The sequence below is a fragment of the Nerophis lumbriciformis genome, linkage group LG14 (assembly GCF_033978685.3).
Source record: "Nerophis lumbriciformis linkage group LG14, RoL_Nlum_v2.1, whole genome shotgun sequence".
In the NCBI taxonomy this organism is placed as follows: Eukaryota; Metazoa; Chordata; class Actinopteri; order Syngnathiformes; family Syngnathidae; genus Nerophis; species Nerophis lumbriciformis.
Window position 1 is genome coordinate 42,059,073 of NC_084561.2, and position 70,626 is coordinate 42,129,698.

Sequence of the window (70,626 nt, forward strand, 5' to 3'; positions counted from 1 at the left end):
ATGTATGTATGTATGTATGTATATATATATGTATGTATACATGTATATTTGTATGTATATATGTATGTATACGCACGTATATATGTATGTATACATGTATATATGTATGTATACATGTATGTATATATGTATGTATACATGTATATGTATACATGTGTATATGTGTGTGTATATGTATGCATATATATGTATGTATATATGTGTGTATTTATATATATATGTATGTTTATGTATATGTATATGAATATATATATGTATGTTTATGTATATGTGTATGTATATGTATGTAAATGTATATATATGTGTGTGTGTATGTATGTATGTATGTATATACATATATATGTTTCTGTATATATATATATATTTATGTATGTTTATGTATATGTATGTATATATACATGTGTGTTTATATATGTATATATACATGTATATGTGTGTGTATGTATATGTATATATACATGTATATATTTATATGTATGCATACATGATATATTTCCGAAATATATCTATGAAATGTGCAAATATTAAGAGATGCTCTTTCAAGGCTTAAGCAGTGGCTCCTACGCACAAACCCACTTTGCACACGTACATACATACATACATACATGCATGCATGTATGTATGTATTAAAGTTAGGACACACCATCTAAGCCTTGAAAGATCATCTCTTAATATTTGCACATTTTGTAGCTGGCTGTCAGCGAGTATATGTGGGCTAAATGCAAGTAGATCCACATCACAGACATGCTGACACTCCCGTCTTGCTTACATCATCACAACATCCTGTTTCAGCAGCACTGTTTCACTCATCACAGTTGTTCAGTTTCCCCACCAGCCGGTCAACATTGACACCGTGCATCCACCAAAGTAATCCTCACCTTTTTTTTTGTCAACTCACAATACGTTGAAAGCTGCTCGGGGCAAAAGTAGAGATCTCTGATTTGGATTACAAAGTCAAGAAATATTCCGATTAACTTGTGACCAAACGTGTTTTGGATGGGACTCAAAAGTCGTCAACCACCATCATCGTCACTTCCTGTTCTGTCCAATCATAACCACTAATTAACAGACACGTGTGTTAATTAGTCCTGCTGCATCATTTCAGGTCCTGGAGTGACCCCGACAACTTCTACTCCAACGATCGCAGCATTCTCACGCTGTCGCCCATCGACACCGCCCACTGCTGACGCCTCCATCCCTCCATCCCTCTCCTCCATCACTCCATCCCTCCATCCCTCATGCCATCTTGTAAGCTCGCTGGCTTCAAAACCACACACAAATAGACTCAACCGGAGCGGCCGTCTCCTGAAGCCAAAGCAGGTCGACGTTGAAGCTGGAAGAGAACCTTCTAGAAGCGAGCGTCAGGAGGTATTTTTTTATTGCTTCCAAAAAAAAAACTTTTCAAAATGCACTTTTGATGTCTGCCTCCCACTCGTAGCATCCTGCAGTTCTGTCAACGTCCACCGGTCTGATACCAAAGAGGATGTCTTTTTTTTTGTGCCTGCTCGCACTCTCACGGCGTTCATGCTGCTTCGCTCCTCCTGACTGTTCTGAACTCCGTTTTCCCGCGGCGTGTGTTGATAAAGCCATAGTTTTTTGTTTTTTTCAGGACGTTCCCTTATTATGGAAGGTCCGGTAAATAGCTGCTGGGTATCGGTCCCCCTTTATTGCCTTCCTCAGTCGCGTTAAAGGACGCGTGCGAATGTTTCATCAGCTCGTATTTTTCTTTTGCTTTCTCAAAGTGTTTGTGTCCTCATAGTGAGGTTTTGATGGCGATGTCACCTGTTGTCATGGTGACTTGACGGCTGACACGGAACCCGAGCGTTTTTAAGCCTCAACAATGCTCCCGTTGCTACGGTTACGCCTTAACGTCGCCGCTACTTGTCGCACGAAGTCTTCCCGTCTGTCGTGTCCTTTTTGGAATATTTGTTGATTGCGTGCTTTTGTTGATGAACCAATATGAAAAGTGATTGTCATTGACAGCGTACAAAAATAATAATAAGATGACACACTCGGGTGTTGTTGACACAAGCGTTGACTAATGTTAAACCGTTTGACCGCAGTGCACCTTCAGACACGCTAACCAATATGAAAAGTGATATAATCCATGTAAACACACACGTGTACGGTCATTGACAGCGTACAAAACATAATAATAAGATGACACACGGGTGTTGTTGACACAAGCGTTGACTAATGTTAACCGTTTGACTGCAGTGCACCTTCAGCCACGGTGACCAATATGAAAAGTGATATAATCCATGTAAACACACGTGTACGGTCATTGACAGCGTATAAAAATAATAATAAGATGACACACGGGTGTTGTTGACACAAGCGTTGACTAATGTTAAACCGTTTGACCGCAGTGCACCTTCAGCCGTGCTGACCAATATGAAAAGTGATATAATCCATGTAAACACACACGTGTACGGTCATTGACAGCGTACAAAAAATAATAATAAGATGACACACGGGTGTTGTTGACACAAGCGTTGACTAATGTTAAACCGTTTGACCGCAATGCACCTTCAGCTACGCTGACCAATAGGAAAAGTGATATAATCCATGTAAACACACACGTGTATGGTCATTGACAGCGTACAAAAATAATAATAAGATGACACACGGGTGTTGTTGACACAAGCGTTGACTAATGTTAACCGTTTGACCGCAGTGCACCTTCAGCCGTGCTGACCAATAGGAAAAGTGATATAATCCATGTAAACACACACGTGTACGGTCATTGACAGCGTACAAAACATAATAATAAGATGACACACGGGTGTTGTTGACACAAGCGTTGACTAATGTTAACCGTTTGACTGCAGTGCACCTTTAGCCGCGCTGACCAATAAGAAAAGTGATATAATCCATGTAAACACACACGTGTACGGTCATTGACAGCGTACAAAAATAATAATAAGATGACACACGGGTGTTGTTGACACAAGCGTTGACTAATGTTAACCGTTTGACCGCAGTGCACCTTCAGCCGTGCTGACCAATATGAAAAGTGATATTATCCATGTAAACACACGTGTACGGTCATTGACAGCATACAAAAATAATAGGACGACACACGGGTGTTGTTGACACAAGCGTTAGCTAATGTTAACCGTTTGACCGCAGTGCACCTTCAGCCGTGCTGACCAATATTAAAAGTGATATAATCCATGTAAACACACACGTGTACGGTCATTGACAGCGTATAAAAATAATAATAAGATGACACACGGGTGTTGTTGACACAAGCGTTGACTAATGTTAACCGTTTGACCGCAGTGCATCTTCAGCCATGCTGACCAATAAGAAAAGTGATATAATCCATGTAAACACACACGTGTACGGTCATTGACAGCGAAACAAAACATAATAATAAGATGACACACGGGTGTTGTTGACACAAGCGTTGACTAATGTTAACCGTTTGACCGCATTGCACCTTCAGCCGTGCTGACCAATAGGAAAAGTGATATAATCCATGTAAAAACACACGTGTACGGTCATTGACAGCGTACAAAAATAATAAGATGACACACGGGTGTTGTTGACACAAGCGTTGACTAATGTTAACCGTTTGACCACAGTGCACCTTCAGCCGCGCTGACCAATAGGAAAAGTGATATAATCCATGTAAACACACACGTGTACGGTCATTGACAGCGTACAAAAATAATAATAAGATGACACACGGGTGTTGTTGACACAAGCGTTGACTAATGTTAACCGTTTGACCGCAGTGCACCTTCAGACGTGCTGACCAATAAGAAAAGTGATATAATCCATGTAAACACACACGTGTACGGTCATTTACAGCGAACAAAAATAATAATAAGATGACACACGGGTGTTGTTGACACAAGCGTTGACTAATGTTAACCGTTTGACCGCAGTGCACCTTCAGCCACGCTGACCAATAGGAAAAGTGATATAATCCATGTAAACACACACGTGTACGGTCATTGACAGCGTATAAAAATAATAATAAGATGACACACGGGTGTTGTTGACACAAGCATTGACTAATGTTAAACCGTTTGACCGCAGTGCACCTTCAGCCGTGCTGACCAATAAGAAAAGTGATATAATCCATGTAAACACACACGTGTACGGTCATTGACAGCGTACAAAAATAATAATAAGATGACACACGGGTGTTGTTGACACAAGCGTTGACTAATGTTAACCGTTTGACCGCAATGCACCTTCAGCCGTGCTGACCAATAAGAAAAGTGATATAATCCATGTAAAAACACACGTGTACAGTCATTGACAGCGTACAAAAATAATAATAAGATGACACACGGGTGTTGTTGACACGAGCGTTAGCTAATGTTAACCGTTTGACTGCAGTGCACCTTCAGCCACGCTGACCAATATGAAAAGTGATATAATCCATGTAAACACACACGTGTACGGTCATTGACAGCATACAAAAATAATAGGACGACACACGGGTGTTGTTGACACAAGCGTTAGCTAATGTTAACCGTTTGACCGCAGTGCACCTTCAGCCACGCTGACCAATATGAAAAGTGATATAATCCATGTAAACACACACGTGTACGGTCATTGACAGCGTACAAAAATAATAATAAGATGACACACGGGTGTTGTTGACGCAAGTGTTAGCTAATGTTAACCGCTTGACTGCAGTGCACCTTCAGACACACTGACCAATATGAAAAGTGATATAATCCATGTAAACACACACGTGTACGGTCATTGACAGCATACAAAAATAATAATAAGATGACACACGGGTGTTGTTGACACAAGCGTTGACTAATGTTAACCGTTTGATTGCAGTGCACCTTCAGCCACGCTGACCAATATGAAAAGTGATATAATCCATGTAAACACACACGTGTACAGTCATTGACAGCGTACAAAAATAATAATAAGATGACACACGGGTGTTGTTGACACAAGCGTTGACTAATGTTAACCATTTGACCGCAGTGCACCTTCAGCCGTGCTGACCAATATGAAAAGTGATATAATCCATGTAAAAACACACATGTACGGTCATTGACAGCATACAAAAATAATAATAAGATGACACACGGGTGTTGTTGACACAAGCGTTGACTAATGTTAACCGTTTGATTGCAGTGCACCTTCAGCCGTGCCGACCAATATGAAAAGTGATATAATCCATGTAAAAACACACGTGTACGGTCATTGACAGCATACAAAAATAATAATAAGATGACACACGGGTGTTGTTGACACAAGCGTTGACTAATGTTAACCGTTTGATTGCAGTGCACCTTCAGCCGCGCTGACCAATATGAAAAGTGATATAATCCATGTAAACACACACGTGTATGGTCATTGACAGCGTACAAAAATAATAAGATGACACACGGGTGTTGTTGACACAAGCGTTGACTAATGTTAAACCGTTTGACCGCAGTGCACCTTCAGACACGCTGACCAATAAGAAAAGTGATATAATCCATGTAAACACACACGTGTACGGTCATTGACAGCGTACAAAAATAATAATAAGATGACACACGGGTGTTGTTGACACAAGCGTTGACTAATGTTAACCGTTTGACCGCAGTGCACCTTCAGCCGCGCTGACCAATAAGAAAAGTGATATAATCCATGTAAACACACACGTGTACGGTCATTGACAGCGTACAAAAATAATAATAAGATGACACACGGGTGTTGTTGACACAAGCGTTGACTAATGTTAACCGTTTGACCGCAGTGCACCTTCAGCCACGCTGACCAATATGAAAAGTGATATTATCCATGTAAACACACACGTGTATGGTCATTGACAGAGTACAAAACATAATAATAAGACGACACACGGGTGTTGTTGACACAAGCGTTGACTAATGGTAACCGTTTGACCGCAGTGCACCTTCAGCCACGCTGACCAATAGGAAAAGTGATATAATCCATGTAAACACACATGTGTACGGTCATTGACAGCGTACAAAAATAATAATAAGATGACACACGGGTGTTGTTGACACAAGCGTTGACTAATGTTAAACCGTTTGACCGCAATGCTGCGTCATGTAGGAGACATTTTTTGCACATAAAACTCAACTCTTACTATCTTTTCAACGGTTCCAAGTCTATTTATTTCTAAATTGTTGCAGTTATTTCACAACCTGGACGTGGTTTTTGTTTTGTCGTGATCAACAAGATCCCGAGATCTTATTGAATATTTTTAGGAGCTAATTAGATGACATGAATATTTCACCACACCTGATTCTCATGTCCTCTATTTGAAGTTGTCATTCAGCCAGTGGTACTTTGGTTACATGTCTGGTGAAACATGCACAAATATTTACTTGAACAGCTTTTCTATTTGTTTAAAAGCTCATTCCTGTTCTGCTTTAAATGTAGTTCTTTTTTTCCCCGGCGACGGACTAGCAGCCGTGATGTCAGCGATCCAGAACCACTCACTTTATTGCTGTGCAGCATTTGCAATTCAATTAAAGCGGTAGAAAATCGAATGATGGCTAAATGTCAACTCATGTGTTGTGCATTTGAACACGGCCGATGTGACTCGGCGTCTCTGCGACATAACACGAGCGTCGCGCGGTGTCGGTTTACTAGGAAATCATTTGACTCCTTCCTCCTGTCATCATCGCTCCTCAGCCGTGTCTTCCATCCTCTTGTCTGTAAAAACTCAAGCTACTGTTTATGAAATGTTCTATTTATGAAATAAATACATTTATAAGAAGCAGTGCCGTGTCAGTTGTCACTTCCTGGGAGAACTGAAGGTCTCCCAACAAGATGTGGAAGTAAGAGCACGACACAAACATCCACGTGTGAGAATTGTTTATTAACAAGTGACTTTTAAAAAGTCTGACAAATTTAGTGATTCTTTTGATCTTCTGGAGTGTTTTTTCCATCTTATTATCTTTCAGAATCACAACATTCCTAAAGTATTGACAAACATTGCTGCTTTGACCCCCAAAAACTATTGTTTATTTCCAGACTACATGAGCAAAACAAGCTGCTATAACAGATAATGTCAACATCACTAACTATTTTATTATTGTACAAGCACTCTATACATTTTTTTGTTGTTGGAGTCAGAGACACCAAGTGTTGGAGTCAAAGACACCAAGTGTTGGAGTCGGAGACACCAAGCGTTGGAGTCGGAGACACCAAGCGTTGGAGTCGGAGACACCAAGCGTTGGAGTCGGAGACACCAAGCGTTGGAGTCGGAGACACCAAGCGTTGGAGTCGGAGACACCAAGCGTTGGAGTCGGAGACACCAAGCGTTGGAGTCGGAGACACCAAGCGTTGGGAGTCGGAGACACCAAGCGTTGGAGTCGGAGACACCAAGCGTTGGGAGTCGGAGACACCAAGCGTTGGAGTCGGAGACACCAAGCGTTGGAGTCGGAGACACCAAGCGTTGGAGTCGGAGACACCAAGCGTTGGAGTCGGAGACACCAAGCGTTGGAGTCGGAGACACCAAGCGTTGGAGTCGGAGACACCAAGCGTTGGAGTCGGAGACACCAAGCGTTGGAGTCGGAGACACCAAGCGTTGGGAGTCGGAGACACCAAGCGTTGGAGTCGGAGACACCAAGCGTTGGAGTCGGAGACACCAAGCGTTGGAGTCGGAGACACCAAGCGTTGGAGTCGGAGACACCAAGCGTTGGAGTCGGAGACACCAAGCGTTGGAGTCGGAGACACCAAGCGTTGGAGTCGGAGACACCAACACTGACTCCAAAACTTAGTGTCTCTGACTCCAACACTTGGTGTCAAAGACAACAAGTGTTGCAGAGACACCAAGTGTTGGCGTCAGAGACACCAAGTGTTGGTGTCTCCGACTCCAACACTTGGTGTCTCCGACTCCAACACTTGGTGTCTCCGACACCAACACTTGGTGTCTCCGACTCCAACACTTGGTGTCTCTGCAACACTTGTTGTCTTTGACACCAAGCGTTGGAGTCGGAGACACCAAGCTTTGGAGTCGGAGACACCAAGCATTGGAGTCGGAGACACCAAGCTTTGGAGTCGGAGACACCAAGCTTTGGAGTCGGAGACACCAAGCTTTGGAGTCGGAGACACCAAGCGTTGGAGTCGGAGACACCAAGCGTTGGAGTCGGAGACACCAAGCTTTTGAGTCGGAGACACCAACTTTGGAGTCGGAGACACCAAGCGTTGGAGTCGGAGACACCAAGCTTTGGAGTCGGAGACACCAACTTTGGAGTCGGAGACACCAAGCGTTGGAGTCGGAGACACCAAGCGTTGGAGTCGGAGACACCAAGCTTTGGAGTCGGAGACACCAACTTTGGAGTCGGAGACACCAAGCGTTGGAGTCGGAGACACCAAGCTTTGGAGTCGGAGACACCAAGCTTTGGAGTCGGAGACACCAACTTTGGAGTCGGAGACACCAAGCGTTGAAGTCGGAGACACCAAGCTTTGGAGTCGGAGACACCAACTTTGGAGTCGGAGACACCAAGCGTTGGAGTCGGAGACACCAAGCTTTGGAGTCAGAGACACCAAGTGTTGGTGTCTCCGACTCCAACACTTGGTGTCTCCGACTCCAACACTTGGTGTCTCCGACACCAACACTTGGTGTCTCCGACTCCAACACTTGGTGTCTCTGCAACACTTGTTGTCTTTGACACCAAGCGTTGGAGTCGGAGACACCAAGTGTTGGAGTCGGAGACACCAAGCGTTGGAGTCGGAGACACCAAGCGTTGGAGTCGGAGACACCAAGCGTTGGAGTCGGAGACACCAAGCGTTGGAGTCGGAGACACCAAGCTTTGGAGTCGGAGACACCAAGCTTTGGAGTCGGAGACACCAAGCTTTGGAGTCGGAGACACCAAGCGTTGGAGTCGGAGACACCAAGCTTTGGAGTCGGAGACACCAAGCGTTGGAGTCGGAGACACCAAGCGTTGGAGTCGGAGACACCAAGCGTTGGAGTCGGAGACACCAAGCGTTGGAGTCGGAGACACCAAGCGTTGGAGTCGGAGACACCAAGCTTTGGAGTCGGAGACACCAAGCGTTGGAGTCGGAGACACCAAGCTTTGGAGTCGGAGACACCAAGCGTTGGAGTCGGAGACACCAAGCTTTGGAGTCGGAGACACCAAGCGTTGGAGTCGGAGACACCAAGCTTTGGAGTCGGAGACACCAAGCGTTGGAGTCGGAGACACCAAGCGTTGGAGTCGGAGACACCAAGCGTTGGAGTCGGAGACACCAAGCGTTGGAGTCGGAGACACCAAGCGTTGGAGTCGGAGACACCAAGCTTTGGAGTCGGAGACACCAAGCGTTGGAGTCGGAGACACCAAGCTTTGGAGTCGGAGACACCAAGCGTTGGAGTCGGAGACACCAAGCGTTGGAGTCGGAGACACCAAGCTTTGGAGTCAGAGACACCAAGTGTTGGAGTCAGAGACACTAAGTTTTGGAGTCAGAGACACCAAGTGTTGGAGTCAGAGACACCATGTTTTGGAGTCAGAGACCCCAAGTTTTGGAGTCAGAGACACCAAGTGTTGGAGTCAGAGACACCAAGGGTTGGAGTCAGAGACACCAAGCGTTGGAGTCTCCGACACCAACACTTGTTGTCTCCGACACCAAGTGTTGGAGTCAGAGACACCAAGTGTTGGAGTCAGAGACTCCAAGTTTTGGAGTCAGAGACACCAAGTGTTGGAGTCGGAGACACCAAGTGGAAGATTCCTGACTGTAAGATAATTAGAAGTGAGTTAGTTCCAGGAGTACCAAAAGAAGGAAGATGTAATAAAAGTAGCAAACATGTTGAAAGACCACTTTGATGTTTTAGTTCCACTTCCATCCATCCAGAAAGTTCATTTTGGGCTGAAAATATTCAGTCTCATCCATTCCAGACTCCTTGCCCCTTTTTCAACACCAGTGTTTTTGAGCAATTAGTTTCCTGAAGAGCGTCTCTCCAGGATGTGTGAGCAGTTCTACTGACCACCTCACAGTCCTCTACTGACCACCTGCTGCCTCCTCAGAGTCCTCCTCCAAGTCCACCAGAGGAGCGTGACGGTCGGCCTGAGAGCCTTCAGTGAAGAACACCTTCTTGATCACACCACACTTGGGTGCACGGATGGTGTGCTGCACAACATTCAACATCCGTTACAACACACTCTGTCTCTGTGTGTGTGTGTGTGTGTGTGTGTGTGTGTGTGTGGGTGTGTGTGTGTGTGTGTGTGTGTGTGTGTGTGTGTGAGTAAGAGAATGTAAGAGAGTGAATGCCTAGGTGAGTGAGTGAGTGAGTGAGTGAGTGAGTGAGTGAGAGAGAAGGTGAGTTGGTGTGAGAGACAGTGAGTGAGTGAGTTTGAGTGTTTAGAGTGAGTGGGTGATTGAGAGAGATTGAGTGTGTGAGTGAATAAGTCTGAGTGACTGAAGGTGAGAGCGTGAGTGAGAATGTGAAAGAGAGTGACTGAGTGAGTGAGAATGTGAGTGAGTGAATGAGAATATGAGGGTGTGTGAGTGAGTGAAAGAGTGAGTGAAAGAGAGTGAGTGAAAGTATGAGTGAGTGAGTGAGTGCGTGAGTGAGTGAGAATGCAAGTGAGGGAGGGTGTGTGAGTGAGTGAAAGTGAGTGAGTGAGTGAGTGAAAGAGAGTGAGTGAGTGAGTGAAAGAGAGTGACTGAGTGAGTGAGTGAGAATGCGAGTGAATAAGTGAAAGAAAGAGTGAGTGAGTGAGTGAGAATGCGAGTGAGTGAAAGTATGAGTGAGTGAGTGAGTGCGTGAGTGAGTGAGAATGCAAGTGAGGGAGGGTGTGTGAGTGAGTGAAAGTGAGTGAGTGAGTGAGTGAGTGAGTGAAAGAGAGTGAGTGAGTGAGTGAAAGAGAGTGACTGAGTGAGTGAGTGAGAATGCGAGTGAATAAGTGAAAGAAAGAGTGAGTGAGTGAGAATGCGAGTGAGTGAAAGTATGAGTGAGTGAGTGCGTGAGTGAGTGAGAATGCAAGTGAGGGAGGGTGTGTGAGTGAGTGAAAGACTGTGACAGTGAGTGACTGAGAATGCGAGTGAGTGAGTGAATAAGTGAAAGAGAGTGAGTGAGAATACGAGTGATTGAAAGTATGAGTGAGTGAGTGAGTGAGTGAGAATGCAAGTGAGGGAGGGTGTGTGAGTGAGTGAAAGACTGTGACTGAGTGAGTGACTGAGAATGTGAGTGAGTGAGTGAGTGAGTGAGTGAGTGAGTGAGAATACGAGTGATTGAAAGTATGAGTGAGTGAGTATGTGTGAGTGAGTGAGTGAGTGAGAATGCAAGTGAGGGAGGGTGTGTGAGTGAGTGAAAGACTGTGACTGAGTGAGTGACTGAGAATGTGAGTGAATAAGTGAAAGAGTGAGTGAGTGAGTGAGAATACGAGTGATTGAAAGTATGAGTGAGTGAGTGAGTGAGTGAGTGAGAATGCAAGTGAGGGAGGATGTGTGAGAGTGAAAGACTGACTGAGTGAGTGACTGAGAATGTGAGTGAGTGAGTGAATAAGTGAAAGAGAGTGAGTAAGTGAGTGAGTGAGTGATTGAAAGTATGAGTGAGTGAGTGAGAATGCAAGTGAGGGAGGGTGTGTGAGTGAGTGAAAGACTGTGACTGAGTGAGTGACTGAGAATGTGAGTGAGTGAGTGAATAAGTGAAAGAGTGAGTGAGTGAGTGAGAATACGAGTGATTGAAAGTATGAGTGAGTGAGTGAGTGAGTATGAGTGAGTGAGTGAGTGAGGGAGGATGTGTGAGAGTGAAAGACTGACTGAGTGAGTGACTGAGAATGTGACTGAGTGAGTGAATAAGTGAAAGAGAGTGAGTAAGTGAGTGAGTGAGTGAGTGAGTGATTGAAAGTATGAGTGAGTGAGTGAGAATGCAAGTGAGGGAGGGTGTGTGAGTGAGTGAAAGAGTGTGACTGAGTGAGTGACTGAGAATGTGAGTGAGTGAGTGAATAAGTGAAAGAGTGAGTGAGTGAGTGAGAATACGAGTGATTGAAAGTATGAGTGAGTGAGTGAGTGAGTGAGTATGTGTGAGTGAGTGAGTGAGTGAGGATGTGTGAGAGTGAAAGACTGTGACTGAGTGAGTGACTGAGAATGTGAGTGAGTGAGTGAGTGAATAAGTGAAAGAGAGTGAGTAAGTGAGTGAGTGAGTGAGTGAGTGATTGAAAGTATGAGTGAGTATGTGTGAGTGAGTGAGAATGCAAGTGAGGGAGGGTGTGTGAGTGAGTGAAAGAGTGTGACTGAGTGAGTGACTGAGAATGTGAGTGAGTGAGTGAATAAGTGAAAGAGTGAGTGAGTGAGTGAGAATACGAGTGATTGAAAGTATGAGTGAGTGAGTGAGTGAGTGAGTGAGTATGTGTGAGTGAGTGAGTGAGGGAGGATGTGTGAGAGTGAAAGACTGACTGAGTGAGTGACTGAGAATGTGAGTGAGTGAGTGAGTATGTGTGAGTGAGTGAGAATGCAAGTGAGTGAGGGTGTGTGAGTGAGTGATAGAGTGTGACTGAGTGAGTGAGGGTAAGAGGAGGGGTGAGTGGGTGAGTGAGTGAGTGAGTGTTGAAAGAGTGTGAGTGAGTGAGTGAATGAGTGAGTCAAAGCCAGTCCCTCACCTCCATCTTCATGGCAATCATGACCATCAGCGGGTCGCCAACATTCACTCTGTCACCAGCCTTCACCAGCACCTAACACACACAAACAAGTCGTCATCTCTCATATAAATGTCATGCAGTTATTCATCACTTCATAATTGTGACAACATGGCTGCAGTTCCCTCTTTTGATTCTTGAGAGGTCCACACCTGTCAGAGCTGCTAGTAAAATGTGGCGACATCATCTTATGAACTCAGGTCAAAGTTCACAGAGTTTATGGAAGTAATAAAAGTGCAGCTCAGGAGCTTTAAAGTAAGTCAATGATGACTAATTGCTTCTGCTGCCCCCTAGTGGACAAATAATTATCCTTTGTTGTATACGCCAATTAAATCAGCATAAGGCTGCTCGAAGTCCTGAATAATAATAATAATAATAAAAATGATAATAACAATGATAAAAATGATAATAATAATAATAATAATAATAATAACAATATTAAAAATGATAATAATAATAATAATAATAACAAAAATTATAATAATAATAATACAAATAATAATAATAATAATACAAATAATAATAATGATAATAATAATAATAATAAAATGATAATAATAATAATAACAATAATAAAAATTATAATAATAATAATAACAATAATAAAATGATAATAATAATAATAAAAATAATAATAACAATAGTAAAAATTATAATAATGATAATAATAATAATAATAACAATATTAAAAATAATAATAATAATAACAATAATAAAAATGATAATAATAATAATAATAACAATAGTAAAAATGATAATAATGATAATAATAACAATAATAAAAATGATAATAATAATAATAATAATAACAATAATAAAAATGATAATAATGATAATAATAATAATAATAATAATAATAAAAATGATAATAATAATAATAACAATAGTAAAAATGATAATAATAATAACAATAATAAAAATGATAATAATAATAATAATAAAAATGATAATAATAATAATAATAATAAAAATGATAATAATAATAATAACAATAGTAAAAATGATAATAATGATAATAATAACAATAATAAAAATGATAATAATAATAATAATAACAATAATAAAAATGATAATAATAATAATAATAATAACAATAATAAAAATGATAATAATAATAATAATAACAATAGTAAAAATGATAATAATAACAATAATAAAAATTATAATAATAATAATAATAAAAATGATAATAATAATAACAATAATAAAAATGATAATAATAACAATAATAAAAATGATAATAATAATAATAATAACAATAATAAAAATGATAATAATAATGATAATAATAATAATAACAATAATAAAAATGATAATAATAACAATAATAATAATAATGACAATAATAAAAATGATAATAATAATTATAATATTAATAATAATGTTATTGTGACATGACAGCAACACACCTTCTCAATGGTGCCAGTCATCGGTGCCACAGCGCCACCTGCAGCAGCAGAGCCGCTCACACCAGCAAGATACTTTGGAAGTGGAAGAGAAACCTCTGAGCTGCCCTCCTGCAAACACCACAAGTGGAAGAGAACCGTCTCAGTGGCCTAGTGGTTAGAGTGAGTTACCCTGAGATCGGTAGGTTGTGAGTTCAAACCCCGGCCGAGTCATACCAAAGACTATAAAAAATGAGAGCCATTACCTCCCTGCTTTTAAGTGGACCCCGACTTAAACAAGTTGAAAAACCTATTGGGGTGTTGCCATTTAGTGGTCAATTGTACGGAATATGTACTGTACTGTGCAACCTACTAATAAAAGTCTCAATCAATCAACAACCTGATCAACTCTAGGAGAAGGAGATGTGTTGCACTGCATGAGGCAAATGGTGGTTGCACCAGATACTGACTGCTTTTCTTACCCCCCAGACTCCCAATAAAGCAAAACTGCACATTTCACAGTGGCCTTTTATCATGGGCAGCCTAAGGCACAGCTGTGCAATAATCATGCTGTTTAATCAGCATCTTGATATGCCACACCTGTGAGGTGGGATGGATTAACTCCGCAAAGAAGAAATGCTCACTAACACATAAGGGTGTAACGCTACACAAAAATCTCGGTTCGGTACGTACCTCGGTTTGGAGGTCACGGTTCGGTTCATTTTTGGTACAGTAAGAAAACAGCAAAATATACATTTTCTGGTTATGTATTTACCAAATTTGTAAACAATGGCTTTATCCTTTTAACATTGGGAACACTATAATAATTCTGCCCAAAAATAGAAATAGCTGTGTGTGTGATGGATGTGAGCCCCAACTAGGCTGATGAGTGCAACAGCAGGCAGTCATGAATGCTAAGCATAACAATAACATACATATACACACAGGGTCCATTGCCAGGGTTAAGGCAGTCAACATATATAAAATAAAAACTAAATAAAACTTGGTTTCTTAACAAAACCTTTCTACATATAAAGTGCAACATTAAACTGCTTCAAGTTGTTGCTCAGATTAAATAAAATGACAAGACCTTTCTTCTACATACAAAAAGTGCAACATTGAACAGTTTCAAGTCAACTCAGCCTTTTCTTTCCCCCCCCCCAGCCTTTAACCCTGGTGACTTTCACTCAATCTTCATGTTTTTTTGCCAGAAAAATCAGTTTATCCACATTGTCTGCAGAAAGAGCAGACCTGCTTGCAGTTACAATGTCTCCAGCTGTGGAAAATACCCTTTCACTGGGCACGGAGGTAGCAGGTATGGCGAGGTAGTGCCTGGCTAACTTGGCAGTAAGAGGATATATGGGCTCATTGTTCTTCCACCATAAAAGTGGCTCAAAATCTAGTTTTTAATGCAATATGGTCTTAAATCGGCTGCTATAAAAACATTTGTTATTGCTTTAGCCCTGCCTGACTCGCCGAGGAGAGGCTGCTTGAATGCGGTGGGGAGCTGAGTTTGCACCACGCTCGTCTTTCTCTTCGTTGAAGCGATGTTCACTTGGGGGTGGTGCAGCTTCAAATGGGTTAGCATGTTTGACGTGCTGCAAGAAGCATACCCTACCGCTGCTGAACAATGTCGGCAAGCCGCTTTCGCTTTGTCCACCTCTCGTCCTCCATTGTTGTATCGCACCGCGAAGCCGAAGTGTTCCAAAACGGGAAATCTTAACGAGGCGGGAGGGTTTCCAGCCCGGTCGTTGCTAGCATGCCGTGTGTTATTTAATAATACCACCTTAACATTTGACAACCAAACAATTACACAAGGCGAATCAGTAAAGAATCTGGGTATTATCTTCCACCCAACTCTCTCCTTTGAATCACACATTAAGAGTGTTACTAAAACGGCCTTCTTTCATCTCCGTAATATCGCTAAAATTCGTTCTATTTTATCCACTAGCGACGCTGAGATCATTATTCATGCGTTCGTTACGTCTAGTCTCGACTACTGCATACCTGCCAACTTTTGAAATCAGAAAAACCTAGTAGCCAGGGTCCAGGGGCCGCAGGCCCCGGTAGGTCCAGGACAAAGTCCTGGTGGGGGGTTCAGCCTTCGCCCCCCGACGCAAAATGATTATTAGCATTCAGACAGGTTAAAATGTTGCTAAAACCATCACTTTTCTATCAGTCACAGTGACTTTTCAAAACAAAAATATTACAGCAAAAATCATATGGGTTGATTGACATGTTTATTCTGTAAGCTAACTTCAATAGTTTGAAATTATTTTGACAGTTAATGCCAGTTATCCTGTCAACCTTTCACAAGACTTCAATTTGTTAATTGAAAGTATAAACAGTATAAACACTTTTTAAAGTAAACAAATGGTAAAACAGTACTAAACAATTCCATTGGTGTCATTATTAACTTTCTGTCCAAGCTTGTATAATCTACTGCCTTGTTCAATTGTAAAAAATATTCTGTGCCTAAAATTCACATTTCTATCACAATTATCATACTGTAAACATGGTAAGCTAACTTCATTAAAATTAATAGTCCTGTCAATAGCATGGAATTACAATTCAAATGTAGTTTTTTTGTAAGCCTTTCAAAAGAATTCAAAATATGAAAAATTAATGAAAATTCATTTAAGCCATCAGACACTTGAAAAGTGGCACATCACATCTCTAATGTAATCATTTGAACTTTTCAACAGAAATAGCACTGCAAAAATATTAAGGACATACTTCTGTATTTTGGTAGTTATGCTGTCAACATTTAACAAGATTTCTTCAACTTGGACTTGAAAGCATAAATAGTATAAACACTTTTAACAGTATAACAGTACTAAACAATTCCAATAGATAACATTGGTGTCATTACCTTTTTGTGGCTAAAATCTAAATTTAGCAACGGCATTAGACTTGTGTTTTTTTGTCCCTTTTACATCACTAATTCCTCCGTGTCCGATCGAAAAATCTTGTCTGCACAAAGTGCAATTCGCGTAGTTTTCACCCTTTTTGGAACGGATAATTATTCCCGGATAGGCTTTTGAATATTCTTCACGGAATGACTGCAGTTTTCTTTTCGGTTTGAGAATCGTTTGCGATTTTTCTCCGGCTGATTCCATGATCGTTCGCTCGTTTGGAAACAATGGCAACAGGTGCCTCGTGCTTGGCAGCGGTGCTATAAATAGCCTCACGCATGGCATTCGGAATGGCTCGATAGGAAGTTACGGGAAGCAGTGTCGATTGTCATTGTTACGCGATTTCGTGAATAAAACTTTTTTTTAAATATTTTTTTTTAATGAATGAAAAAACGTATTTTTTATCACTGTAACCGTAACCCGGAATAGGTTGATGAAAACCGTACTAATTACGGGAAAACCGGAGTAGTTGGCAGGTATGCTACTTAATATGTCCGTGTGGAAACTCGTTCGGTGCACCTACGTTCCGAACCGAACCCCCAGTACCGAAACGGTTCAATACAAATACACGTACCAATACAACCTTACTAACACAGCTTTGTGAATAATCTTGGAGACGAATAGGTTTTTTGTGTCTATAGTAAAAGTTTTAGATCTTTGAGTTCAACTCGTGAAAAATGGGAGCACAAACAGCGTTGCGTTTATATTTTCGTTCAGTATAAATGAAAACAAATGATGTGGTGTTTAAGGTCATAAAAAGTATATTTCTCATGTAGGTTAGAATAGAGCATGTTTTCCCGAATGACCAAAGAAATTTACAGCACTAACCGTGGAGAAAAGATGAATTGTGTTATCCAAGATCACCAGTTTGGGTCGAGACTTTGCACCGTTTACGGAACAGTGCAGAAAAGAAGCTCCGCCCTCCATCTCCACCTCCCCTGTCACGTGGAACACCTCCTGGTCCAGCTGAACGCACAAAGAAAATGACTTTCAAATAAAAAAAAAGAATGTAAACTTAATTCACTGTTAAGGTTTAGGCTCACCTGCATTGTGTAGCTTCCATCTTTGTTGTACGTGACAAATACATCCACCTCTTAAAAAGAAAGAGAAACATTTTACAGATTTGACGAAAGGGAAGAAAGAGCAGAGGACGGGAAGATGAGGTAATCAGCGACTTTAACATGAACAGGAAGTTCATTAACAAGCGAGACCTTAGTTTAATTATCCAAAGAGTCATTATAAGTTTCCACTCTGCTATTAAACAGTTCAAATAATGTCAAACACGCAAGAATTTAACAAACCCCGTTTCCATACGAGTTGGGAAATTGTGTTAGATGTAAATATAAACGGAATACAATGATTTGCAAATCATTTTCAACCCATATTCAGTTGAATATGCTACAAAGACAACATATTTGATGTTCAAACTGATAAACTTATTTTTTTTTTGCAAATAATCATTAACTTTAGAATTTGATGCCAGCAACACGTGACAAAGAAGTTGGGAAAGGTGGCAATAAATACTAACAAAGTTGAGGAATGCTCATCAAACACTTATTTGGAACACCCCACAGGTGTGCAGGCTAATTGGGAACAGGTGGGTGCCATGATTGGGTATAAAAACAGCTTCCCAAAAAAATGCTCAGTCTTTCACAGGAAAGGATGGTGCGAGGTACACCCCTTTGTCCACAACTGCGTGAGCAAATAGTCAAACAGTTTAAGAACAACGTTTCTCAAAGTGCAATTGCAAGAAATTTAGGGATTTCAACATCTACGGTCCATAATATCATCAAAAGGTTCAGAGAATCTGGAGAAATCACTCCACGTAAGCGGCATGGCCGGAAACCAACATTGAATGACCGTGACCTTCGACGGCACTGTATCAAAAACCGACATCAATCTCTAAAGGATATCACCACATGGGCTCAGGAACACTTCAGAAAACCACTGTCACTAAATACATTTGTTCGCTACATCTGTAAGTGCAAGTTAAAGCTCTACTATGCAAGCGAAAGCCATTTATCAACAATATCCAGAAACGCCGCCGGCTTCTCTGGGCCCGAGATCATCTAAGATGGACTCATGCAAAGTGGAAAAGTGTTCTGTGGTCTGACGAGTCCACATTTCAAATTGTTTTTGGAAATATTCGACATCGTGTCATCCGGACCAAAGGGGAAGCGAACCATCCAGACTGTTATCGACGCAAAGTTCAAAAGCCAGCATGTGTGATGGTATGGGGGTGCATTAGTGCCCAAGGCATGGGTAACTTACACATCTGTGAAGGCACCATTAATGCTGAAAGGTAAATACAGGTTTTGGAACAACATATGCTGCCATCTTTTTCATGGACGCCCCTGCTTATTTCAGCAAGACAATGCCAAGCCACATTCAGCACGTGTTACAACAGCGTGGCTTTTCGTAAAAAAAGAGTGCGGGTACTTTCCTGGCCCACCTGCAGTCCAGGCCTGTCTCCCATCGAAAATGTGTGGCGCATTATGAAGCGTATAATACGACAGCGGAGACCCCGGACTGTTGAACGACTGAAGCTCTACATAAAACAAGAATGGGAAAAAATTCCACTTTCAAAGCTTCAACAATTAGTTTCCTCAGTTCCCAATCGTTAATTGAGTGTTGTTAGAAGAAAAGGTGATGTAACACAGTGGTGAACATGCCCTTTCCCAACTACTTTGGCATGTGTTGCAGCCATGAAATTCTAAGTTAATTATTATTTGCAAAAAAAAATTAAAGTTTTATGAGTTTGAACATCAAATATCTTGTCTTTGTAGTGCATTCAATTGAATATGGGTTGAAAAGGATTTGCAAATCATTGTATTCCGTTTATATTTACATCTAACACAATTTCCCAACTCATATGGAAATGGGGTTTGTAGTTATGTGACGTCATATGTCACCAAACCTGCCCAATTAAGTACTTACTTTATGCACATGTTCTTCACTGCACAACATTTGGTCCTATGCAGAGGTGGGTAGTAATGCGCTACATTTACTCCGTTACATCTACTTGAGTAACTTTTGGGATAAATTGTACTTCTAAGAGTAGTTTTAATGCAACATACTTTTACTTTTACTTGAGTATATTTATAGAGAAGAAACGCTACTTTTACTCCGCTACTTTTATCTACATTCAGCTCGCTACTCGCTACTAATTTTTATCGATCTGTTAATGCACGCTTTGTTTGTTTTGGTCTGTCAGACAGACCTTCAAAGTGCCTGCGTTTCAACAAATACAGTCACTGGTGACGTTCACTCCGTTCCACCAATCAGATGCAGTCACTGGTGACGTTGGACCAATCAAACAGAGCCAGGGGTCACATGACCTGACTTAAACAAGTTGAAAAACTTATTGGGGTGTTACCATTTAGTGGTCAATTGTACGGAATATGTACTGTACTGTGCAATCTACTAATAAAAGTTCCAATCAATCAATCAAAAGTGTGAAGGAAAAAAGACAATTTTTTATTTCAACGTACACCCCATCAAAAGCCTAAAGACTGACTGCACAGTTCCTGTCTTCACAATAAAAGTGCCGCTCCATCGCGCCTGCGCTTTCAAAATAAGAGTCTCCGAAAGCCTGCGCAAACAAGCTAGCAAGCTACGGAGTTTGCCGCCAATGTATTTCTTGTAAAGTGTATAAAAACGAATATGGAAGCTGGACATATAAGATGCCAAAAACCCACCACTTTCATGTGGTATTAGACAGAAAGGAGGAACTTTTTTTCTCCTCCATTTGAAAACGTGGACGTTATCATCACTACTGTCTGATTCCAATCAATGCAAGTCATCAGAATCAGGTAATACACCAACTTATATTCTTGTCTTCATGAAAGAAAGGAATCTATATGTGTTAAACATGCATGTATATTCATTAAACACCTTTAACATGTAAACAAAAACGGCAAAATAAATAAATATAAATTATATACTGTATATATCAATGTATGTATATATATATATATATATATATATACATATATATATGTGTGTGTATATATATGTATATATGTGTGTGTGTGTATGTATGTATGTATGTATGTATATATATATATATATATATATATATATATATATATATATATGATGTGTGTGTGTATGTTACTCATCAGTTACTCAGTACTTGAGTAGTTTTTTTACAACATACTTTTTACTTTTACTCAAGTAAATATTTGGGTGACTACTCCTTACTTTTACTTGAGTAATAAATCTCTAAAGTAACAGTACTCTTACTTGAGTACAATTTCTGGCTACTCTACCCACCTCTGGTCCTATGACATAAATACTAATACAACACAAAAATACGCTTAAAATGCTGTAGCAAAGTTTAGTTATTTTATTGGTGTGAACCAGAGTACCAAACCACTAGTGTGAAGTGTGAAAGCAGCCTTACTCTTGTCTCCCAGTTGCAGCGTCAAGCTCCTGTGGAAATGTGTGTTCAGCCTCCAGCCACTACTGGAGCCAAATGGAGAGAAAGGATCTGGAGGCAAACACACAATTCGTTTGGATTCGTTCAACGTTTGTCAAGAGTTCAAATCATTTATCAGTAATACAGATACCTGTGGATGTCTGTGTGAAGTTCTGAGTGTGCCTTCTCTCCTCGAGTAACAGCCCCAGGGCGGCCTGACAGACTGTTGCCCCAGAGGGAGCTCTCGGTGCGGGGAAGAGATCTGCGTAGTGTTGAGGGATGAAGCTGGTGGTCACGTTTCCCGCCTCAAACTCTGGGTGACCCGAGAGACTCAACAAGAAATCGATGTTGGTGCTCAGCCCCACAATCTGAGAGCAGCGGAGTGAACACCAAGAAAGTCATGTTTGATAATTGTAGCCTTTTTAACTTGTTAATAGGGATGCAACGATTATAGATTTTGACTGTGCGATTACTGTATGAGCAATAATAACAATTTCACCATTATCAGGATTATCATGCATTGATTATGTTCACAGATGTTCTCATTCATCCAGGTCGTTGTATTCTTAGGGCATTCAATCGACCCCAACTGGACTGTTCAGTTTGTCTTAGAAGATGCTTTGCCTCTCATCCAAGTAGGCTTCACCAGTTCATGCTCATACAGTCGTGGTCAAAAGTTTACATACACTTGTAAAGAACATAATGTCATGGCTGTCTTGAGTTTCCAATACTTTATTTTTTGTGATAGAGTGATTGGAGCACATACTTGTTGGTCACAAAAAACATTCATGAAGTTTGGTTCTTTTATGAACTGAAAATGTGAGCTGGGTCAAAAGTATACATACAGCAATGTTAATATTTGCTTACATGTCCCTTGGCAAGTTTACCTGCAATAAGGCGCTTTTGGTAGCCATCCACAAGCTTCTGCTTGAATTTTTGACCACTCCTCTTGACAAAATTGGTTCAGCTAAATTTGTTGGTTTTCTGACATGGACTTGTTTCTTCAGCATTGTCCACAGAACTTTCCTCCAGGTCTTATCTTTGTCCATGTGATGTCAAAAGAAACAAAAATGGAGCTGTTTGGCCACAATACCCAGCAATATGTTTGGAGGAGAAAAGGTGAGGCCTTTAATCCCAGGAACACCATTGCCTACCGTCAAGCATGGTGGTGGTAGTATTATGCTCTGGGCCTGTTTTGCTGCCAATGGAACTGGTGCTTTACAGAGAGTAAATGGGTGAATGAAAAAGGAGGATTACCTCCAAATTCTTCAGGACAAGCTAAAATCATCAGCCCGGAGGTTGGGTCTTGGGCGCAGTTGGGTGTTCCAAAAGGACATTGACCCCAAACACACGTCAAAAGTGGTAAAGGAATGGCTAAATCAGGCTAGAATGAAGGTTTTAGAATGGCCTTCCCAAAGTCCTGACTTAAACGTGTGGACAATGCTGAAGAAACAAGTCCATGTCAGAAAACCAACACATTTAGCTGAACTGCACCAATTTTGTCAAGAGGAGTGGTCAATCCATCAAAAACAAGGTTTTCCAAAATAACAGAACAACTTCAACTCCAGTTATGGAAAAAAGTGTCAACATGGCACTGCCATATTTATTATTGAAGTCACAAAGTGCATTATTTTTTTTAACATGCCTTAAAACAGCTTGGAATGTTTGACCGCTCCTCTTTACAAAATTGGTGCAGTTCAGCTAAATGTGTTGCTTTTCTGACATGGACTTGTTTCTTCAGCATTGTCCACACGTTTAAGTCAGGACTTTGGGAAGGCCATTCTAAAACCTTCATTCTAGCCTGATTTAGCCATTCCTTTACCACTTTTGACGTGTGTTTGAGGTCAATGTCCTTTTGGAACACCCAACTGCGCCCAAGACCCAATCTCCGGGCTGATGATTTTAGCTTGTCCTGAAGAATTTGGAGGTAATCCTCCTTTTTCATTGTCCCATTTACTCTCTGTAAAGCACCAGTTCCATTGGCAGCAAAACAGGCCCAGAGCATAATACTATCACCACCATGCTTGACGGTAGGTGTGGTGTTCCTGGGATTAAAGGCCTCACCTTTTCTCCTCCAAACATATTGCTGGGTATTGTGGCCAAACAGCTCCGTTTTTGTTTCATCTGACCACAGAACTTTCCTCCGGAAGGTCTTATATTTGTCCATGTGATGTCAGATGAAACACAAATTGAGCTGTGTGGACAATGCTGAAGAAACAAGTCCATGTCAGAAAACCAACACATTTAGCTGAACTGCACCAATTTTGTCAAGAGGAGTGGTCAACAATTCAAGCAGAAGCTTGTGGATGGCTACCAAAAGCGCCTTATTGCAGGTAAACTTGCCAAGGGACATGTAAGCAAATATTAACATTGCTGTATGTATACTTTTGACTTGTGCTCACATTTTCAGTAGACCCATAATAAATTCATAAAAGAAGCAAACTTCATGAATGTTTTTTGTGACCAACAAGTATGTGCTCCAATCACTACATCACAAAAAAATAAGAGTTGTAGAAATGATTGGAAACTCAAGACAGCCATGACATGATGTTCTTTACAAGTGTATGTAAACTTTTGACCACGACTGTAGACTTAGATTGGTCAGATCGAGTCCAGAAGCTGGTGCCAAAACCCAACTATTTATCCTTGAACAGCTTCAGATGATGTGATTAGTACCGTATTTTTCGGACTATAAGTCGCAGTTTTTTTTTATAGTTTGGCCGGGGGTGCGACTTATACTCAGGAGCGACTTATGTGTGAAATTATTAACACATGAGTGTAAAATATCAAATAATATTATTTATCTTATTCACGTAAGAGACGAGACGTATAAGATTTCATGGGATTTAGCGATTAGGAGTGACAGATTGTTTGGTAAACGTATAGCATGTTCTATATGTTATAGTTATTTGAATGACTCTTACCATAATATGTTACGTTAACATACCAGTTGGTTATTTATGCCTCATATAACGTACACTTATTCAGCCTGTTGTTCACTATTCTTTATTTATTTTAAATTGCCTTTCAAATGTCTATTCTTGGGGTTGGCTTTTATCAAATACATTTCCCCAAAAAATGCGACTTATACTCCAGTGCAGGGGTGCTCACACTTTTTCTGCAGGCGAGCTACTTTTCAATTGATCAAGTCGTGGGGATCTACCTCATTCATATATATAATTTATATTTACTTATTTATGAAACATATGTTTTTGTTAACAAGTTAAAGGTGTTTAATGATAATGCAAGCATGTTTAACACATATAGTTAATATTGTTAATAAATTAAAGGTGTTTAATGATAATACAAGTATGTTTAATACATATAGTTAATATTGTTAACAAGTTAAAGGTGTTTAATGATAATACAAGCATGTTTAACACATATAGTTAATATTGTTAATAAGTTAAAGGTGTTTAATGATAATACAAGAATGTTTAACACATAGTTAATATTGTTAACAAGTTAAAGGTGTTTAAAGATAATACAAGCATGTTTAACACTTACAGTTAATATTGGTAATAAGTTAAAGGTGTTTAAAGATAATACAAGCATGTTTAACACATATACCGGTAGTTAATATTGTTAATAAGTTAAAAGTGTTTAGAGATAATACAAGCATGTTTAACACATATAGATTCCTTTCTTTCATGAAGACAAGAATATAAGTTGGTGTATAACCTGATTCTGATGACTTGCATTGATAGGAATCAGACAGTGGTGCTGATAAGGTCCGCATTTTCGAATGGAGGAGAAAAAAAGTCCTCCTTTCTGTCCAATACCACATGAAAGTGGTTGGTTTTTGGCATCTTATTTATCCAGCTTCCGTACTCCTTTGTATACACTTTACAAGAAATACATTGTTGGCAAACTCCGTAGCTTGCTAGCTTGTGCACGCCAGCTTTCTGAGACTCTTATTTTGGTAGCGCAGGCAGGATGAAGCAGCGCTTTTATTGTGCAACTGTGCAGTCGGTCTTTGGAGTTTTGACGACAGGTACGGCGCCAGAGTCTGTTGAAATAAAGTGTTTCTCGCCTTCCTGTCTGTAATTTTAATGAGCTGGCAGCAGCCAGCGTCATCTCAGAAGACCCTCGGGTGCCGTGAATGTCAATCAAGTGACGAAAGTGACGTCATAGTGAAGATTTATGATCGCTAATTTTTAGGACTATTTTTTTAATGCCTGGCTGGTGATCGACTGACACACCCTCCGAGATCGACCGGTAGCTCGAGATCGACGTAATGAGCACCCCTGCTCCAGTGCGACTTATATATTTTTTTCCTTCTTTATTGTGCATTTTCGGCAGGTGCGACTTATACTGCGAAAAATACGGTATCTTCATCTACATCTTCAAGGCTTACATTGTACTGCCTCAAGCAGTAGCGCAGCTTCTTTAAGGCAGCAGCGCGGTCTTCCCCCCACACCACAAGCTTGGCTATCATTGGGTCATAATGAGCAGACACCTCGTCCCCTGGAATAGCACACACATACGCTGATTACAATACAACACAATCAATACATACATGCATCAAGTAGTAAGCAATTTGTAACATATTGATAGATAACATGTAGATTATACTGTGTTATTGTTTTTTGTCTTTGACCATGAACAATCAGAGGAGTAATTAACCAACCCGAATTAGGGTTCCAAAACGTTTTGTTTGAATACCTTTTGCAGCCAGATCTGAACACTACCTTCTCTGACTCCAGTCTCTATGCGTGTGTGCTGGTCTGGCGCAGGTGTGGAGAGATGTAGCAGAGGCCCCGCTCCCGGGAGAAAATCATTGTTTGGATCCTCTGCGTAAATACGGGCCTCAAAAGAGTGACCGCCTAAGATGATGTCATTCTGAAGGAGAGGTAGGCGCTCCCCTGCTGCCACCTGGAAAACAGCGGGCCACATTTGAGTCCCACTCCTTTCTTTAAAGAGCGGAGAACCTGACAACAAAGCTCTCACCCTGAGCTGCCACTCCACCAAGTCCGTGCCAGTTATCATCTCAGAGACAGGATGTTCCACCTGCAGCCTGGTGTTCATCTCCATGAAGTAGAAGTTATGCTGGGCGTCCATGATGAACTCGACTGTACCTACACAGTGAGTAAATCACACAAGTGTTAGGTATTGTTTTGTACGTACTGAGGGTAATGTGTGCGCGGGCCAGGAAATCTCACCTGCTCCTACATAGTTGACAGCCTTGGCTGCTTTCACGGCCGCTTCTCCAAGTTTCTTCCTCACCTCAGTACTGATGCCGGGCTAAATAATAAATAATGTGTGCAATGTTTACTTTCTCAAAACACATCAATGCATCAATCGATCGGCCACTGATCATGAAGAGTCTGCGATCGCCATACTTGCCAACCTTGAGACCTCCAATTTCGGGAGGTGGGTGCGGGGGGCGTGGTTGGGGCGGGGGCGTGGTTGGGGGCGTGGTTAAGAGGGGAGGAGTATATTTACAGCTAGAATTCACCAAGTCAAGTATTTCATATATATATATATATATTAGAGATGCGCGGTTTGCGGGCACAACCGCGGAGTCCGCGGATTATCCGCGGATCGGGCGGATGAAATTAAAAAAAATTAGATTTTATCCGCGGGTCGGGTCGGGTGGTTGAAATAAAAAAAAATTAGATTTTAAATAGATTCAGGCGGGTGGCAGTTAAACCAATTCGGAAATATATATATATAGTTAAATGTTGTTACCCACATACGAAAAACGAGCAGGCACCTGCTGCATATGCCACAACAGAAGAAGAAAAAAAAAAGAGATGGACACTTTTACGGAGCGGAGAAGGGACGCCTCGCCGGGGTCCGGGACCGAGGCCCCTTCCCCTGAGAGGGCCCCACCGGGAGCCGTAGCTGAGGCGATCCGCGAGAAGGGCCCGACGCACGTCCAGGGTCACCACCGCGCCCACCGCACCGACACCCCGCCTCGTCCGCCTTCGCCGCGGCCGGCGTCACGCGCAGCAGGTAAGCAGCTTACCTGCCCGCCACCCCCGTGGCCGGGGGCTCGTAACAGGGGTCACTCCGCGCGCAGTGCGCCCGCGCAGCTTACCTGCCCGCCACCCCTGTTGCCGGGGGCGCGTAACAGGGGTCACTCCGCGCGCAGTGCGCTCACGAAAGGGGTGGGGCTCACCCTGGTTGATATAGACAGCAGGACGGTGGCCATGGAAGTCGGAACCCGCTAAGGAGTGTGTAACAACCCACCTGCCGAATCAACTAGCCCTGAAAATGGATGGCGCTGGAGCGTCGGGCCCATACCCGGCCGTCGCCGGCAGCGAGACGCGCTTGTAGGTGCGCTCAGCGCGGCTCCCATATGATTGCGCACTGGTGTGCGTCTGGGTCGTGACAGCGTGGCACGCGAATGTCTGTGCTGCATTGGATCAGTCTCCTTTCTTTAACAGGCAAAAGCTTTATAACCTCACTAATGCCTTGCATCGTCTATATTAGATATATAACAACGGGCGGGTGCGGGCGGGTGCGGGCGGGTGCGGTTCTGATCAAATGTTACATCGGGTGGATGGCGGATGGTTGACGACTTTCTGATGCGGTTGCGGATGAAATAATTGCCTATCCGCGCATCTCTAATATATATATATCTCCCCGCGACCCCGAAGGGAATAAGCGGTAGAAAATGGATGGATGGATGGATGGATATATATATATAATATATATATAAATAAAAGAAATACTTGAATTTCAGTGTTTATTTATTTACACATATACACACACATAACACTCATCTACTCATTGTTGAGTTAAAAGTTGAATTGTCCATCCTCGTTCTATTCTCTGTCACTATCTTTCTAACCATGCGCTCTGATGATGCATTGCTGTGTGGCACGCACAAAAGTGCTTTCATCAAATGCACTAGATGGCAGTATTGTCCTGTTTAAGAGTGTCACAACATTGCTGTTTACGGCAGACGGACTGCTTTACTGTAGACGTTCTTTATATTGTGGGAAAGCGGACTCAGGTCCGCATGGAGCTGGAGGGGGCGTGGCCTCCAGCTCCGCCTGAATTTCGGGAGATTTTCGGGAGAAAATTTGTCCCGGGAGGTTTTCGGGAGAGGCGCTGAATTTCGGGAGTCTCCCGGAAAATCCGGGAGGGTTGGCAAGTATGGCGATCGCCAATGCCCATTAATGTCTTTTAATGCCGGTCACAAACGCTGATCCCCTCTGGCTGACACTGTATCACAGTTGACAAGCCATCAGCTAATTAAGTTTGTAGTCTCTCCCCTAAATTAATAATTATCCCTTCAATTGTGGCAAATTAACTGATTTAATTGTTAGTATCTTAACTATCATTATCAAGGACGAGGCTAAACATGTTATAGCTAAGCTTGCCGCTCCAAACAACTCATTTGGAGGACGTATGAAGAAAAGGCAACGCCTCCATGGTTTGATTTCACATTTTTGGGACTTGTGTAGAACCCAAACACACAAAAATATGTACTAATAGGTACGAAAATTTAGTTTTGCATAATAGGGCCCCTTTAAAAAGGTAATAGATAATAGTTTTTGCTATACCTATAGTTTAGTTATTGTGCATAAATGTCTCTGCCAATATATATATATAAAAAAAAAGTGTGTTGTTGTACTATGCAGGTTTGAAATAAATACTTAAATTAAAAAAAAAAAAGAAATTGTGTACTACTGACTTTGTTTTGTGTCAACCATTGTAGAGTATGTTATACAAGAGACAAAGGAAGTACTGTATTTTTCGGAGTATAAGTCGCTCCGGAGTATAAGTCGCACCGGCCGAAAATGCATAATAAAGAAATAAAACTCAAACTGCTGCAGGCAGCTGCGTTCTATCTTATTTTAACATCCTGTGGCACTCTTCTGGGATCACGGCGGACGAAACTGCTCATGCTCAGGGTGTTTGTGGAGATTCGGGGTTTTGCACAAATGTGATGCACCATGTTAGATGTCCTGGTTTTGTGACTGTCGTAGACATAAACAGCGTCGCAGCTCTTGCAAATCACGTAGCCAGCATTACTATCATCCTGATTTACAACCTCATAAAAACGAGTCCACGCTGAACTTTTCTGGCCTTTTTTTCCCCTGGTCTTTAGTATTCCCTTTTTTAGTTTGTCGCGTACCACGTTTACTGCCGGCGTTGCCATCTCTTTTTTTTTTCTTCTTCTGTTGTGGCATGCTGCAGGTGCCTGCTCGTTTTTCGTATGTGGGTAACAACATTAAACTATGTATATATATTTCCGAATTGGTTTAACTGCCACCCGCCTGAATCTATTTAAAATCTAATTTTTTTTTATTTCAACCGCCTGACACGACCCGCGGATAAAATCTTTTTTTTTTTTATTTCAACCGCCCGACCCGCGGATAAACCGCGGACTCCGCGGTTGTGTCCGCAAACCGCGCATCTCTACTGCCTGCTGTTGCACTCATCAGCCTAGTGGTGGCTCACATCCATCACACACACAGCTTTTTCTATTTTTGGCCAGAATTATTATAATGTTCCCAATGTTAAAAGGAAAGCCAATGTTTACAAATTTAGTAAATAAATAACCAGAAAATGTATATTTTGTTGTTTTCTTACTGTACCGAAAATTGACCGAACCGTGACCTCTAAACCGAGGTACGTACCGAACCGAGATTTGTGTGTACCGTTACACCCTTACCAAACAGTCATTTTCCCCCACAGCATGTGTGACCAAGTTGATTGATGAAGATAAGCACTCACTCCTGGTGCTTCCTCTATGATCTTCTGATGTCTCCTCTGGACGCTGCAGTCCCTCTCAAAGAGGTATACAGCGTTGCCATGCATGTCCCCAAACACCTGAACCTCCACATGTCTGCACAGACACACAAAAGCATTCAAGTTCAATGTTGCACACACACACACAACATAGATTTGCGACATAGTTCGGATATGCGGAAAGCGTTACCTGGGATCCTCGACGAACTTCTCAATCAGCATGACATCGTCGTTGAATGATTTTCTGGCCTCTCGTCTTGCAGATTCCAGCTGCTCCAAGAAGTCCGCGTCGGTCCGTGCAATGCGCATGCCCTAAACACAGAAGTTGATGGTCTCTTTCAATGTGTTCAGTGCGTTACAAGGCTTCAGGGACTTTGTTTATATAATAGTTGCTTTTCACTTGCTTGTATCGATGGCACTGCTGTGTCAGCAAGCGGCTTTAGCATAAGAATGCAGCAATATCAATAGAAAACCCAATGAAATGATTCAAAGGAGAAGAAGCTGTTATCACCTTGCCTCCTCCTCCACGGACCGCCTTGATCATCACAGGGTAGCCAATTTTTATAGCCTCTGCTTGCAGTCTCTCATTTGACTGGTCATCTCCATGGTAACCTCCAATGATCGGCACCCCTGCAGCTGACATGATGTGTTTTGATGTGCTAAAAGAAAAATAAAGGTAAATGCTGCAATTATCAATAGGCTCGGTCTATTAAGCCGGTGTTTTTCAACCACCGGGCCGTGGCACACTAGTGTGCCGTGAGATACAGTCTGGTGTGCCGTGGGAGATTATGTCTTTTCACCTAATTGGGTTAAAAATACTTTTTGCAAACCATTAATTATAGTCCGCAAATAATGTGCCGTTGTTGAGTGTCTGTCTGTACCGTCTAGATCAGGGGTCGGCAACCCGCGGCTCCGGAGCCGCATGCGGCTCTTTGATCACTCTGATGCGGCTCAGCAGCTTACTTGCTGAACCCCCCAATTTTCCCGTGAGACTTCCGGATTTCAGTGCCTCTCGCAGGAATTAATATTCACCGATTTTCACCCTTACAGCTATAACAAGGGCGTGCCATGATGGTATAACATTTGGCGCCTTCTACAATCTGTATTAATAGCATGCCAGCCCAAAACGTGTTATACAATATACATCTTCTGATTGCACACGTATGTGACAGCAAGGCATACTTGGTCAACAGCCACACAGGTTATACTGACGGTGACCATATAAAACGACTTTAACACTCTTACTAATAATGCGCCACACTTTGAACCAAAACCAAACAAGAATGACAAACACATTTCGGGAGAACATCTGCACCTTAACACAACATAAACACAACAGGACAAATACCCAGAATCCCATGCAGCCCTGACTCTTCCGGGCTACATTATACACCCCTGCTACCACCAAACCCCGCCCCCACCCCAACCCTGCCCCCTCACACATCAACACGTGCGTCGGTTGAGGTGGGCGGGGTTTGGTAGCGGGGGTGTATAATGTATCCCGGAAGAGTTAGGGCTGCATGGGATTCTGGGTATTTGTCCTGTTGTGTTTATGTTGTGTTACGGTGCAGATGTTCTCCCGAAATGTGTTTGTCATTCTTGTTTGGTGTGGGTTCACAGTGTGGCGCATTATTAGTTAGAGTGTTAAAGTTTTTTTTTTTTTATACCGCCACCGTCAGTGTGACCTGTGTGGTTGTTGACCAAGTATGCCTTGCTGTCACCTACGTGAGCAAGCGGAAGCTCCATTCAACATGTGGCTGAACAGGCACGCTGGTTGTAGTGGGCGCTATATGCTGTACCATCACGGCACGCATGACGCTGACAAACGCTGTTCATTTAAAACCTGCGTGCCGCACCAGCTTAAAAACTCCATATTAAGGTGTGGACAGCGTGTCTGAGACCCCTGGATTATACATAGCACAAAGCAAAAAAAAAACTTTGTATGCAGTGTTATTTCATTTAAAATGTCAAAATTTTTTGCGGCTCCCATTGTTTTCTATAATTTGTGAAACTGGTCAAAATGGCTCTTTGACTGGTAAAGGTTGCCGACCCCTGGTCTAGATATTGGCGGAGTAACCGTGTAATACTCTTCCATATCAGTAGGTGGCAGCGGGTAGCTAATTGCTTCGTCGTGATCACAATATGCAGATGACAGCGGGAGGCAGCGTGCAGGTCAAAAGGTATCTAATGCTTAAACCAAAAATAAACAGAGGGTGAGTGCCGCTAAGAAAAGGCATTGAATCTTAGGGATGGCTATGCAGAATGAAACTTGTACACCACTCATAATAATACTACCTTTTAATGCCCATGTCCCGGATGGCGGAGGATGGCGGTCCAATGAAGATGATTCCATTCTGTTTACACGCCTCTGCAAACTCTGTGTTTTCTGACAGAAAGCCATACCCAGGGTGGACTGCCTAAACATTCATATATTTCAAAATAATCATTTAGATTTAGGCACCATCTGCAGTAGTACAAAATAAACTTTACTGGACATCACCAACACAGGAGCTGTATTAAAACAATCACTGTTAAGTTCAGCTACTGTATCTGGCTGGATAACAACATGCTATAGCAGGGGTAGGGAACCTATGGTTCTCAGATCAATCTCAGCTGACATTGCTTAAAACGATAAGTAATGAATAATTCCACTGGTAATCACAGTGTTAAAAATAACGTTCAAAATACAAAACATTCTCATGCACTTAAATCGGTCCATCCGTTTTCTACCACACCTGCTCAAGAAGTCGCATTAATGGTAAGAAGTATTTTACTTATTATTGGTTAGCTTCAGAATAACAATGTTATTAACCCTTGTGCAACGTTCATATTGTTGTTACTCAGCCAAATGAACCCGTTGCATTTTGTGGCTTTTAATGCCTCACAATCAAACACTTTTAGGTTAAATACTGAACAGATGTTTACCTTATCCCAATAAACATTTGTTCAGTATTTGAACATAAAAGTGTTTGATTGTGAGGCATAAAAAGCCACAAAAGGCAACAACAAACGCTGGCTGAGTAACAACAATATGAACGTTGCACGGAAAATTTCTCTGCCAGTTTCTGCATCCCACAGGGATTCTTCTTTTGTGTTTCTGCACCTGCGCTTCCCACACAAGGTTGCAATATTGTTTGTCAACACTGTCTGCTCTCATTTTCTCGCACATTTGACCCTCTTATGTTCTGTGTACCTACACTCTGTCCTCCTCCTGTTTAGGCCTGCTGTGTGTGTGTGTGTGTGTGTGTGTGTGTGTGTGTGTGTGTGTGTGTGTGTGTGTGTGTGTGTGTGTGTGTGGGGGGGGTACACAGAACATCAATTTCCACACTTCTATTAGCCCCGGGTCCAGTGGACCCGGACATCTTATATGCATACTTGCCAACCTTGAGACCTCCGATTTCGGGAGGGGGGTCGGGGGGGGGGGGTTGTGGCTAAAAGGGGAGGAGTATATTTACAGCTAGAATTCACCAAGTCAAGTATTTCATATATATATATATATATATATATATATATATATATATATATATATATATATATATATATATCTCTATCTATCTATCTATCTATCTATATATATATATATATATATATATATATATATATATATATATATATATATATATAAATGATAAATGATAAATGGGTTGTACTTGTATAGCGCTTTTCTACCTTCAAGGTACTCAAAGCGCTTTGACACTACTTCCACATTTACCCATTCACACACACATTCACACACTGATGGAGGGAGCTGCCATGCAAGGCGCTAACCAGCACCCATCAGGAGCAAGGGTGAAGTGTCTTGCTCAGGACACAACGGACATGACGAGGTTGGTACTAGGTGGGGATTGAACCAGGGACCCTCGGGTTGCGCACGGCCACTCTCCCACTGCGCCACGCCGTCCCTAATATATATATATATATATATATATATATATATATATATATATATATATATATATATATAAGAAATACTTGACGTTCAGTGAATTCTAGCTATATATATATATATATATATATATATATATATATATATATATATATATATATATATATATACGTATATATATATATATATACACATATATATATATATATATATATATATGTATATATATATCTATTTTATTATATATATATCTATTTTATTATATATATATATATATATATATATATATATATATATATATATATATATATATATATATATATAAATAAATACTTGAATTTCAGTGTTCATCTATTTACACATATACACACACATAACACTCATCTACTCATTGTTGAGTTAAGGGTTGAATTGTCCATCCTTGTTCTATTCTCTGTCACTATTTTTCTAACCATGCTGAACACCCTCTCTGATGATGCATTCATGTGTGGCACGCACAAAAGTGCTTTCATCAAATGCACTAGATGGCAGTATTGTCCTGTTTAAGAGTGTCACAACATTGCTGTTTACGGCAGACGAACTGCTTTACGGCATACAAAAACGTGACTGCTGTTGTTGTGTGTTGTTGCCGCGCTGGGAGGACGTTAATGAAACTGCCTAACAATAAACCCATGAGGACCTGAGTCCGCCTGAATTTCGGGAGGTTTTCGGGAGAGGCGCTGAATTTCGGGAGTCTCCCGGAAAATCCGGGAGGGTTGGCAAGTATGTATATGTAATAAATGTATGGTGTGTGGTCATTAAATATGTATTCTGATATATGTTCTTCACAGAAAATGAGCCAAAGTCAGTGAGTCTCAGTTTGAAAAATGTATTAATTGTATCATTTTTCTTTTAGTAAAAAATGAAAATGGGTCCTACAGACCCGAACACCACACAAGGGTGACTTACTATACTCTAAAAATGTTGGTCTTAATCATAAATGCACGCATTTAGTTGTATTCAGTGTTAAAAAATATTATATGGCTCTCACTGAAATACATTTTAAAATATTTGGCTTTCATGGCTCTCTCAGCCAAAAAGGTTCCCGACCCCTGTGCTATAGCAATAGCTCTGAAGAGAATATTTCTACTACAGTCCTTGTTCTGGGCCTTGTCAGAAGTGCAGTTAGAGCCTCATAACTTACATGCGAGCCAGACTTTTTGGCAACATCCAAAACCTTTTCCATGCAGAGGTAGCTCTGCTGGGAAGCTGGCGGGCCAATGTGGTAGGCTTCATCTGCCTAGGAAAACCAGACAAAATGGATGGAGCAGCTTAAGAAAACAACTGTACTGTATATTCAATCATGAATGAACTTTCTCACCATGGCAACATGCATGGACTGTCTGTCAGCGTCACTGTACACAGCCACAGAGCGGACACCCATTTTCTTGGCGGTGCGCATCACACGACAAGCGATCTCTCCTCGATTGGCGATGAGGACCTTCTCTATCCGTCCAACCCCTACAACAATATAACAAAGCAGGCTCGTTCGTACACAATGAATGTTTGAGAAAATGACAGTTAAACTGATCTGTAAACTTAAACATGGGGTGTCAATTGTACCGTAGTTTCCATCTCTGCATTTTACATTAGATTTTGAATAAGCTTGTGCAAAAGTTTTCTTACATATCTTTAAATATAGAATACATTTAGGTTTTGGAAATATTTATGTACAGCGAATCTGCCTTTTACGAGAATACTGATGCTTTATTTCTATGACAGAGTGAGAAGGTACTAGGGATGTCCCGATCCAGGTTTTTGCACTTCCGATCCGATACCAATATTGACCGATACCGATACTGACCGATACTGGCCTATCCGAGCATGTATTAAAGTTTAAAGTTATTTAGCCTACTTAGTTGTCAGAATCATGTTGAAAAGGGTTTTAGTACTCTTGATAACAACTAGCCAGCTGAAATAGGGGAGTTTGAATAATACACAATGGTTGGTAACAAGAAACTGACCTGTTTATTCAAGGATAAACACAAAATAGACAAAATTATACATGACAAACAGAAATGGCATCATTGAAACTAGGGCTGGGCGATATGGCCTTTGTTTAATATTGCGATATTTTAAGGCCATATTGCGATACACGATATATATCTCGATATTTTGCCTTAGCCTTGAATGAACACTTGATGCATATAATCACAGCAGTATGATGATTCTATGTGTTTTGATTGATTGATTGAGACTTGTATTAGTAGGTTCCACAGTGAAGTACATATTCCGTACAATTGACCACTAAATTGTAACACCCGAATAAGTTTTTCAACTTGTTTAAGTCGGAGTCCACTTAATTGATTCATGATACAGACATATACTATCAGATATATACTATCATCATAATACAGTCATCACACAAGATAATCACATTGAATTATTTACATTATTTATAATCCAGGGTGTGGAGGGGGGCGCCGGATGTAAGTGTCAAAAAGACAGCCAAAAGAGTTTGATATGAGAATAAATCTAAAGGTAAAATATAGGGTAGAAATGCACCCATTTGCAGGAAATGTAGTCTTAATTTTCAAAATTTTCTTTCAAGGCTTGCATGTCTACATTAAAACATTCTTCTTCATACTGCATTAATATATGCGACTTTTAAACTTTCATGCAGAGAGGGAAATGACAACTAAAAAAAATCACTATTTTTTTCATACGGTGTTGATGTGGAAATGTTTGCCTCGGCATTTTGATGGTGTGGGCGTGTGGCACCGAATGGAGATAAGCGTCTCGTCAGACGTTACAATATTTGAACAATGATGACGAAAACTGTTTTCTCTGTCGTGTCCGTGTGTCGAAAATTGTTATGCGCTTATTTTTTTATTTGATTTTGTGCGTGGCATATAATTGCTATGCGCAGAGGACGCTTAAACAGTGCGCAATTGCGCAGGCGCGCACCTTAGAGGGAACGTTGGTCACACGGCTGCGCTAGCATCACAGCTAACGCTAGCCATGCTGCTACCTCTCTGCTCGGGGCGGGCGTATACGTATATGACGTATGACGTGACAGTATGTGACGTGTGTAAGAAGGTGCGCTTGCTGTCTGTGAGAGGGAGACACCAGAAAGAATGAGAAGAGCCTGTCGTGGAATGCCAGCAGCTAAAAGCAACTGCATGAGAATCCACAGACCTGTGGATGTGTTGAAGGTGTGCTGGAAAATGCGGAACGGAAATTAGGGAGCAGCAGAAAAGTGGAATGTATTATTTAAATCGGTGCGTTGGAAAACACGGACCGGAGTTTTTTTTTAAACTGGATCTGGATCGGCATTTTCCCATGCCTTGCCGATACGCATTTTTTGGCAAATATCGGCGGCCGATCCGATCTAAATATCGGATCGGGACATCCCTAGTCAAAAGTGTACATACACTTGTAAAGAACATCATGTCATGGCTGTCTTGAGTTTCCAATAATTTCTACAACTCTTATTTTTTTTGCGATAGAGTGATTGGAGCACATACTTGTTGGTCACAAAAAACATTCATGAAGTTTGCTTCTTTTATGAATTTATTATGGGTCTACTGAAAATGTGAGCAAATGTGCTGGGTCAAAAGTATACATACAACAATGTTAATATTTACTTACCGTACATGTCCCTTGGCAAGTTTACCTGCAATAAGGCGCTTTTGGTAGCCATCCACAAGCTTCTGCTTGAATTTTTGACCACTCCTCTTGACAAAATTGGTGCAGTTCAGCTAAATTTGTTGGTTTTCTGACATGGACTTGTTTCTTCAGCATTGTCCACACGTTTAAGTCAGGACTTTGGGAAGGCCATTCTAAAACATTCATTCTAGCCTGATTTAGCCATTCTTTTACCACTTTTGACATGTGTTTGGGGTCATTGTCCTGTTGGAACACCCAACTGTGCCCAAGACCCAACCTCCGGGCTGATGATTTTAGGTTGTCCTGAAAAATTTGGAGGTAATCCTCCTTTTTCATTGTCCCATTTACTCTCTGTAAAGCACCAGTTCCATTGGCAGCAAAACAGGCCCAGAGCATAATACTACCACCACCATGCTTGACTGTAGGAATTGTGTTCCTAGGATTAAAGGCCTCACCTTTTCTCCTCCAAACATATTGCTGGGTATTGTGGCTAAACAGCTCAATTTTTGTTTCATCTGACATTACATGGACAAAGATAAGACCTTCTGGAGGAAAGTTATGTGGTCAATGGAACTGGTGCTTTACAGAGAGTGAATGGGACAATGAAAAAGGAGGATTACCTCCAAATTCTTCAGGACAAGCTAAAATCATCAGCCCGGAGGTTGGGTCTTGGGCGCAGTTGGGTGTTCCAACAGGACAATGACCCCAAACACACGTCAAAAGTGGTAAAGGAATGGCTAAATCAGGCTAGAATTAAGGTTTTAGAATGGCCTTCCCAAAGTCCTGACTGAAATGTGTGGACAATGCTGAAAAAACAAGTCCATGTCGGAAAACCAACACATTTAGCTGAACTGCACCAATTTTGTCAAGAGGAGTGGTCAACAATTCAAGCAGAAGCTTGTGGATGGCGACCAAAAGCGCCTTATTGCAGGTAAACTTGCCAAGGGACATGTAAGCAAATATTAACATTGCTGTATGTATACTTTTGACTTGTGCTCACATTTTCAGTAGACCCATAATAAATTCATAAAAGAAGCAAACTTCATGTACCGTATTTTCCGCACTATAAGGCGCACCTAAAAACCACAAATTTTCTCAAAAGCTGACAGTGCGCCTTATAACCCGGTGCGCTTTATATATGGATAAATATTAAGATTCATTTTCATAAAGTTTCGGTCTCGTAACTACGGTAAACAGCCGCCATCTTTTTTCCCGGTAGAACAGGAAGCGCTTCTTCTTCTACGCAAGCAACCGCCAAGGTAAGCACCCGCCCCCATAGAACAGGAAGCGCTTCTTCTTCTACTGTAAGCAACCACCCGCCCGCGTAGAAGAAGGAAAAGCGCGCGGATATTACCGTACATTTCATTTCCTTTGTGTGTTTACATCTGTAAAGACCACAAAATGGCTCCTACTAAACGACAGGTATCCGGTTCATGAAAAGACGCAATCTCTCCATCCGCACACGGATTACTATTTCACAGCAACTGATATTCCTGTGAACCGCACTGTGGATACAACGGGAGCACGTACGGTGAATATTCGCACCACAGGGAATGAGAAGTCATCCTTCACTGTGGTTCTAGCTTGCCATGCTAATGGCCAGAAACTTCCACCCATGGTGATATTCAAAAGGAAGACCTTGCCAAAAGAGACCTTTCCAGCCGGCGTCATCATAAAAGCTAACTCGAAGGGATGGATGAAGAAAAGATGAGCGAGTGGTTAAGGTAAGTTTAAGTTTACGCGAAGAGGCCGGGTGGCTTTTTTCACGCAGCTTCGTCCATGTTGATATACGATTCTATGCGCGCCCACATCACGCTGGTTTTAATATATTATTAAAGTTTGACTGACCTATTTGACTGTTTTTTTGACATTCCTTTAGCGCAGTTAGATGCGGCTTACAACACGGGGCGGCTTATAGGTGGACAAAGTTTTGAAATATGCCGTTCATTGAAGGCGCGGCTTATAACCCAGGGCGCCTTATGGTGCGGAAAATACGGTATGTTTTTTTGTGACCAACAAGTATGTGCTCCAATCACTCTATCACAAAAAAAAATAAGAGTTGTAGAAATGATTGGAAACTCAAGACAGCCATGACATGATGTTCTTTACAAGTGTATGTACACTTTTGACCACGACTGCATTCTCATGGGAGAATTTCCATTTATTTTTTAGTGTTGTTTTCAGTAAAGGCATGTTTAAGTCACAATAATGAGTAATAAGCTCCAAGACCTTCATAGACTTGATTGATTGAGACTTGTATTAGTAGATTGCACAGTACAGTACATATTCCCTACAATTGACCACTAAATGGTAACACCCCAATAAGTTTTTCAACTTGTTTAAGTCGGGGTTCACGTTAATCAATTCATGAATCAATTCATCAATTCAGGCGGATCGGTGCGGCGTCTTCAGTAATGCGGACGCTGTATCGATCCGTTGTGGTGAAGAAGGAGCTGAGCCGGAAGGCAAAGCTCTCAATTTACCGGTCGATCTACGTTCCCATCCTCACCTATGGTCATGAGCTTTGGGTTATGACCGAAAGGACAAGATCACGGGTACAAGCGGCCCAAATGAGTTTCCTCCGCCGGGTGGCGGGGCTCTCCCTTAGAAATAGGGTGAGAAGCTCTGTCATCCGGGGGGAGATCAAAGTAAAGCCGCTGCTCCTCCACATCGAGAGGAGCCAGATGAGGTGGTTCGGGCATCTGGTCAGGATGCCACCCGAACGCCTCCCTAGGGAGGTGTTTAGGGCACGTCCGACCGGTAGGAGGCCGCGGGGAAGACCCAGGACACGTTGGGAAGACTATGTCTCCCGGCTGGCCTGGGAACGCCTCGGGGTCCCACAGGAAGAGCTGGACGAAGTGGCTGGGGAGAGGGAAGTCTGGGCTTCCCTGCTTAGGCTGCTGCCCCCGCGACCCGACCTCGGATAAGCGGAAGAAGATGGATGGATGGAATTCATCAATTCATACCATGAATTGATTAACGTGGACCCCGACTTAAACAAGTAGAAAAACTTATTGGGGTGTTACCATTTAGTGGTCAATTGTAGGGAATATGTACTGTACTGTGCAATCTACTAATAAAAGTCTCAATCAATCAATCAATGATATTACACGGATGGATGGATGGAAGTACATTAACACAACAATACTGCAGAATCTACCTCCACATCCATCCATCCATCCATTTCATACCGCTTGTCCCTTTTGGGGTCGCTGGAGCCTATCTCAGCTGCATGTTTATGTTTATGTCTGCTCTCACCTCCTGAAACAAGTCTCACTCCTCTTTTGGTCCATAATTGATTTCTGGAAGGAGATATTCAGAAAAAAAACACATTTTACAAGTCAGTGAATGAAAGAATGTAGTAGGAAACTACTTATATGGTCATTGACAGCAAGAATAAACACAAACTGTAACCATTAGCATACTTAGCATAGTAGCAACCCCATTTAACCTTGTTCGGCTACACACCAACGCAAACCCCTTACACGTCCAGTAGCATTATTTGATAATATCTTATGACATAAGTTATTATTGTACTCACTGTGTGAATATCCTTAGACTTTGCACAGTTGGGGAACTTAGAATGACAGCAGCCATCACTGCTAGCTTGTGCGGCTAGCTGCTAGCAGACTGACTGACCTACTCCTGGCAGGGAAACCAAAATAATAATTTTCCAAACATTGACGTAAAACGCGGCTACGGTTTTACAGGCGTGCAATAGCTAAACAGACACAAAAAAGTTTGTGCGAACCAAAATAACAATTTCACACTTAAAAACAATAACTATTCGCTGGAAGAATTATTTATGCAATTATTACTTATACAGGCTTCCGTAGTGACGATGACCAATAGGGAAATGTGACGTCAGAGGCGGGATGACGTTGCAATAACAAAACACGACCAGCAGGTGGAAGCATTTCAAACTATTTGTACACCGTCCGTCCATACATTTTGCTACCGCTTGTTCCTCTCGGGGTCGCGGTGGGGTGATGGAGCCGATCTCAGCTGCATTCAGGCGGAAGGCGGGCCACACCCTGGACGAGTCGCCATCTCATTGAAATACTGTAAATCACCAGAGGTCCCCAAACTACAGCCCGCGGGAAGTCCCAAGTAAAATATATATATACATACATATATATATATATATATATATATATATATATATATATATATATATATACACACATATATATATATATATATATATATATATATACATATATTTATATATACATATATATATATATATATATATATATATATATACATATATTTATATATACATATATATATATATATATATATATATATATATATATATATATATATACATATATATATATATATATATTTATATATTTATATATACATATATATATATATATATACACACATATATATATATATATATATATATATATATACATATATTTATATATACATATATATATATATACACATATATATATATATATACACACATATATATATATATATATATATATATATATATATGTATATGTATACATACATATATATATATACATATATATATATATGTACATATATATATATATGTATATATACATATATATATACATGTATGTATTTTTAAATCTGTATATGTTCTACTTCTTGTTACTCTCGTGATCTCCTCGCCACTCAGGCAAATCATGCTTCCATTTTCTACCGCTTGTCCCTTTCGGGGGTCGCAATCATATTGTGTAAAAATGCATTTCCGTGAAATAAATAAAGAAATAAAGAAATATATATATATATAAACATACATATATATAAATATATATATACATATATATACATACATATATATATATATATATATATACTGTCATGTCTGTGATCATGTTTTGTTTAGTTATGTTTTGCTTGGTTTTTGGACACTTTTTAGTTCTTGTCTTCACTCCCTTACTTTGTCACCATAGCAACCATTAGTTTCACCTGGTTCACATCCTCATGTCACGCACCTGTCTCACGTTTTCACATTTTGAGTCACGCACCTGTTTTCACTAATCATGTCACCAGTATTTAAGCTTTTCATTTTCTGTTGGTCGGCCTGGCGACATCACATTCATGCTCTGCACTCTTGACACGCTGCTTACTCTGTCCAGGTCATAGTTCATGCTGCTCTTTTCTTGCCACGTAAGTTTTTTGTTTATTCAAGCCACTGTTTTTTTGTACCTCCGCTGTGAGCGCCTTTTGTTTGTTCCTTTTTTTCCATAGTTCTGCCTTTGTGCGAGTTTTGTTTTATTAGCCAAGTTTGTTCCCCGCTTTGTGCGCGCCTTTTGTTTTTACTACTTATAAACTATTATTAAATCATGTATTTAACTTCACGCCATGTCCGGTCCAAATCATTTGCACCATGGGAAAACAAACCACGCCAAAGTCCAAGTCTTGACATATTCATATATATATATATATATATATATATATATATATCCATCCATCCATTTCCTACCGCTTATTCCCTTTGGGATCGCGGGGGGCGCTGGAGCCTATCTCAGCTACAATCGGGCGGAAGGCGGTGTACACCCTGGACAAGTCGCCACCTCATCGCAGGGCCAACACAGATAGACAGACAACATTCACACTCACATTCACACACTAGGGCCAATTTAGTGTTGCCAATCAACCTATCCCCAGGTGCATGTCTTTGGAGGTGGGAGGAAGCCGGAGTACCCGGAGGGAACCCACGCAGTCACGGGGAGAACATGCAAACTCCACACAGAAAGATCCCGAGCCCGGGATTGAACCCAGAACTACTCAGGACCTTCGTATTGTGAGGCAGATGCACTAACCCCGTGCTGTTTTATATTCTAGTTTCTTCAAAATAGCCACCCTTTGCGCTGATTACTGCTTTGCACACTCTAGGCATTCTCTTGATGAGCTTCAAGAGGTAGTCACCTGAAAGGGTTTTCACTTCACAGGTGTCATAGTTTTGATGCCTTCAGTGACAATCTACAATGTAAATAGTCATGAAAATAAGGAAAATGCATTGAAATGAGAATGTGTGTCCAAACTTTTGGCCTGTACTGTACATACACACACACACATATATACATATGTATATATATATATATATATATATATATATATATATATATATATATATATATATATATATATATACATTTTTATTTAGTCGTGGTCAAAAGTTTAGATACAAAGATGTCGCAGAGTTCAACGACAATGCAAAAGACCGTGTAAAGAAATGGGAAACTGTCATGTAACCACATGCTTCAAAGACACGAAAAGAAGAATAACTTTTTTTATTTTAAATGATTTGAAATACATCAAACAACAGCTTATCCTTCAACCTGAGTACTAATGGTAAAATGCATGTAACTGACATGACCTCCTTCAGAGGCTGTCATAGCCATGTCTGTCTCTAACCAATAAGAAGGTCAGAGCAGAGATCAGCAAGAGTCCAATCACAACGGCCCCAAGGACAATGGGAAGGACCCTTTTGTTCAAATCTGCCAAACACTCCACATCTGCAAAAACAATGGATTGAAATTGTATGTGGCAATGTGGCAAAACAGCAAAGTCATTCACCTTCTCCATAACGTCCGCCAGGTACGCTGAAGGCTTGCACTTGCAGAGGCACCAGCCTGAGGCTCATTTCTGAAGAAGTGTGGAGCACATTTGCTGATTTGCACCCGAAGCTTTGACCAAAGGATGCAGCAAACAGCCTGTCATGTTCCACCAATCCAGAATAAGTCTTATCTGGAGGAGGTCACGGTGACAAATTGCAACGTCCGCCAACAGTCTCAGAGACTGAAGTTATGATTCGTGGGTTTTTTTTGTGTGTGGTCTTACTAGTACATCCTAAGCAGAGAGGCCGAGGAGACACAGACGCAGTCAGCTTGGTGACGTAGAAAATATTTTTCTCCTGGGAAAATAAGAGCACAGAACAAGGGTTATTCAACAAGCCGTCCCAAGAATGACACGATACCGGCTCCCCCGAGTTCAGTTCAAAACTTGGAAGACAAACATTTTTGCAGCAAATTCCTAAAATGACTAGAGTGCTCCTGTTGCACAGAGAAACTTGGAGCAATGTAAACACATCCTTGCACTGACATTTGGGACCTGCTGTCGTGTTTTGGGAATTTGCATAAAATTAGAAAACTCAAACCATGCCTTCATGGCATCAATCCATCCATCCATTTTCTACCGCTTGTCCCTCTCGGGGTTGCTGAAATGCTCTAAAACTTGCTGGTAGACGGCTGCGTTGACCCTGGATCTCAGGAAACAGAGTGGACCGACACCAGCAGATGACATGGCACCCCAAACCATCACTGATGGTGGAAACTTTACACTAGACTTGAGGCAACGTGGATCCTGTGCCTCTCCTGTCTTCCTCCAGACTCTGGGACCTCGATTTCCAAAGGAAATGCAAAATTTGCTTTCGTCAGAAAACATGACTTTGGACCACTCAGCAGCAGTCCAGCTGGTGTCGGTCCACTCTGTTTCCTGAGATCCAGGGTCAACGCAGCCGTCTACCAGCAAGTTTTAGAGCACTTCATGCTTCCTGCTGCTGACCTGCTCTATGGAGATGGAGATTTCAAGTTCCAACAGGACTCGGCGCCTGCACACAGCACAAAATCTACCCGTGCCTGGTTTACGGACCATGGTATTTCTGTTCTAAATTGGCCCGCCAACTCCCCTGACCTTAGCCCCATAGAAAATCTGTGGGGTATTGTGAAAAGGAAGATGCAGAATGCCAGACCCAAAAACGCAGAAGAGTTGAAGGCCACTATCAGAGCAACCTGGGCTCTCATAACACCTGAGCAGTGCCAGAAACTCATCGACTCCATGCCACGCCGCATTAACGCAGTAATTGAGGCAAAAGGAGCTCCAACCAAGTATTGAGTATTGTACATGCTCATATTTTTCATTTTCATACTTTTCAGTTGGCCAACATTTCTAAAAATCCCTTTTTTGTATTAGCCTTAAGTAATATTCTAATTTTGTGACATACGGAATTTTGGATTTTCATTTGTTGCCACTTCAAATCATCAAAATTAAATGAAATAAACATTTGAATGCATCAGTCTGTGTGCAATGAATAAATATAATGTACAAGTTACACCTTTTGAATGCAATTACTGAAATAAATCAAGTTTTTCAAAATATTCTAATTTACTGGCTTTTACCTGTATATATACATAAGAAATACTTGACTTTCAGAGAATTCTAGCTGTATATATATATATATATATATATAAGAGAAATATTTGAATTTCAGTGTTCATTTATTTACACATATACACACACACAACACTCATCTACTCATTGTTGAGTTAAGGGTTGAATTGTCCATCCTTGTTCTATTCTCTGTCACTATTTTTCCAACCATGCTGAACACCCTCTCTGATGATGCATTCTGCTTCGTCTCCTTGTTGTGTGCGCAGTTGTGCACTGCACTCTCTAAAAGCCGTAGATGTTAATGTCACATATGCATGTACAGTAGATGGCAGCATTGCCCTGTTTAAGAGTGTCACAACAATGCTGTTTACGGCAGACGAACTGCTTTACGGTAGACGAAAACGTGACTGCTGTTGTTGTGTGTTGTTGCCGCGCTGGGAGGACGTTAATGAAACTGCCTAACAATAAACCCACATAAGAAACCAAGAACTCGCCCTCGATCATTCTACAGTTATAACGTCATTGGGCAGGCACGCTGTTTATATTGTGGGAAAGCGGACGTGAAAACAGGCTGTCGACACGTCACTCAGGTCCGCCTGAATTTCGGGAGATTTTCGTTAGAAAATTTGTCCCGGGAGGTTTTCGGGAGAAGCACTGAATTTCGGGAGGGTTGGCAAGTATGCATATTTGGTACCATACCGCCTCTGAAAAGTACCGGTCCGCCACACCCTAAGATTTTTTTGTAAAAATAAAGCCAATAATGCAATTTTTCTGGTCCCCTTTATTTAGAAAAGTACCGAAAAGTATCGAAATAATATTGGTACACTATTGGAACACTAGTCACTAAAATATCATGCAAAAGCGCAGATTCCTACCATTAAAATACTTTGTATAGTTCAAGACTTACGGTCATTAGAAACACATCATAATGGCAGCTACAGTTCCCATCTTAAAGATCTAAAACAAATTATTTGGGTATGTCTGGCGGGCCAGATTGAAAAGCTTAACGGGCCGCATGTGGCCCCCGGGCCTTAATTTGCCCAGGTCTGCTCTAACCACTCGGCCACTTGGTATGTTTGATGTCTAACCTTTTTGAAGTGAAACTGCAGGCTGGCGGCATCATTGCGTAGTGTGAGAGAGAGGACGGCAGTTTCCTTGTGACAGTAACCACTGGACAGGACCTCGGAAGGGTCCAAGTTGTAGTACCATCTCTTCTGAATACACACAAAAGAGAATGAGATCTATTAGGATCTACAAACAAATCATTTGAGATCCATTCATCCGTCCGACGGTGTCTTCGGGTGGAGTACACCAATCACACAAGCACTATTAACATGATGAAGTGCAAAAAGTGAACTAATACAAACCCCGTTTCCATATGAGTTGGGAAATTGTGTTAGATGTAAATATAAACGGAATACAATGATTTGCAAATCCTTTTCAACCCATATTCAGTTGAATATGCTACAAAGACAACATATTTGATGTTCAAACTCATAAACTTTATTTTTTTTTTTGCAAATAATCATTAACTTTAGAATTTGATGCCAGCAACACGTGACAAAGAAGTTGGGAAAGGTGGCAATAAATACTGATAAAGTTGAGGAATGCTCATCAAACACTTATTTGGTTGGTGGAGAAGGCCTGGCTCTCAGTCTCCGCTCTAATTCATCCCAAAGGTGTTCTATCAGGTTCAGGTCAGGACTCTGTGCAGGCCAGTCAAGTTCATCCACACCAGACTCTGTCATCCATGTCTTTATGGACCTTGCTTTGTGCACTGGTGCACAGTCGTGTTGGAAGAGGAAGGGGCCCGCTCCAAACTGTTCCCACAAGGTTGGGAGCATGGAATTGTACCCTGGAGCATTCAAAGTTCCTTTCACTGGAACTAAGGGGCCAAGCCCAATTCCTGAAAAACAACCCCACACCATAATTCCTCCTCCACCAAATTTCCCACTCGGCACAATGCAGTCCAAAATGTAGTGTTCTCCTGGCAACCTCCAAACCTAGACTGGTCCATCAGATTGCCAGAAGTGTGATTCATCAGTCCAGAGAAGGCGTCTCCACTGCTCTAGAGTCCAGTGGCGACGTGCTTTACACCACTGCATCTGATGCTTTGCATTGGACTTGGTGATGTGTGGCTTAGATACAGCTGCTCGGCCATGGAAACCCATTGCATGAAGCTCTCTGCGTACTGTACGTGGGCTAATTGGAAGGTCGCATGACGTTTGGAGCTCTGTAGCAACTGACTGTGCAGAAAGTCTTTGCACTATGCTGACCTCTCTGTCAGTTTACGTGGCCTACCACTCGGTGGCTGAGTTGCTGTTGTTCCTAAACTCTTCTATTTTCTTATAATAAAGCCGACAGTTGACTTTGGAATATTTAGGAGCGAGGAAATTTCACGACTGGATTTGTTGCACAGGTGGCATCCTATGACAGTTCCACGCTGGAAATCACTGAGAGCGGCCCATTCTTTCACAAATGTTTGTAGAAACAGTCTCCATGCCTAAGTGCTTGATTTGATACACCGGGCCAAGTGATTAGGACACCTGATTCTCATCATTTGGATGGGGTGGCCAAATACTTTTGGCAATATAGTGCATGTGTGAATGCTTGGGCATCAATCGTTGACTAACATCTTGGAAAAAGAACCTCTTCGTCGGACAGTGTTGAAAGACCCCTAGAAGATTGACACAAACACAATCAGGTTACATTCACAGTGTGTCACCTTCTTTAAGGTGACGATGTACTGCGCTCCAAGGGTGGCTTTCACGCAGAGTTCCCCCCCAGGTTTAGCCAGTGTGTATGTTCCTGCACACAACAACAAAAACTTGAGCATAAAAAGTGATTTGTCCTAAATATGAATACTGCAATGCTTATATTGTAACTTTGTGCCTGTGTGTACCTATCTGAGGGAGGACCTGAGAGGGCTGGAGGACTGGTCTGTCTGATCCGTCCTCCAAGTTTGGAACTGCAAACACGGATTCTTCGCTTCCTCGTAGGTGCATACCTACATATGGAAGAAATCAAACAAATCAACAATCATTAATGCATCAAGTAAAGTAATGTTAACATGAGACCTTGCACATGAAATATTTTAAAATGAGAAGTGTGTTAGGGACAGTGCAAACAGCTCATTCACACACACACACACACACACACACACACACACACACACACACACACACACACACACACACACATTTGTGTATTTTTTACCTTCTGGAGACCTCCGAAAAATGCCTACCTCGCTCGTTGTGAAAAATTTGTCGGAATTTCACAAGAAACAGGTCACAATTTCACAAGAAAAACTTAGAATGTTGGCAGCATTATAAGAAAAGTCGTAATTTTACTCAACGCAAGACAAAATTTTACAAGAAAAACTGAACATGTGTGCAATGTTATGACAAAAGTTGGAATTTTACTCGACAACAGTCGCAATTTAACAAGAAAAGCTTACAATTTTGGCAATTTTATGAAAAGAGTCGTAATTTTACTCGACAAAAGTCACAATTTTATAAGAAAACTTTAAAATGTCATAATTTTACTCAAAAAATGTCACTAGTTTACAAGAACAACTAAAACAAAATGGCAATATTGTGATAAAAGTCAGAATTTTACATGACAAAAGTCCCCATTTTGCATTAAAAAGTAATAATTTAAAGTTAAAGTTAAAGTTAAAGTACCAATGATTGTCACACACACACTAGGTGTGGCGAGATTATTCTCTGCATTTGACCCATCACCCTTGATCACCCCCTGGGAGGTGAGGGGAGCAGTGGGCAGCAGCGGTGGCCGCGCCCGGGAATCATTTTGGTGATTTAACCAACCCTTGATGCTGAGTGCCAAGCAGGGAGGTAATGGGTCCCATTTTTATAGTCTTTGGTATGACTCGGCCGGGGTTTGAACTCACAACCTACCGATCTCAGGGCGGACACTCTAACCACTAGGCCACTGAGTAGGTAACATGAGAAAGTAATAATTTTACAAAAAAAATATTGCAATATTACAGAAACAGAAAGAAAATGGGAAATTTTTCCCAATTTTATCAGAAAAAAGTCGACACATTGTGAGAAAAAAACTGCTTTTAGTTCATTTATTTATTTATTTTGTTCGTAATTGGTTTTAATCTTCAAGTCATTACAGTATGTCTCTAGATAAAAAAAATTTATTTGTATTATTATTTTTGGCCAAAAGGGGCGCATTTCAATTTCTTACACACACTTGTTATTTCATATGTTGACCAGAGAGGAGCACTTTTAAAACCGACACACAGTCAATTTGAAAAATCTCTCCCTTTTTTTTTTTTGGATAGAGTTCACCACCAGGGGTGCAAATGAGACATTCTCTATTAGATGCAATGGTTTTCCGTATTGGGACCATGATTTATGTCATCACTTGTTCACACCTCCTCATATGGAAGCTACTTTTCCTTGTTGATGCCTCAAGAAGGGTAGAAATACAAGAACACACACTCATACACAACACACACACACACACACACACACACACTCTTGTATTTCTTAACTTCTGAAGACCTCCGAAAAATGCCTACCTCGCTCGTTGTGAAAAATGAGTTGGAATTTCACAAGAAACAGGTCACAATTTCACAAGAAAAACTTAGAATGTTGGCAGCGTTATAAGAAAAGTCGTAATTTTACTCAACGCAAGCCAAAATTTTACAAGAAAAACTGAACATTTATGCAATGTTATGAGAAAAGTTGGAATTTTACTCAACAGTCGCAATTTAACAAGAAAAGCTTACAATTTTGGCAATTTCATGAAAAGAGTCGTAATTTTACTCGACAAAAGTCACAATTTTATGAGAAAACTTTAAAATTTTGGCAATATTATGACACAAGTCATAATTTTACTCAAAAAATGTCACTATTTTACAAGAACAGCTAAAAAATGGCAATATTGTGATAAAAGTCAGATTTTTACATGACAAAAGTCACCATTTTGCATTAAAAAGTCAGAATTAGTATGAGAGAGTAATAATTTTACAAAAAAAAAATATTGCAATATTACAGAAACAGAAAGAAAATGAGAAATTGTTCCCAGTTTTATCAGAAAAAGGCGACACATTGTGACAAAAAAACTGCTTTTAGTTCATGTATTTATTTATTTTGTTCGTAATTGGTTTTTAATCTTCATTGTTTACTTCAAGTCATTACAGTACGGTATGTCTCTAGATACATTTTTTTTATTTGTATTATTATTTTTGGCCAAAAGGGGCGCATTTCAATTTCTTACACACACTTGTTATTTCATATGTTGACCAGAGAGGAGCACTTTTAAAACCGACACACAGTCAATTTGAAAAATCCCTCCCTTTTTTTTGGATAGACTTCCCCACCAGGGGTGCAAATGAGACATTCTCTATTAGATGCAATGGTTACCATGATTTATGTCATCACTTGTTCACACCTCCTCATATGGAAGGTACTTTTCCTTGTTGTTGTCTCAAGAAGGGTAGAAATACAAGAACACACACTCTTACACAACACACACACACACACACACTCTCTCTTGTATTTCTTACCTTCTGGAGACCTCCAAAAAATGCCGACCTCACTCGTGAAAAATTAGTTGGAATTTCACAAGAAAAATGTCACAGTTTCACAAGAAAAACTTACATTATAAGAAAAGTCATAATTTTACTCAACGCAAGCCAGAATTTTACAAGAAAAACTGAACATTTGTGCAATGTTATGACAAAAGTTGGAATTGTACTCGATAATAGTCGCAATTCTCCAAGAAAAGCTAACAATTTTGTCAATTTTATGAAAAGAGTCGTAATTGTACTCGACGAAAGTCACAATTTTATAAGAAAACTTTAAAATTTTGGCAATATTATAATAATCTGAATTTTACTTGGCAAAATTATGACAAAAGTCATCATTTTACTCAAAAAATTTCACTATTTTACAAGAACAACTAAAACAATTGGCAATATTGCGATAAAAGTCAAAATTTTACATGACAAATGTCACCATTTTGCATTAAAAAGTACTCATTTGAAATGATTATGAGACATTCTCTATTAGATGCAATGGTTTTCCGTATTGTCACCATGATTTATGTCATCACTTGTTCACACCTCCTCATATGGACGGTACTTTTCCTTGTAGATGTCTCAAGAATGGCTGACATACAAGAACACACACACACACACACACACACACACACACACACATTCTTGTATTTCTTACCTTATTGAGACCTCCGAAAAACACCTATCTTGATATATAAAGATTTGTATTTACAACATAAATTATTATTAACTAATTAATTTATTTTTTATTTATTATTAATAATATATACATCCTATGCAAATATAAAAAAGCTTGTTGTGAAAAATGAGTTGGAATTTCACAAGAAAACGGTCACAATTTCACAAGAAAATCTAAAGGTCTTTCTTTTACTCAATGCAAGTCAAATGTTTTACGAGAAAAACTGAACATTTGTGCAATATTACAATAAAAGTTAGAATTTTACTCACTAACAGTCGCAATTTTACAAGAAAAGCTTAACATTTTGGCAATTTTATGAAAAGAGACATAATTTTACTCGACAAAAGTCACAATTTTAGGAGAAAACTTTAAAATTTTGCCAATATTATAATAATAATCTGAATTTTTACTTGGCAAAATTATGACAAAAGTCATAATTTTATGAGAAAACTTTAAAATTTTGCCAATATTATAATAATAATCTGAATTTTTACTTGGCAAAATTATGACAAAAGTCATAATTTTACTCAAAAAATTTCACTATTTTACAAGAACAAAAAAAAAATTGGCAATATTGTGATAAAACATTTAAAGAAAAAAGTTTAAGAAAAATTATTTTAAAAATTCAGTGTAATTGGTTTTTAATCTTTATTATTTACATATTTTAAGTTATTACAGTATGTCGCTATATATATATATATTTATTTTATGTTTTTTTTAATTCATTATGGCCAAAGGGGGCGCATTTCAATTTCGCACACACACTTGTTATTACATATGTTGGCCAGAGGGGGAGCACTTCAAATTCTTACACACACTTGTTATTTCATATGTTGACCAGAGGGGGAGCACTTTTAAAACCGACACTTAGTCAATTAGGAAAATCCCTCCTTTTTAGGACCACCCTCATTTTGATAGATTTCACCACCAGGGGTGCAAATGAGATCTCTATTTTTTGTTATTTGTAATGAGTCACGGACCACAGATGGCCCCTGTGCCGCACTTTGGACAACCCAGCTGCAGCAGCTAACTGTTAATGGCCACTATAGTCTTAGTACCGTAGTGTATTTATGACCACAAATGGGACGCGAGTTGTTTTACGTCAGCAACAGAAGTGGTAAAATCAGTTGTTCACCTGGCGGGTTTTTTCGGGGATGAACAGGGAAGTCCTTCTTTAGCTGCCGTCTTGTTTTATCATATATTGCTGCCTTTGCACCTGTCAATGTTTACTTTTGTATGCACATTAAATCAAGAAAAAATCCTGACTTTGGAACAATGTTCACGGACTCTAGTATTTGGCTCTCTATTACAGTGTTTTTCAAGTGAGATACAGTCTGGTGTGCCGTGAGAGATTATCTAATTTCACCTATTTGGGGTAAAAAAAAAATTTTTTGCAAACCAGTAATTATAGTCTGCAAATGATGTGTTGTTGTTGAGTGTCGGTGCTGTCTAGAGCTTGGCAGAGTAATCGTGTAATACTCTTCCATATCAGTAGGTGGCGGCCGGTAGCCAATTGCTTTGTACATGTCGGATACAGCGGGAGGCAGTGTGCAGGTAAAAATGTATTTAATGCTTAAACAAAAAATAAACAAAAGGTGAGTGCCCCTAAGAAAAGGCATTGAAGCTTAGGGAAGGCTACGCAGAACAAAACTAAAACTGAACTGGCTACAAAGTAAACAAAAACAGAATGCTGGACGACAGCAAAGACTTACTGTGGAGCAATGATGGCAATCGACAATGTCCTCACGAAGAAGCATAAAAACAAAGTAGATGCAGGAAATATCGCTCAAAGGAAGACATAAAACTGCCACAGGAAAATACCAAAAAAAGAGAAAAAGCCATTAAAATAGGAGCGCAGGACAAGAACTAAAACACTACACACAGGAAAACAGCAAAAAACTCCAAATAAGTCAGGGCGTGATGTGACAGGTGGTGACAGTACACCTACTTTGAGACAAGAGCTATAGTGATGCATGCTTGGTTATTGTTTAAAGTCATACCCAACAATTGCGACAACGACTTTTTACTGTCAACTGAGTTTCGTTTTTTTTTTAATGATTTCTGCTGGCGGTGTGCCTCCGCATTTTTTCAACGCAAAAAATGTGACTCGGCTCAAAAAAGGTTGAAAAACACTGCACTATTAGATGCAATGGTTTTCCGTATTGGGACCATGATTTATGTCATCACTTGTTCACACCTCCTCATATGGAAGCCACTTTTCCTTGTTGATGTCTCAAGAAGGGTAGTCAGTGACGTGCGGTCACTAGAGGCAGGTGAGGGTGTTATATGTTTTTCTTATTGCTGAGCAATCATAAAACTGTTGCAAAGACGCACTGTGTGAGGCTCGCGTAACCCCGCCTCCTGGTGCCGGTTAATGCACCTCCGCCGCAGACTGCTCCGACGGGAACGCCACACCAACCAAAGCCCACACCCAAACCCTCCACGTGCAAGACCGAATCCACCCAAAAAAAAGTCACTTAACAAGAAGCCAAAAAGTGCAAAAACAACATTGCTCGCGCCGGAGGAGCCGTGAACGACTGCAGGGACACAACATTAGGTACACCTGCAGACTGCAGCACGGATTTCATATTTCATTCATTCACAACTCCTCCAACACGAACACCACTGTTCCCGCACTTATAAGTAAAGGTAAGACCATAATAACGTTTTTTTTTTATTTTTATTAAATGTGCTTTTTTGTGTGCTACAGTTTGTATGTGTAAAGTTAAAGTTAAGTTAAAGTACCAATGACGCTGCAGGGACACAACATTAGGTACACCTGCAGACTGCAGCACGGATTTCATATTTCATTCATTCGCAACTCCTCCAACATGAACACCACTGTTCCCGCACTTATAAGTAAAGGTAAGACCATAATAACGTTTTTTTTATTAAATGTGCTTTTTTGTGTGCTACAGTTTGTATGTGTAAAGTTAAAGTTAAGTTAAAGTACCAATGACGCTGCAGGGACACAACATTAGGTACACCTGCAGACTGCAGCACGGATTTCATATTTCATTCATTCGCAACTCCTCCAACACGAACACCACTGTTCCCGCACTTATAAGTAAAGGTAAGACCATAATAACGTTTTTTTTATTAAATGTGCTTTTTTGTGTGCTACAGTTTGTATGTGTAAAGTTAAAGTTAAGTTAAAGTACCAATGACGCTGCAGGGACACAACATTAGGTACACCTGCAGACTGCAGCACGGATTTCATATTTCATTCATTCGCAACTCCTCCAACACGAACATCACTGTTCCCGCACTTATAAGTAAAGGTAAGACCATAATAACGTTTTTTTTTTTAATTAAATGTGCTTTTTTGTGTGCTACAGTTTGTATGTGTAAAGTTAAAGTTAAGTTAAAGTAGCAATGATTGTCACACACACACTAGGTGTGGTGAAATTTGTCCTCTGCATTTGACCCATCCCCTTAATCACCCCCTGGGATGTGAGGGGAGCAGTGGGCAGCAGCGGCACCGCGCCCGGGAATAATTGTTGGTGATTTAACCCCCAATTCCAAGCCTTGATGCTGAGTGCCAAGCAGGGAAGAATGCTGGTATGAGCTTTTAAACATAACCCGTTAACTGCTGCCAATCAAATGGTGAATAAGATACTCTTTAGGGTTCATATGTTTGTAAATCTGACTGTGATGAAGTCAGTGCCTCACCAGCCATCAACCTCACCGCACGTCACTGCTAGAAATACAAGAAAACACACACACACACACACACACATACATACATGCACATACACACTTCAGGGAAACAATAACTTTCTGAAGAAAAACATTATTTTAATACATACTGTAAATAATTAGTCATGTGCTCCTCCCATCATCGGTGATACTTTTTTTAAGTATGTGCTGATAAACATTTGAGTATACCATAGTTAGTTTCAGTTTTGGGACAGGAAGTTCAAGCTGATGACAACTACCAAAGAATGTATTCAGAAAGCAACAACTGCAAACATACCTGGAATTATAGCAGCCAGGAAAAGCACAGACCATCCACCTCTGTCACCTCCTGGCATGATGACAACGCTTGCAAATCTCAATGGAAATGAACTCCAGTGCAGATTCTGCCGGTCAATGTGAGACTCTTTTGACAAGTCTTTTGCAGAGGAAGTGAACTATCAGATGAGGTCCAACTGCCACCGCTTCCTGCTGGGTTTTCACACCTCAAACCATTTTTTTTTTTTTAAACTGGCGGTCCTTTTCAGGGCCTGAAGAGTTGCAATGTAGTTAGAATAAACCCACAATACTTCTTACAGGAATAACCTGGCCATAATGAGACTTTTTTTAACTATAGTAAACCCTTGTTTATCACTTATAATTGGTTTGGGGCCAACACATTTACTTTACCGTATTTTCCGCACTATTAGCCGCACCTAAAAACCACAAATTTACTCAAAAGCTGACAGTGCGGCTTTTAACCCGGTGCGCTTTATATATGGATTAATATTACGATTCATTTTCATAAAGTTTCGATCTCGCAACTACGGTAAACAGCCGCCATCTTTTTTCCCGGTAGAACAGGAAGCGCTTCTTCTTCTACGCAAGCAACCGCCAAGGTAAGCACCCGCCCCCATAGAACAGGAAGCGCTTCTTCTTCTACTGTAAGCAACCACCCGCCCGCGTAGAAGAAGAAAAAGCGCGCGGATATTACCGTACGTTTCATTTCCTGTTTACATCTGTAAAGACCACAAAATGGCTCCTACTAAGCGACAAGGATCCGGTTCATGAAAAGACGCAATCTCTCCATCCGCACACGGATTACTATTTCACAGCAACTGATATTCCTGTGAACCGCACTGTGGATACAACGGGAGCACGTACGGTGAATATTCGCACCACAGGGAATGAGAAGTCATCCTTCACTGTGGTTCTAGCTTGCCATGCTAATGGCCAGAAACTTCCACCCATGGTGATATTCAAAAGGAAGACCTTGCCAAAAGAGACCTTTCCAGCCGGCGTCATCATAAAAGCTAACTCGAAGGGATGGATGAAGAAAAGATGAGCGAGTGGTTAAGGTAAGTTTAAGTTTACGCGAAGAGGCCGGGTGGCTTTTTTCACGCAGCTCCGTCCATGTTGATATACGACTCCATGCGCGCCCACATCACGCTGGTTTTTAATATATTATTAAAGTTTGACTGACCTATCTGACTGTTTTTTTGACATTCCTTTAGCGCAGTTAGATGCGGCTTATAACACGGGGCGGCTTATAGGTGGACAAAGTTTTGAAATATGCCGTTCATTGAAGGCGCGGCTTTTAACCCAGGGCGCCTTATGGTGCGGAAAATACGGTATATGGATTTATAGACATTTATGTTTGTGGGAAAATGTAATAATATTTTTCAGAGTATAAGTCGCTCCGGCCGAAAATGCATAATAAAGAAGGAAAAAAGCATATATAAGTCGCACTGGAGTATAAGACGCATTTTTTGGTGGAAATGTATTTGATAAAAGCCAACACCAAGAATAGACATTTGAAAGGCAATTTAAAATACCGTATTTTCCGCACCATAAGGCGCCCTGGGTTATAAGCCGCGCCTTCAATGAACGGCATATTTCAAAACTTTGTCCACCTATAAGCCGCCCCGTGTTATAAGCCGCATCTAACTGCGCTAAAGGAATGTCAAAAAAACAGTCAGATAGGTCAGTCAAACTTTAATAATATATTAAAAACCAGCGTGATGTGGGCGCGCATGGAGTCGTATATCAACATGGACGGAGCTGCGTGAAAAAAGCCACCCGGCCTCTTCGCGTAAACTTCCCTTAACCACTCGCTCATCTTTTCTTCATCCATCCATCCCTTCGAGTTAGCTTTTATGATGACGCCGGCTGGAAAGGTCTCTTTTGGCAAGGTCTTCCTTTTGAATATCACCATGGGTGGAAGTTTCTGGCCATTAGCATGGCAAGCTAGAACCACAGTGAAGGATGACTTCTCATTCCCTGTGGTGCGAATATTCACCGTACGTGCTCCCGTTGTATCCACAGTGCGGTTCACAGGAATATCAAAAGTCAGTGGAACCTCGTCCATGTTGATAATGTTCTCTGGCCGGATCTTTTTTTCAGCTATCTTGTTTTTACAATATGCACGGAAAGTAGCCAGCTTTTCTTGAAAGTCTTTAGGCAGTTGCTGTGAAATAGTAATCCGTGTGCGGATGGAGAGATTGCGTCTTTTCATGAACCGGATCCCTGTCGCTTAGTAGGAGCCATTTTGTGGTCTTTACAGATGTAAACACACAAAGGAAATGAAACGTAATATCCGCGCGCTTCTTCTTCTTCTACGCGGGCGGGTGGTTGCTTACAGTAGAAGAAGAAGCGCTTCCTGTTCTATGGGGGCGGGTGCTTACCTTGGCGGTTGCTTGCGTAGAAGAAGAAGCACTTCCTCTTCTACGGGGAAAAAAGATGGCGGCTGTTTACCGTAGTTGCGAGACCGAAACTTTATGAAAATGAATCTTAATATTAATCCATATATAAAGCGCACCGGGTTATAAGGCGCACTGTCAGCTTTTGAGAAAGTTTGTGGTTTTTAGGTGCGCCTTATAGTGCGGAAAATACGGTAAATAAAGAATAGTGAACAACAGGCTGAATAAGTGTACGTTATATGAGGCATAAATAACCAACTGAGAAGGTGCCTGGTATGTTAAAGGGGAACATTATCACCAGACCTATGTAAGCGTCAATATATACCTTGATGTTGCAGAAAAAAGACCATATATTTTTTTAACCGATTTCCGAACTCTAAATGGGTGAATTATGGCGAATTAAACGCCTTTCTATTATTCGCTCTCGGAGTACATCCGAACATGACATGACAATCAACATTGTCCCCACAAAGAAGGATAAAAACAACTGAAATATTCTTGATGGCTAAAACAAAGTAAATGCGGGAAATATCGCTCAAAGGAAGACATGAAACTGCTACTGGAAAATACCAAATAAAGAGAAAAAGCCACCAAAATAGGAGCGCAAGACAAGAACTAAAACACTACACACAGGAAAACAGCAAAAAAAGTCCAAATAAGTCAGGGGGTGATGTGACAGGTGGTGACAGTACACCGACTTTGAGACAAGAGCTATAGTGTGGTTTAAAGTCATGTCCAACAATTGCGACAATGACCTTTTACTATCAACCGAGTTTCATTTTTAATGATTTCTGCCGGTGGTGTGCCTCCGCATTTTTTCAACGCAAAAAATCTGCCTTGGCTCAAAAAAGGTTGAAAAACACCGCTATAAGGCACCCTTAAAATATTTTTTTCCAACTCAAAACTCGACAGTGCGCCTTATAACCCGGTGCGCCTAATGTAAGGAATAAGTTTGGTTGAGCTTACCCACCTCGAAGCTATTTTATTTGGTCAAGGTGTAATGATAAGTGTGACCAGTAGATGGCAGTCAAACATAAGAGATAAGTGTAGGCTGCACTATGATGGCAAAATGACTTAAAGGGGAACATTATCACCAGACCTATGTAAGCGTCAATATATACCTTGATGTTGCAGAAAAACGACCATATATTTTTTTAACCGATTTCCGAACTCTAAATGGGTGAATTTTGGCGAATTAAACGCCTTTCTAATATTCGCTCTCGGAGCGATGACGTCACATCTGGAAGCAATACGCCCTTTTCTCAAACACCGGGTCAAATCAGCTCTGTTATTTTCCGTTTTTTCGACTGTTTTCCGTACCTTGGAGACATCATGCCTCGTCGGTGTGTTGTCGGAGGGTGTAACAACACCAACAGGGACGGATTCAAGTTGCACCAGTGGCCCAAAGATGCCAAAGTGGCAAGACGTTTGTTCCGCACACTTTACCGACGAAAGCTATGCTACGACAGAGATGGCAAGAATGTGTGGATATCCTGCGACACTCAAAGCAGATGCATTTCCAACGATAAAGTCAAAGAAATCTGCCGCCAGACCCCCGTTGAATCTGCCGGAGTGTGTGAGCAATTCAGGGACAAAGGACCTCGGTAGCACGGCAAGCAATGGCGGCAGTTTGTTCCCGCAAACGAGCGAGCTAAACCCCCTATCGACCCTAGCTTCCCTGGCCTGCTGACATCAACTCCAAAACTGGACAGATCAGCTTTCAGGAAAAGAAAGCGGATGAGGGTATGTCTACAGAATATATTAATTGATGAAAACTTTATTCATTACTTGCGGTTTTACGTAAATTATTATACATAAACTGTGTTTACCAATAATTTAGCTTAAAAACATTACAACACTTAAAAACAAACACATGCCAATCGTCGGTTAGAAGGCGATCGCCGAATTCGTCCTCGCTTTCTCCCGCGTCGCTGGCTGTCGTGTCGTTTTCGTCGGTTTCGCTTGCATACGGTTCAAACCGATATGGCTCAATAGCTTCAGTTTCTTCTTCAATTTCGCTTAAGCCGCTGAAATCCAAATTAGCCAAACCCCAGGACAGGATGTCAGGTGCGCCCCACCTCCCTCATGATAGAGTGTATGCGGCTCAACTTCCCAATATGTATGCACCTCAAGCGAACAGTCCCTACCCACTAGTCCCGACCGCCCTCATGAATTCCCGCAGATTCCAGAGCCTAAATTGCAAGCCACCACTCACACCCCTAGGACTTTGATAAACAATGCTGCCTGGTCCCTTGATTGGTACACCGCCCAAGCAGCCACATGTAACCCACCAAATCCCCTGCTGCCTGCTCCAGGTCCTGCCGTATCGACATCCATGCTCACTTACCAACATGTGCCCCAAGCTATGTTTCCTACCACAGGACAGGCCAGATATAGCACAATGCAACCTGCACCTGTTGGGTTCACCCAGACACACCAAGTTAGGATTGGCCAAAGAGAGGACCCTGTGGTTGGATCAGTGCTGCACCATCGGTCTCTGAACACCAAACCTAAGACGAGCGATAGTGTGGAAGGAGGGGAACCGGTGGGCATTCTCCTGAAGGAATGGAAGAGGTTAGTGGTCAAGGACGGCATCCTCTACCGCAAAGTTTATGATGGACAAAGAGGGTCAATTGAGCAGTTGGTGCTGGCCATGGAGCTACAGAGGTATGCTAGGACGGCCCTCCATGATGATTCAGGCAATTTGGGTTTGGACCGCACATTTGCACTGATGAGGGAGCGTTTTTACTGGCCCAAGATGTTCCAGGATATCAAAGCATGGTGTGAACAGTGCAAGAGGTGCTGTCTCAGGAAGACTCCCACAGCAGGTCTTAGAGCCCCCCTCGTCAGTATCCACACCAGTGCACCGATGGAATTGGTCTGTATAGACTTTCTGACATGGGAGAGGTCCAGAGGTGGGATCGAGAATCTGCTGGTTGTAACGGATCACTTCTCTCGTTTCGCACAAGCTTACCCGACCAAGGATCAGAAGGCACGCACAGTGGCAAAGGTGCTGTGGAGGAACTTCCTCTGCCGTTTTGGGTTCCCGGCTAGACTTCACGATGATCAAGATCGAAACTTTGAGAGCACTGTTGTGAAGGAGCTATGCAGGATCACTGGAATCACCAAGTCTCACACAAGCCCATATCATCCACAGGGAAACGGAACCACCGAAAGATTTAACAGGACCCTGATGGATATGTTGGGAACACTGAATCCTAAAGAGAAGCCCCGCTGGCATGAACATGTGGACGCTATGACGCATGCCTATAACTGTACGCGCCATGACTCTACGGGTTACACACCATACTTTTTAATGTATGGCAGACATCCCAGACTGCCCATTGACCTTGTCTTAGGGCTGCCCGAGAACAACGAGCCATGTGAATACAGTGAATACATGCAAGCCCTCATGGACTGCCTGAGAGATGCTTATGATAAGGCCAACCAGATGTCCAGACACGCCAAAGAACAGCAGAAAAAACAATGTGATCGCAAGGCGAAGCCTCAGGAATTTGAGCCCGGGGACAGGGTGCTTGTCAAAACTTGTTACATTGAAGGTCGGCAGAAGCTGAGAGATAGGTGGACCTGAGCGCCAGCCTTACATTGTCATAAAGAAACAGCCGGACATACCTGTGTACGTGGTCCGGACCGAAGAGGGGGACAAGGAGAGAGTGGTCCACCACAATCTGTTGACCCAATGCATGTTCCTCGCCTTGGAGCTCCAACAGGAGTGGTGTGGGATGAGGGAGCCAGCAGTGAATACAGATTGCAGTGATGAAGATGCGATCGAAGATGTTCAGCTGCAGGACCTTGGAAATGCTGCAAGTAAAACTCAGCCTAAGGAGATACATGATGGAGGGGATCAAAGCGAAATAAAGGGGAGGACAAGTGTCAAGGACAGATGTTAGAAACTGGACCTGGACCGAGGGGGCCCGGTAACTAGAAGGTGATGTCCAAAGAGCTTGTGCACAGCAGGAGAAATTCGCAGAGACACAGATGCCCTCCCAAGAAGTTGTCCTACTATTCGGTAGCTGTGAAACCTGTCTCTGATAAGCAAAAGATTGAAATAGGACGAAGACTGTGGCGGAAGGCTAAAGAAAAGAAGATGGCTGCTGTTAAACACTGAGCAAGATACATTGCACTTCACCTCTCATATCACAAACACTAGGCATCGTGTTGACACGGGAAGAGGGAGGAGTTGTGTATCTAATGGCTGAGACGCCATCATAGAAAGAAGGGGTGGGTGTAAGGAGGTGAACTGATGTGGGGAGTCTGCAGAGGTTCTTTCAGAAGGTTGGGACAGTTGTTAGGGAAGCCTCCAGGGGGCGCCACTTCGTGGTCTGTTCACTGTTGTCTGTGAATGTTCTTCTTGGTTGGTTGTGGCCATCTTAGGTCACAACTCCATGTCTTTTCTAAAGGTGAAGATTTGAGATAAAGACAACTCCACCCAGATCCTATGCTTCCTTGCCTGGTCTTTCTCTCCGTCTTCCCACGCACACAAAAATACAATACACAACGCAGAGACTTCATAGGAAGACCGAGGACTTGACGGACCCAGCTTCAAGGGTTACACTTATAATTCTAAGGATCTGCAGTGTGTGTTTTAGTGCAGACATGCACACTAACTCCTATAAAGTCGATGATAATGGAAGTTAGTGCAACTCATTTTAAGCTACTTGACCCTGACGGACTGTGACTGAACAGGTCAGACAAACAAGCAAACATTTACTCTCCTTTTAGCCAGAAAATGTGTTTATCCTCTCTGCCCTCCTGTCCCGTGTGTTGATCAATGCAGTGTCATCATCCTTCTCAGAATTTCCACCTACATTTATAGGAAAACTTCATTCAGTCATCCATTCCAGCCTGAAGAGGAGTCGAGTGCAATCGGATCAACTCGTGAACTGTAAGCTCATTCTTACCATTTTTCTAAGGGCTATTTATTAGTTTCTTCTTGTTTTGGGGGACAAACATTGTTGGTCAGTGTGTGTATGTATCTGTGTGACTTTTGCCTCATCTTTGCTTTCAGAGCTGACCAGAACCAAATACAATGAGGACTGGAGTAGGTATGTGGGTGTTGGGCCTGCTGGCTCTGCTCAGCCTTGTTCTTGGCCAGGTAAGAAAATCATCGACATGATAGTCAATTTTAATCCGATTTTTGTGGCCCTGATAGTATTAATTAAGTACCGTAGATTGTATAAAAAACATAACTATAGATTGTATTTAAATACAAACCTATTAGCCATGACCCAAACTGCAACTGTCAGAGAGTAGAGTGTTGTGACTATCGCTGCAGTTAACAAACAGTATTTCAGCAGTTGGATTTAAATTGAGGTAAACTTCAGTTAATGTTGTCGGTTTTCAGACAAAAATCGAACTGTACTTAAAGCGGCAATGTCTTTCAAGAAGATTTAACAAACTTTGCCTCCGGGTTTCAACCATACGGAATGGTTAACTCGTGATTTTCACAATTATTTGTTGCCTGTCCTTTTAGTACAGAGTTCAATTTTAGTGGTGATCGGATCAGTGGTGGATTTTGATAACAGAGTAACTGTTGGGCACCACTGGTAACATTTGACAACCAAACAATTACACAAGGCGACTCGGTAAAGAATCTCGATATTATCTTCAACCCAACTCTCTCATTTGAGTCACACATTAAGAGTGTTACTAAAACAGCCTTCTCTTATCTCCGTAATATCGCTAAAATTTGTTTCATTTTTGTCCACCAGTGACGCTGAGATCATTATTCATGCGTTCATTACGTCTTGTTTCCATTACTGTAACATGTTAAGTTAAAGTTGCTGCAAAGGATTCTGGGTATTTGTTCTGTTGTGTTTATTAAAGTTAAAGTTAAAGTACCAATGATTGTCACACACACACTAGGTGTGGTGAAATGTGTCCTCTGGATTTGACCCATCCTCTTGTTCACCCCCTGGGAGGTGAGGGGAGCAGTGAGCAGCAGCGGTGGCCACGTCCGGGAATCATTTTTGGTGATTTAACCCCCAATTCCAACCATTGATGCTGAGTGCCAAGCAGGGAGGTAATGGCTCCCTGCTTTATAGTCTTTGGTATGACTTTTTGGGCCTCTCTCCCTATGTCTAGAATTAAAAGATTACAGTTGGTACAAAATGCGGCTGCTAGACTTTTGACAAGAACAAGAAAGTTTGATCATATTTCGCCTAAACTGTATATACCTTTATATACTTATATATACCTATACTGGCTCACCTGCACTGGCTTCCTGTGTACTTAAGATGCGACTTTAAGGTTTTACTAAAGTATAAAATACTAAACGTTTTTTTCCATACCTACCATAGTTCACCCGAGTAATTTTATTTAATCAAACCTTTTCCAACATCCCACGCTACAAAATGATAAAAGTATGTTCAGTACTATGATTATGCTGATATCGTATCAGATTAATATCGGTATAGGCCAGTACTTAAGCCTCTAATATTGGTATTGTATTGGAAGTGAAGATGTTTTATCCGTATTAGAGATGCGCGGATAGGCAATTATTTCATCCGCAACCGCATCACAACAAAAGTCGTCATCCACCCGCCATCCACCCGAACTAACATTTTATCAAATCCACACCCGCCCGCCACCCGCCCATTGTTATATATCTAATAAAGACGATGCAAGGCATTAGTGAGGTTATAAAGCTTTTGCCTGTTAAAGAAAGGAGACTGATCCAATGTAGCAGAGACATTGAATGCGTGCCACGCATTAATATCTCTTGGCCACGCATTCGTGGCTAAGAGATATTAATGCGTGATAATATTATTTATCATTATTATAGTATTATTGTCATTTCCATTAAGAAAGTGTTGACTATTGTTGCCAATGCCCTCAGATCAGGAGTGCGTTCCTCACACTTTGTGTGCACAGTTGCAGCAAGCAGAACGAGGCTTTTAAGAAGTTAAAAAAATGTTTTAGAAAGACTAGGCCTATATTTTCGCTAGGTAAAAAAATTGTTCTGAATTTATTTCAATGAATATTAACTTGTTAACGTTATAATGCTCAAATAGGGACGAGGGCGGGGTGCACAGTGAAGCAGTGAACAATTTCGCGACAAAGATGAACCTTTATTGATTGATCTGCAGCCATGACAAAATATCAGACAATCTCCATTGTCAACGACAGGCAGGAAAATAAAGATAAACACATAGCCTATGTTCTAGGCATATAGGCTCATACGTTTTTAAGTTGAAATAAAAAAATACATAAAAAATGTGCCTCATAAGCCTTAGGCTGTCAATCACGCGCACAAACTTAAATTATACAATAACATATGTATGTCATCCCTATTTAAACAAAAATAAATTAAATAAATAATAATAATAAATTACCTGCAACTTATTGGCCAAGGCAAATAGCTGGTCTTTTTTCCCCTGGTCTTTAGTTATGGCGTCACATTAGTGCCATAATCCGAGCGCATAAAAACTGTTATCGCGCGCTGATTCTCCACTTCGTGCGCGCGCGACACCCTTTTGCGCGCGCGCAGAAAGGCACCGCGCGCGCGCGACGCCTTTCTGCGCGCTCTCTGGCTCTCCTGGCATCTCTCCTCGCGCTGTCATGTTTCTTTTTGGCACTTTGGGGGCGGGTATGCTTAGACGGCCCCTCCTTTCTGATTGGCTGTGAGCATTTTTCATATGACCAATGATTCTCCAGCGTAGCAACGTTGTAGCCATCTTACCTCGGACATCTAGCCTCAATCATTACATTGATGTCAATGGTACATGCACTAATTAAATTACCATAACTTGCTCGATTTTCGACCAATTTACAAACGGTTTGCCTTGTTACAAATCTTATTACATGTAGATATGACATAGGATGCTGTACCTGTTGAAATTACCTCTTTCGCTTTAAAAAGAAAATGACTTAATTGTGCAACATAGTTGTGTAGCGTCAGTGTTAGTCAGTTCTCTGATTATTTTAAACTGTTTCAGAATACATTATTAAAAGCTATTTTTAACATTTTAAAATGTATGTTATTGCTGGTGGACCAGTTCTGGCTGAAAGATTTGATTATGGTGTTTGTTGTCTTATTATTTATTTGGGTCACATTTTTGTATTACCCTGTATTGTGTTTATGTGGTATGAAATAACCTTCATCAGCGCGCGACATTTTTTTATCCACTTCTTCCTTTGTAAGTCTTGATACATATTGACGATGACCCGCCCTGCTATACTTCTGATTGGCTCTGAGCATTTTTCAGCATTTTTCGCCTGACCAATCAGAAAGAAGGGGCCGTCTAAGCATACCCGCCCCCAAAGTGCCAAAAAGAAACATGACAGCGCCGAGGAGAGATGCCAGGAGTACACAGAGAGCGCGTAGAAAGGCACCGCGCGCGTACAGAAAGGCACCACGCGCGCGCAAAAAGGAACCACGCGCGCGCAAAAGGGTGTCGCGCGCGCGCACGAAGTGGAGGATCAGCGCACGATAACAGTTTTTATGCGCTCGGATTTTTGGCACTAATGTGACGCCATATTTAGTATTCCCTTTTTTAGTTTGTCGTGTACCACGTTTGCTGCCGGCGTTGCCATCTTTTATTTATTTTTTTCTGTTGTGGTGTGCTGCAGTGCCTGATGAATAATTGCCTGTTTCAAAGAGTGCTGCTCGTTTTTCGTATGTGGGTAACAACATTTAACTATGTATATATATTTCCCAATTGGTTCAACCGACACCCGCCCGATCTATTTAAAATCTATTTTTTTCGTCATGTCACCGGCCCGACCCGCGGATTATCCGCGGTTGTGTCCACAAACCGCGCATCTCTAATCCGTATCCCCCTAATTCACAATACAAGTTCATTTTAATTAAATAAGGTCAATTCACAAACAGGTGGGCCATTTCACCAAATTAGTGCTCTTTGGGTCACCAGGAAATAAAATGTATAAATGCTCAATGAAATGAACTGTAAACTTGTGAGAAGTCAAATAAACATCTCCTAAATATAACGATGGATATAAGAAATGTATAGTTCTGTTGTATAATGTATTTCCACTGGAAACCAAACAACCTTTTTAAAAGAAGATGTGATGTGGTAAAATAAACCTCTAATGACTTACCTATTTGTTGAAGGTTGGGGCATTACCCATGCAGTTGCCCCCTGGCATGACTTTTATGAAGATGGAAATCGATCCCATGGAGGAAACAATGGAACTGATCACAGGAGCTCCTCCCACTGCCGGAGCCACCGAAGCTGAAAACGACAACCCCTTCCACTCTCCATCCGAGCCCTCGAAAGAGTTCCACCCGGTCCAGCCTGTAGCTCCCACCATGGCGGCCCCACCAGCACCTCCCACAAACAGGCCTCTCCTCGTTGGCATGAAAGCTTCTTCGGGCCTATCATAGGAAATAATCCCTTCCATCACATTCTACAGAATATTGTAATATTTTATGAGTGTAATGCATACTTGCCAACCTTGAGACCTCCAATTATATATATATATATATGTATACATACATATATATATATGTCTTAATAAGGTTATCCAAAAAATAGTGCTCGATACCGTAGTAGAGCGCAATATAAGACAACACCCTAAGAAAAGTATTCAACAAGAACAACATTAAATTGAGCTACAGCTGCATGAACAATATACGACAAATCATCTCAAACCACAACAAAACAATTGCAAATGAGCCGTCGGCCCCCGGACAGAGCAACTCCAAAACCAACAAAGGCTGTAACTGTCGAAAGAAACCTGATTGCCCTCTCAACGGGGGGTGCTTACAAACATCAGTTGTCTACCAATCTAAGGTAACACGCAAGGACATTAACACATCCGACACATATGTAGGATTAACCGAGGGAGAATTCAAAACCAGATGGAACAACCACAAGGCTTCTTTCAGGAACCAAAACCTGCGGAATACCACAGAACTCAGCAAACACATTTGGGACCTCAAAGACAATAATGTTGAATATTCAATAACATGGCAAATTCTTGCATCCAGCACACCTTACAATAGTGGTAATAAAAGATGCAACCTATGCTTGAAAGAGAAACTGTTTATTATTTACCGTCCAGACCTGTCATCCCTCAACAAGCGCAGCGAAATTGTAACAGCATGCCGCCACAGACGGAAACACCTCCTAGGTAGTAACACATGAGCCAATCACCACGCCCCTACGCCAGCCTGTACCCACCCACTCTGTGCCCTATATAAATCATGGTATGTGAATGCTCCCATTAAAATCTCCTGATGATTGAGGGAACCCCCCCTCATGAAACAGGCCTGTAGAGATGAAAAAGTCTTGTGATTTTTTTCCCACACATACATATACATATATATATATATATATATATATATATATATACACATACATATATATATATATACATATATATATATACATACATATATATATATATACATACATATATATATACATACATATATATATATATACATATATATACATACATATATATATATACATACATATACATACATACATATACATACATATATATATATATATATATATATATAATAATGTATATATATATATATATATATATATATTCACATCCTGAAAATATGCAAACAAAACTGTGTTTAGATAATTGATACTTCAAACTTGCATAAATAAATCTTAAGGAATATAACATAACTTGGCTTCTGAGAGCTTCAAAATGTAATGAATAAAATGCTAAAGTTGTTGATAAACAAGCAATTATTTTAATAATTAAATATGGTCATTTTAAATGAATTATGATAATTTAAAATTAATTATTATGATCATTTAAAATGTATTATTTCAAATGTGTTTATTTTCATGCATAATTCTATGACTGGATGTAATAAGGAGTCAGAAAAAATACAAATAAAAATACAATTAATTTTGATGTTTTTAGCAAAATATAGTAAAAAAAATTGTTTTCTTTTAAATTAATAAATACATTTATTTTTAGGTAAGATAAACATAATTTAGATTTAGTTCTTGTCACCCTGTTGTCCTCCCGTCATGAAAAAAGGCTGTCCTCACTCAGGTCCGGCTAAAAATCGGGAGATTTTCGGGAGAATATTTGCCCCAGGAGGTTTTCGGGAGAAGCGCCAAATTTCGGGAGTCTCCCGGAAAATCCGGGAGGGTTGGCAAGTATAGTGTAATGCAAAACTATCAATTAAAATATGTCTTGTAATGTCGCCAAATGACTGGAAATTATACAAAATCAAGAGAGGGGTTGACTTCTATTAGGAGTGAAACTAATATTTGAGTTAATTCAAATGAGAAATGTGATATACTGTATTTTTTTGCTCTGTAGAATATATGGAATGCTGTATTTCTCAGTAGAAGTTATTGTTTGACTGCATAGTCCACCCCAACAGGTACTTTTTTGTGTGTGTGTATTTCTCATGGAATTCAAAATGTGTCTCAGCCCCCCTGTGGAGATTCCATTTTAAAATATTGTATTCTTCCCCTTCAAACTGCTGCACATAAGTGTAACAGTCGTTCAAAAGGTGATACAAGCATGAAATAATTAAAATGTTATAGTTTTAAAAATGTCCATCCATCCATCTTCTTCCGCTTATCCGAGGTCGGGTCGCGGGGGCAGCAGCCTAAGCAGGGAAGCCCAGACTTCCCTCTCCCCAGCCACTTCGTCCAGCTCTTCCCGGGGATCCCGAGGCGTTCCCAGGCCAGCCGGGAGACATAGTCTTCCCAACGTGTCCTGGGTCTTCCCCGCGGCCTCCTACTGGTTGGACGTGCCCTAAACACCTCCCTAGGGAGGCGTTCGGGTGGCATCCTGACCAGATGCCCGAACCACCTCATCTGGCTCCTCTCCATGTGGAGGAGCAGCGGCTTTACTTTGAGCTCCCCCCGGATGGCAGAGCTTCTCACCCTATCTCTAAGGGAGAGACCCGCCACCCGGCGGAGGAAACTCATTTCGGCCGCTTGTACCCGTGATCTTGTCCTTTCGGTCATAACCCAAAGCTCATGACCATAGGTGAGGATGGGAACATAGATCGACCGGTAAATTGAGAGCTTTGCCTTCCGGCTCAGCTCCTTCTTCACCACAACGGATCGATACAGCGTCCGCATTACTGAAGACGCCGCACCGATCCGCCTGTCGATCTCACGATCCACTCTTCCCTCACTCGTGAACAAGACTCCGAGGTACTTGAACTCCTCCACTTGGGGCAAGATCTCCTCCCCAACCCGGAGATGGCACTCCACCCTTTTCCGGGCGAGAACCATGGACTCGGACTTGGAGGTGCTGATTCTCATCCCGGTCGCTTCACACTCAGCTGCGAACCGATCCAGTGAGAGCTGAAGATCCTGGCCAGAT

At 41.1% G+C, this 70,626-nt stretch overlaps 3 protein-coding genes across 6 annotated transcripts in view; 1 reads left to right on the plus strand and 2 right to left on the minus strand.

Moving 5' to 3' along the window:
• atp11b (ATPase phospholipid transporting 11B) overlaps nt 1-2,237 on the plus strand; it is a 183,507-nt gene extending 181,270 nt beyond the window's left edge. For all 3 annotated transcript variants that reach the window (XR_009816853.2, XM_061975516.2, XM_061975517.2), the window contains one exon: nt 1,106-2,237. Coding sequence is in view for 2 of the 3 variants with exons in the window: in XM_061975516.2 (XP_061831500.1) it covers nt 1,106-1,187 (82 nt within the window). In the remaining variant the exon portion in view is untranslated. The remainder of the gene's footprint in view (nt 1-1,105) is intronic.
• A 7,137-nt stretch (nt 2,238-9,374) lies between these two features.
• On the minus strand, nt 9,375-41,356 carry mccc1 (methylcrotonyl-CoA carboxylase subunit). Of its 2 annotated transcripts, XM_061976336.2 has the most exons (19): nt 41,086-41,356; nt 40,803-40,846; nt 35,257-35,396; nt 35,080-35,175; nt 32,306-32,427; nt 30,522-30,669; nt 30,201-30,322; nt 29,996-30,107; nt 26,464-26,545; nt 26,252-26,379; nt 25,993-26,176; nt 25,659-25,768; nt 21,453-21,669; nt 21,287-21,373; nt 17,925-17,974; nt 17,710-17,847; nt 13,991-14,098; nt 12,546-12,617; nt 9,375-10,071 (listed from the first exon to the last, which is right to left on the minus strand). In XM_061976336.2, exons 1-19 carry the CDS (start codon nt 41,139-41,141, stop codon nt 9,943-9,945), a joined length of 2,145 nt encoding a protein of 714 aa, XP_061832320.2. In that variant the 5' UTR covers nt 41,142-41,356; the 3' UTR covers nt 9,375-9,942. The 2 variants fall into 2 exon arrangements, with proteins under 2 accessions (XP_061832320.2, XP_061832322.2); XM_061976338.2 differs by lacking the exons at nt 40,803-40,846; nt 41,086-41,356 and adding an exon at nt 40,736-40,755.
• A 2,522-nt stretch (nt 41,357-43,878) lies between these two features.
• On the minus strand, nt 43,879-56,138 carry lamp3 (lysosomal associated membrane protein 3). The gene is made up of 7 exons (XM_061976335.2): nt 55,920-56,138; nt 48,613-48,717; nt 48,436-48,518; nt 46,799-46,924; nt 44,382-44,454; nt 44,118-44,288; nt 43,879-44,056 (listed from the first exon to the last, which is right to left on the minus strand). Exons 1-7 carry the CDS (start codon nt 55,975-55,977, stop codon nt 43,923-43,925), a joined length of 750 nt encoding a protein of 249 aa, XP_061832319.2. The 5' UTR covers nt 55,978-56,138; the 3' UTR covers nt 43,879-43,922.
• Nucleotides 56,139-70,626: the final 14,488 nt, after the last annotated feature.

Coding starts and splice junctions, on each gene's coding strand:
- mccc1 (XM_061976336.2), bottom strand. CDS start 41,141: ATGGCTGCTGTCATTCTAAGTTCCCCAACTGTGCAAAGTCTAAGGATA. Junction 30,108..30,200: donor AAGTTCGTCGAGGATCCCAG/GTAACGCTTTCC, acceptor GTGTCTGTGCAG/ACATGTGGAGGTTCAGGTGT. Junction 12,618..13,990: donor TGACTGGCACCATTGAGAAG/GTGTGTTGCTGT, acceptor TGTGTGTGTTAG/GTGCTGGTGAAGGCTGGTGA.
- lamp3 (XM_061976335.2), bottom strand. CDS start 55,977: ATGCCAGGAGGTGACAGAGGTGGATGGTCTGTGCTTTTCCTGGCTGCT. Junction 46,925..48,435: donor ACATCGTCACCTTAAAGAAG/GTGACACACTGT, acceptor GTGTGTATTCAG/AAGAGATGGTACTACAACTT. Junction 44,057..44,117: donor TGGCGGACGTTATGGAGAAG/GTGAATGACTTT, acceptor TTGTTTTTGCAG/ATGTGGAGTGTTTGGCAGAT.